At 36.3% G+C, this 72,089-nt stretch overlaps 3 protein-coding genes and 3 pseudogenes across 5 annotated transcripts; 5 read left to right on the plus strand and 1 right to left on the minus strand.

Annotated features, from left to right (window-relative positions):
• Window positions 1–1,665: 1,665 nt before the first annotated feature.
• On the plus strand, window positions 1,666–6,722 carry LOC143538528 (alpha,alpha-trehalose-phosphate synthase [UDP-forming] 1-like). Its single transcript, XM_077032073.1, has 18 exons — window positions 1,666–1,716; window positions 2,002–2,419; window positions 2,500–2,597; window positions 2,676–3,064; window positions 3,159–3,273; window positions 3,352–3,453; window positions 3,556–3,706; window positions 3,786–3,874; window positions 3,962–4,010; window positions 4,091–4,191; window positions 4,289–4,476; window positions 4,541–4,658; window positions 4,818–4,991; window positions 5,073–5,195; window positions 5,301–5,388; window positions 5,472–5,602; window positions 5,693–5,791; window positions 6,179–6,722. Exons 1-18 carry the CDS (start codon window positions 1,666–1,668, stop codon window positions 6,536–6,538), a joined length of 2,844 nt encoding a protein of 947 aa, XP_076888188.1. The 3' UTR covers window positions 6,539–6,722.
• Window positions 6,723–12,033: 5,311 nt separating this feature from the next.
• LOC143538544 (subtilisin-like protease SBT5.6) lies at window positions 12,034–16,738 on the plus strand (annotated as a pseudogene). The gene is made up of 9 exons (XR_013136262.1): window positions 12,034–12,102; window positions 12,171–12,372; window positions 13,020–13,199; window positions 13,510–13,621; window positions 14,642–15,203; window positions 15,291–15,391; window positions 15,499–15,856; window positions 15,931–16,144; window positions 16,220–16,738. The product of XR_013136262.1 is annotated as a subtilisin-like protease SBT5.6 (transcript).
• Window positions 16,739–21,886: 5,148 nt separating this feature from the next.
• LOC143538545 (protein S40-1 pseudogene) lies at window positions 21,887–22,264 on the plus strand (annotated as a pseudogene).
• Window positions 22,265–28,389: 6,125 nt separating this feature from the next.
• Window positions 28,390–32,724, minus strand: LOC143538529 (exonuclease 1-like). Its single transcript, XM_077032074.1, has 11 exons — window positions 32,559–32,724; window positions 31,882–32,001; window positions 31,618–31,741; window positions 31,415–31,552; window positions 31,123–31,332; window positions 29,939–30,114; window positions 29,724–29,796; window positions 29,536–29,644; window positions 28,981–29,447; window positions 28,794–28,845; window positions 28,390–28,708 (listed from the first exon to the last, which is right to left on the minus strand). Exons 1-11 carry the CDS (start codon window positions 32,717–32,719, stop codon window positions 28,413–28,415), a joined length of 1,926 nt encoding a protein of 641 aa, XP_076888189.1. The 5' UTR covers window positions 32,720–32,724; the 3' UTR covers window positions 28,390–28,412.
• Window positions 32,725–34,778: 2,054 nt separating this feature from the next.
• LOC143538553 (protein TORMOZ EMBRYO DEFECTIVE-like) lies at window positions 34,779–39,036 on the plus strand (annotated as a pseudogene). The gene is made up of 13 exons (XR_013136264.1): window positions 34,779–35,081; window positions 35,757–35,939; window positions 36,016–36,165; window positions 36,251–36,450; window positions 36,536–36,824; window positions 36,911–37,044; window positions 37,133–37,251; window positions 37,345–37,748; window positions 37,842–37,918; window positions 38,023–38,142; window positions 38,225–38,355; window positions 38,442–38,616; window positions 38,698–39,036. The product of XR_013136264.1 is annotated as a protein TORMOZ EMBRYO DEFECTIVE-like (transcript).
• A 917-nt stretch (window positions 39,037–39,953) lies between these two features.
• Window positions 39,954–42,403, plus strand: LOC143538530 (transcription factor GTE10-like). Its single transcript, XM_077032075.1, has 5 exons — window positions 39,954–39,998; window positions 40,829–41,600; window positions 41,668–41,731; window positions 41,827–41,945; window positions 42,043–42,403. The coding sequence occupies exons 2-5, from the start codon at window positions 40,830–40,832 to the stop codon at window positions 42,247–42,249; spliced, it is 1,161 nt and encodes a 386-aa protein (XP_076888190.1). The 5' UTR covers window positions 39,954–39,998; window position 40,829; the 3' UTR covers window positions 42,250–42,403.
• The last annotated feature ends 29,686 nt before the right edge of the window (window positions 42,404–72,089 follow it).

Here is a 72,089-nt window from a genome sequence, read left to right on the forward strand (position 1 = left end):
CGGAATAGATTTTATGGGCGAATGCTGATAAACAACAAGGTTATGGTTTTCATACACCCTCAAAAGGTAAATGACAAATAAAATTTGGCTTTATCATATATACAGGAGTGTATGATTTGTTAAAAAAGGTGTATGAAACCACAACAATAACATTATAATGAAATTCATGATTAACTAATCATTCATTTTAATTTTAAACACGGAAGGTGATTTATATACGTACTATACCCCTAGATATAATAATACAAGGTGCGGCATTAATACTATAACATTACCGGTGCATTAACTAAAGTTGTAAATACACAGAAAAAGAAACTAGAGTTATAAATAAGAATGGACAAATCAATCTAAAAGACTGAGGGGTGAATATCCGGGTATAAAACTGGGTAACAGATTAGTGTAAAAGAATTTATGTGTGTATAGAACGGGTATTATATTAGGTGATACCCAGCCAGGTTATTGAAAACACACAAACCTGCTTACTCAAACCATATCTATAAGCATTTTTATTCTTATCACTAATTTTGGTTTTACATTTATAATTTCTTTTGGGTAATAAATTATACAAAAGTTAAAATAGTAAAACATATATTTGGAAATCCCAACACGTAATTTTTAACAAACTAGAAGCACCCGATACAATACATGTAATGGGCTGGATACGGACATCATTTTACAAATGAGCATTTGACATTTACATTTACATTTACATTTACATTTACATTTACACACCCACTAATTAAAAATGCTTGCACCATATTGTTACCAAGGTGTGTTGCTATGGGTTTATTCCTAATTAATTGAGGGTTCTAGCCTCAATAAATGTGCAAAATTAGGAGTAGATTTAAAGGATATGCAAACATATATAGTCTATAAAAAGTAATACCCATCATATTATCATTCACAGTTTTGAATTCATCTATTTAGTTGATATATATGTCCAAGCATGTGTAATCCAGAACTTATAATAATAATAAAAAAAAACGCTCATCTTACTATAATTACTTAAAAAAAATTTAAAAAATAAAGAAAAGTATTATTATTATTATTATTATTATTATTATTATTATTATTATTATTATTATTAATGAGCAACAACTTTTGGGTATAATCTTTGACCGAAAAGAGCCATTTTTTATTAATAAATTCCATCATCCCCTTTTCTGCATGGCTTAACTTAATACCTTGTAGCGAACCGTCAGCTGTAATCCGCTATAACTATTAACCCTTACCCACCCCCTTCATCTCTCTGTGTATATACATATATGGATAGATATATATAGAACATATATATCAATCAATCAATCAATCATACCCAGTAAAATCCCACCGACAGCAAAGCTATAGGTAGGGTCTGGAGAGGGTGGGATGCAGGCACACCGTACCTCTATCCAAAGGAATATATATAGAACATATATATATTCAATAATCCGTTATCAGTGTGGAACAACCGTTTCATTTACAAGAAGGGGTTTTCATTTTCAGTGCTTATTGCTTTCGTCATTCAAATACTAATAATAATAATATTAATAATAATAATCTGTAACCACTTTCTGTTCTCTTGTTATATATATATATATATATATATATATAAATGGAGGATACATTCATTTCCATCTTCAACAACATTACTCTTACTAGGGTTTTGTTTTTTGAAGCAAAACAATGCAGAAGTTAAACTCCTCCGACGAGATCAGCGTTCTTGAACACCATTTGGTAATCAAGATTCATCTTTTTTTCATACCCACTTCATATCTTGATGGGTTTTCCATTTCCTTATCTGGGTTTGTTTTATTTTTGCGTTTCGATTCGAGTTTCCGAATAAAGATTCGGTTTCTTGAAACTGTTCTTCAGTTATGTGTAATTTGCATGTTTCAGTTTGGTTATTTCTTAATTGTGTATATGTTTATTTAAGTTTAAGATGAATAAATATGCTGTGATTTCAATTTTGTTATTCAAGAAATGTGATATTGATATGAAACTTCTTGTTTTTTACTGCAGGATGAAATGAAGAAATCACATAAGTTTGCAGATGATGACTACAACAATACTTCTACTATACTTAGGACTAGGCTTGAAAGACTGCTAAAAGAAAGAGAATTAAGAAAATCTTTGAAATCGAATAATGAGGATGTTCATAGTAGTAATGGAGGTATTGAAAGTAATGATATATATGTCGATAATCCGATAGTTACTTCGAGGACTGAAAATTTACCTACTGAAGAAGAATTGGCGAATGGAATCCGTTTAAACAAATTAGTTAGCAACGAATGCGAGATACAAGATAAACAAGTTAAATGGCCTTCCAAACATAGGTTATTGGTTGTGGCCAATCGGCTTCCTGTATCCGCGGTCAGGAAGGGTGATGCGTGTTGGCAACTTGAAGTAAGTGCTGGCGGTCTAGTCAGCGCGCTTTTGGGTACGTTTACTCTTTTTTATAATGTTTTCGTGACGAATGCTAAAATGTTATAATAATTAATGTGATGAAATTTCTTGAAGGGATAACGGAATTTGAAACTCGATGGATTGGATGGCCTGGTGTGAATGTACCCGATGAAATTGGACGGAAGTCGCTTACTGAATCTTTAGCCAAAAAGGTTGAATCATTAGTTTTTATAAAGGTTGCATCTTTTATAGTCATTTGTTGATATCTTGATTGATATCTTGATATGCAGAGATGTTTTCCTGTTTTTCTTGATGAGGATCTTGTGCATTTATATTACAATGGTTACTGTAACAACATATTGTGGCCACTTTTTCATTATCTTGGGCTTCCTCAAGAAGATTGGCTTGCAACTATTTGTAACTTTCAGTCACAATTCGATGCGTACAAAAAGGCAAATCAAATGTTTGCAGATGTGATTGAAAAGCATTATGAAGAAGGAGATGTTGTTTGGTGTCATGATTACCATCTTATGTTTGTTCCAAAATGTTTGAAAGAAAAGAATCCTCATATGAAGGTTGGTTGGTTTCTGCATACTCCTTTTCCATCTTCTGAGATTCATAGGACAACGCCGTGTCGTTCAGAGCTGTTAACAGCTGTTCTTGCAGCTGATTTAGTCGGGTAATTATTCTTATAATCCTTTTGTTTTGTTATGGCTTTTATAAGTTATTACTCAAGAATTGATTATTGTTCTTTTTTTTTTTTATGTTTTTAGTTTTCATACGTATGATTATGCGAGGCATTTTGTGAGTGCATGCACGCGTATACTTGGGCTTGAGGGGACCCCTGTAGGGGTGGAAGATCAAGGAAGACTTACTCGTGTAGCTGCGGTATATATGCTTATTAACTATCTATCTTTTTTATTAGTTTTACCTGTTGTGTGATCTTTTTTAATTTTCCCACCTCAGTTTCCTATTGGGATAGATTCTGATAGATTTGTAAGAGCTATTAAACTCCCACAAGTCAAGAATCATATCAAAGAATTCGAGGGGAGATTCGGTGGCCGAAAGGTGAGTTAAAAAAACTGTCTTTTGCATGTGATTTGAGTAAATACACTATTTATAGATTACCCTTTTCGTCTAATAACGTATCGTGCAAATTATATTTGACAGATAATGCTTGGAGTCGATCGCCTTGACATGATTAAAGGAATTCCACAAAAGTTGCTGGCATTTGAAAAGTTCCTTGAAGAAAATCCAAGTTGGTGTGATAAAGTTGTTCTGCTGCAGATTGCAGTGCCAACAAGAACCGATGTCCCCGAGTGTATGTTTGACCATGTTGACCATTTTTCGCATATTCTGTTGGTTCATTAATCTAATGGAGTTTTTGTTTATCTTGACAGATCAAAAGCTTACATGTCAAGTTCATGAAATTGTTGGACGGATTAATGGAAGATTTGGGACGCTTACATCCGTTCCAATTCATCATCTGGTGCCTCTCTTTGATACGATTAAAATACGCCTTTAATAAATATCTTCTTTTTTAAAATTTTGGATCACTTTCTTGTGCATTTTACAGGACCGGTCTTTCGACTTTCATGCCTTATGTGCGCTATACGCCATGACTGGTATCATTTTGATCTTGCAGTGTTATTTTATATATCTTTCATTAAATTACAACTAACACTCATAACTCGTGTGAGATTAGATGTCGCGCTCGTTACATCTTTAAGGGACGGGATGAATCTTGTGAGTTATGAATTTGTGGCCTGCCAAGCTTCAAAGAAAGGAGTTCTGATTCTAAGTGAGGTACTTAACTACTCATACTTCTTTTAGTGATCACACATTCTTTTAAAATATTATTTAATGTTCATATTTAACCATTTTCCATGTTGCATTTACATAGTTTGCAGGAGCAGCGCAGTCTCTCGGCGCAGGGGCACTTTTGGTAAATCCATGGAATGTCACGGAAGTCGCGTCTTCAATTGCTTATGCGCTAAATATGCCTTCTGCAGAAAGGGAAAAAAGACACCAGTATAACTACATGCATGTGACTACTCATACATCTCAAGAATGGGCTGGAACTTTTGTTAGGTTAGTGTTTTTTTTTTCTTATTTTGTATTTTTCGGTTTTTATTAATAGTTTTATTTCGTATAGCGAACTTAATGATACAGTTGTGGAGGCTCAACTGAGAACAAAGCAGATTCCACCTCAGCTTCAAACCGAACATGCTGTTGACCGCTATCGGTGTTCCAAGAATCGCCTGATCATATTGGTATGCTGACTAATTACCTAGAATGACATTTTTGTGATTATTTGATATTACATAATATAAAATGTTATGCCAAATTCTGATTATTACCTAAACTGACATTTCTGTGAAAAAAAGGCAGTGAGTTTAAATAAGGGGTAAATGGGTAATATTGTTTTACAGGGGTTCAATGCAACATTGACTAAACCAATGAATGCTGATGGAAGAGGTGACCAGTTCAAAGAAATGGAACTTAATCTGCATCCTGAGCTAGAAGAGGCTTTAAAGAAGCTTTGTGATGATCCAAGATCAACGGTTGTAATTGTAAGCGGGAGCCCTCGAAACTTACTCGATAAGGTAGCAAACTGTTTTTTGCAAATGCATTTAATTTTTCTTTCTTTTTTCGGTTTGACTTTTGCTGACTCGATGATTCTGCAGAACTTTGAAGATTACAGCATTTGGCTTGCAGCCGAACATGGTGTGTTTTTAAGAACACCTAACAAGAAATGGTTTCAAAACATGACCGATAATATACATTTGGATTGGATCGAGAGTGTTAAGGTACGTGCATGCTTATGCTTGTTTATGGTCAAACGGGCCAGTTTGACCTGTTAAAGTTTTGTTGTAATTTTCCAACTTGTTCTTGAAATTTGATGCTGGTTGCAGCTTGTTTTCGAGTACTTCACTGAACGAACTCCACGATCTTACTATGAGCTTCGTGAGACATCAATCATTTGGAATTATAAGTATTCAGGTTAGTACCCAACTTCACATTTGTAAAGTTTTTGTAACCACAATTAATTATATTTTCTTCTTTTGGTTGATTTTTAACAAAAGATTTTGAGTTTGGAAGACTTCAAGCTAAGGACATGTTGCAGCATTTGTGTACCGGGCCCATATCAAATGCTTCAGTAGAAGTGGTTCAAGGTGGACGGTCTGTTGAGGTTCGAGCCAGCGGGGTGTCAAAGGTTTGACCTTTTTTTAAACCATTTCGCTTGACGCTTATAGCACGAAACCCGTGTTGACCTTTGACTTTTTTATGAATTTCTATTTATTAGGGTGTGAGCATAAGTGGCATTTTGGGTCAAGTTATACATGACAAAGATATGAAGGCTCCTATTGACTATGTACTGTGTGTTGGACATTTCCTTCCAAAGGTAATATTCAGTTGACCTTTTACAAGGATTAAAAATGTTAACTTTTAGTAAGTTTAGGAGTCTAATGCTGAAACAGGGGCAATTTGGTCTTTTTGCATTGTGATTTAAATGAAAAATGTAAAACACCATCCTCTCAAAATGGAAATTTGTCGGTTTTACATGAGGCAGGATCTTTTTCCATTTTCTTGCAATTTTGATGATCGGGTGGATTCCGTTTATGCTTTTATTTCTAGTGGTTCAAAAGATTAGTTTAAAGCGAAACCGATCAAATGAACAAAAGATAACCTTTTTGACCCGTTACTCAACCCGCTTGCATATGTTGACCGTGCGATTATTATTATTATTATTATTATTATTATTATTATTATTAAATTATTATTATTTCAGGATGAAGATATATACATGTTTTTTGAGCCGGAGCTTCCTGCTATAACAGTAACCCCGGCCCACTCAAGTTTCGGGAGTCCAACCAACGGGTTGTCTCCAAATCTTTCAGAAGAAAGAACCAAATCCGGCGACCATTCAGTTAAAACTACTTCAAATAATGACAACAATAGCTGCTCCTGCTCTACAAACGGAAGCATGACCATAAATGCATCAGGCCCATTGGGCCATGGGTCATCAGTGCTTGATCTGCAGGGTGACAACTACTTCTCATGTGCAGTTGGAAGAAAGCGGTCAACCGCAAGGTATCTGTTGAACTCTTCTGTTGATGTGGTGGCCTTGTTGAAAAAACTGGCAGATTGATCATTGTAGATATATGCAAAGTCTATGTTGGAGGTCACAAACTTAGGTTACATAAGTGTTTTTTAGTTGTGTTTTTGTTAGATTGTTCGGTTGTGACGACAACGACGAAGATGATCATAATATCCAAATTACTAGCTTGAGTTTCTTATAGATTTTTGGTTTCCATTGTAATAATGTTTAGTTTCATTTCTCAGTGTTGGCTATATTGTGATTTGTACAAAGTATCTGGTTTTGGTACAAGATCAAAACAGGAACCATTTTTTTTTAATATAAAAACCGGAAACCAAACCAATATGTTATATGGCCGTTGACCCACTTTGGCCCATACGGTTAGGGCTGTAAACGAACCGAATGAACACGAATAAGGTCTTGTTCATGTTCGTTCGTTAAGTAAATAATGTGTTCACGAACGGTTCACGAACACTTACCGAACGAGATTTTATGTTCGTGTTCGTTCATTAAGAAAATTAATGTGTTCACGAACGGTTCACGAACACAAACGAACACAAATAAAATCGGCAGAGCCTAGAGATAGAGACCGATTTATTCATCAATGTGAATAATGAAAGCCTGTAAACGAATAGAATGAACACGAGTAAGGGCATGCTTGTGTTCGTTTATTTAACTTTAAAAGAACACGGACACTTAATCGAACAAATATTTATGTTCATGTTCGTTTATTTAAAAATGGACATTTGTGTTCGTTTGTTTAAAATCTAAACCAACATAACTAAATAAAGATAAACGAACATGTATGAACAAATGTAAATGAGCAAAAATATAAACGAACTTAAACGAAAACACTTAAATGAACACAAATTAACAAATATAAAACTTTTAAACAGATGACTTATCCAGATAATATTTAATTATTTTCTATTAATATTAATACATAAATGAACATAGATAAACAGACAAAAATGAACATAAACGAACATTCATGAACATAAATGAACGAACGAAACATGTGCTTTGTTTGCTTTTAACATTTAATATAACTTGTCTATTGATGTGCTTTGTTATTAACTAATATTAGGCAGCTATGCCCTCCTTTTTTAATCGTTTGAAGCACACCAAGCTTTTCCCACTTATTTTTTGTTCACTTTTTTTTTGTTCATTTCCTTAGGATATAACCTTTCTTTATTTATTTTAAGGCATTAAAGCTTATATATGTATGAATATTTTATATTATTATCATAGTTATAATTATAATTTATGACTATGGCTCAAGTTATAGAGTCCGAATGAATGTCATTTTAAATATTTTAAACTTTTTATGTTAATCAACCAAACCCACATTGGTACAACGCTCGAGTTTACAGACCGTAAAAACGTCATTTTAAATATTCTAACTTTTTATATGTTAATCAACCGAACCCACATTAGTGCACCACTGCAAAGCGGTGGGTACATAAACAAATCCTACCTACCAGACGCGTTATCCGAACTGTCCAGCGCAAAACGCCGTGTAAAATACTAGTTCATTGTATATTTGTACCATACGCAGCCCGAGGTCTGGATGATTTGACAAAGGAATATACTTTGGGTGACAAATTTCTTTGTTATGGAGCAAGTTTGTGAAGGCGGGATTTGTGATTACAAACCTGCAACAAACTTGCAAGGTGGCACATTTGTGTAGCCACCCGCTCTCATTGATATAAACATATATTATATTTATACAATTATAACATTTTTTAATTGGGTTTGTGAAAGTTTGTTGTTGTAGAACAAATAGAGGTTTTTACGAAAAGTTTAAAATATGATGTGCAGCTTATGTGACGACTTGTGAAGGTTTATTGTTGTAGATTTACTAGTTAGTTGAAGTTTGAGAGGTGTATAGGAGTCAGAAACTTTAGAATCTTGCAAAATGGCCTTAGATTTGGTCCCCAAATGGACCGCTCGATCATGGTAAGTTGTGTCACACTTTGATTCTATGTTATCCATTGTCGTTATATGCTTGTTTTAATGCGAGGATTTTCTTCTTTGATTTGAGACTTACAAATCTTTAGGTATCGTTTACTTTTGTGGTATGAGAGATTGCGCATATGTATGACAAAGATCGTCACTAGAAATCCTATTAGGTAGTGAGTGACCATGTTATCACCCACACTTTAAACACCACGGATGTTTACTATATTCTCTCGAACGCTTATTCAATGAGCGTGTTTGCCTTCATTCTTGGCCCACTTAACCTTGTTAATTGCGAGTCAAAAATAGAAAGTAAAGGCAGAAGCGTTTAAAAAAATATGCAAAAATGACCACATGTGATCCTTTTCCTAGGCCCACTTTGACCTTTTGAGATCTAAGTGATATATAAAATTGAAGCCTACTATAATTACGCCATGATCCATAGGTCATCCAAAAATGGCATGCAAGATTAAGGGTGGGGTAAGTTCTCAAAAGTCATTGTTTTTGTATACTTTTTAAAATCTTTAAAAGTTAAAAAATTGTTAAACTCTTATTGTTTGTATTTTCAAAATTGTTATCAAAACCAAGAAAAATAATGTGTTAATTAGGGTGTGAATAATACCGGACTAAAATAAAAAAACTGAAAAACCAATCCGAATTAGAAACTGACGATTCGGTTTTGGACTTTAAATTGAAGTATTGGTATTGGTTTAGTTTTGTGAAGAGGTGAAAAACCGAACCGAAGTAACAAAAAATAACGAGAAAAACCGTACCTTAACCATTAAAAATTTAAAACCAAATATACCGATGACTAAATGCTCTTAAATTTATGTTTTTATTTTTAATTTTGAATTTAAGTATTATTTATTAGCTTAAGATATTCTAGTCCCAAATGTTAAAAATTCTATTAACCATAAATTTTGTTTTTATCAAAAAAAAAAAATTACCCCAAGTATTAATATCTTGGGTCAGTTTTTTGGGCTAATTAGGAGAACCGAAAAAATTGAATCCATAACCGAATCGAACCCGAAAATTGAAAACCAAAAAAATATGAAACCAAACTATTTTGAAAAATCAAAAACCATAAAATTCGTTTTCGGTTCGATTTTAGCCTAAAACCACATCAAATTGCATCATGCACATTAACAAGTAGGTAGATTCGCCATACAACATTCAATGGGGTGATTGTAATAAATAAAAGTTTATAGTAAGTATAATAGTGTAGCATCGGGCCCCTCGTACTACTAATATTGTCCGTTTTACTCATGAAGAGTTCACGGATTTATTTTTTGTTGCTCATGTAAAGTCTTTTTAGGAGATCACTCAGTCTGATACTATTCCCACCTGAACACGCTTAACTATGGAGCTCTCATCTCGTCCACTAACATTAAGTCCAAAATGTGTTAATGATTTAAGAAGCGGGACATTTACTTATGAACCAATAATCTCTTTTATTGACAGCCGATGCGGGACTAATCTAGGGTGTTACAAACACCCCCTTTTAGACTCATCGTCCTCGATGAGGTTTGCCCCGCCATCCAATCCAGGATGTGGGATTCGCCTAAGGTGTACCTCGCGACTCCCCGGGGGGGGGGGGGGGGGGACCCACCATCCTTGATGAGGTTTGCCCCACCATCTCGAACGACACCGAAGTGGGTATAATACCACTTGTAACATATTACCCATTACCACCAATATTGTCCTCTTTGCCCACGAATTTGTTTTTGGCTGCCCTTTACATTAAGCCAAAACACGTTTGTGATTTAAAAGGTGATCCATTACTTATGAACCAAGGATATCTCTTATCAACAACCGATATGGGATTTGCATAGGGTGTTCAATTGGTCTATGTTAATCTTCTTTGTAATTTCTGAATCGTTACAATCACCCCCTTAGGGACTCATCATCTTCGATGGGATTTGCCCCACCACCCGAATGGATTAGGAGTGACTCTAGTACATCTTTAACATCCCGCCTCTCATACCACCAATATTATCAGCTTTACCCACGAATAGCTTACAGATTTGTTTTTTGGTTGCCCATGTGGAGAATTCTCACGAGGCAACCCATCATGATACTACTCCCACCTGGACACACTTAATTGTGAAGCTCTCCTCTCGCTAGCATTAAACCCAAAGCGCGGGTGCTTTAAGAGATGTGACATTTACTTATGAACTAAGAATTTCTCCTGTCCACGGCTGATGTGAGATTGATCTAGAACGTAACAAATAATAATAATTATTATTATAATAAAGGTAAATGGAAAAGATAAACAATTAGCAGGTTATCTGGCAAATAGGCTCAAAGAAAATTGATAGTATATTTGTTACTTTGTATACTTGCTTTGAAAAATAATTATAACTACAAATAATCATTCAAATTCATTATGTTGTTACATAACAATAAAAACCTAATTATATATATCAATTATTAGTCAATTGATTTGAAAGGTATCATAATTAGAATAATTATAAAAAGAAACCTAATCAAAATATAAATCCTAGTAATGATAAGATATTGTAACAAAATCATAGTTATCTACATAATAAATTACAATTTATATAATATTCTAATTCAAATTAATATATATGCTAAGAAGAATAAATAATACAGCTACTATACGGGTGGTCATATATAAAAAAAGTAAAATATTTATTTTTACTTAATTTTTTAAGATCTTATATCTTATAACATGAAGTTAACATATAAACCAATATCAAATTAAAATTAAAATAGTAAAATTGGCAGGAATTAAAAAGCTTTTATATATTTGTTTTTTCTTATTTGTTTCTATACATACCCTAGATTCAAGATTGATTTATTGATAAATCCCCTAGATTCTATGGCACACCATTTATTCTTATAAATACCCTTTTCAAATCCCCAAATATTCATAAAGAGTTCGAGGTTTCGTCGATTAAAAGATGGATGGTGCGGTCCGTTGTGGATGCTGGGAGTTTCGGTTTTCAATGGAGCGATTGGGTCCCGAAAAAATGTAATATTTTTATTTGGAGGGCCGTTCTGGATAGTCTTCCAACCAAGGAGACTTTAGCTAGACGTCATTTGCATTGTGATGATCATTGTTGCGCTTTATGTGAGAGTAATGAGGAATCGCTCGAGCACTTGTTAGCCGGGTGTTTCATTTCTATGGCCGTTTGGAATGCGATTGGTTCATGGTGCAACATCCCTAGATCTTTTGTTTTTCATGTCAATGATTTGGTGGAAGTGCATAAGGTTTGTGGTGCGACGGGGAACAAGAGATTGATTATTCATGGAATTGTCATCATTACTTGTTGGAGGATTTGGTGGGCTAGGAATGAAAAGATTTTTTCGGGCAAGAACACTAAGGTGGTAGAAATGGTTGCGGATATTAAATCTTTGGGTTTTCTTTGATACAAAAATAGATCTAAGATAGGGGTAGTGGATTGGAAAAGATGGTGTTTATTTGATGTAACGTGATTGTTGTTTTTGGTTTTTGGATTTCAGCGTCTTTCTCCGTCTTGGTGATAGTCGTTGGTTGTGTTTGTTTTTAATGAAAGTCAATTTTCAAAAAAAAAAATATAATTGGCTTTGAAGTGTTCACAACCATGAAGACTTCTCTTATATTTCTTCTACTTCTTCTTCTACATCTCTTAGCTTATTGTGTTGATACCAAGGTTAATATATAATGCCTTTTACAATTGGTTTTTGCATGTGTTTAATATGTTTGTATTATCATGGGCAGGTGTACATAGTTTACTTAAGGCATGATGATGATCATAATGGAAAGAAAACATTTGATGAGATTGAGGAAACTCATGCTTCTTACCTATTTTCAGTCAAAAAGTTTGAAGAGGAAGCAAGATCATCCCTCCTTTATAGCTATAAGCATAGCATTAATGGCTTTGCTGCCTTGCTTACCGCCAATGAGGCTTCTCAACTTGCCGGTAAATCACCATCACCAACCACTTTGTACCTCATGTGTGAAGTAGTACCAATTTATCACCACTTGCAAGTTGGCAGTTTTATACCATAGTAAATTACAAAAGAAATAAAGAAAGATATGTAGATTTGCTTTATACAAAAGTCTACAATGTCTCTTATGAAACAAAAAATTACCATGTGAATATTGGTTTCTCATTACTTAGTCATGCCATAGGGTTATGAATAGTAATATTACAACCTCATATTCTATGAAATATATTTTTAAACGACAATTTTACACTTCAAAAAGGGCTAGCCGCGTCCTTCGTTCCATGGAATTTTTAGCCTAAGTTTAGAAAAATAAATTCTTGCTCTTTACAACTATTATTCGGCTTCTGATTGTGTATATGTTAAGCATGAATGGTTATGGTTATTATTATATATATTGATGCATAGTTAATAGTCAATGATGAGTTGAAATTAGAACTACCAAATATATAGAAATCATTTTAAGCAAACTAGTAATTATAGTATTTAATTTTTCATTTAATACTCTTAAATGAAAACAATATTTCTTAAATATTTATTGATTTTAATCTAGAATAGAATTTTTTTTATATGATCATGAAATCATGACTAATATAATATGAATGTGTTTATATATGGTTAGATATGGAAGAGGTAGTGAAGGTGATACCAAGTGATGAAAGGGAATATTTATTGCATACAACAAGATCATGGGAATTTTCAGGCTTAGAAGAAGAATTAAAGCCAAATCAATTGGATAGACAAGACTTACTATTCAAATCTCAATATGGCAAAGATGTCATTGTTGGCATGATGGATAGTGGTATCTTTCTTATCATTTTTTTAAATCCTATCAAACTTTTCAAAGAATATATCGTCAAAACGGGTCTCCATTAACATCAACGAACAAACATGGCATGGACCCCGTTTTCATAGGTATGTCAAAAATATTCGTCTACGTTAAGATAGCAATAGATTTGACTAGTACTTTTATATGCTTTACTTGTTAGAATAAATCTTACAAGAACTCAAAATATTAAAATGTTCAAAAGTAATTATTGTTAATTAAACTTAGATTATGTACTTATGTATTATTTATGAATTTAATATGAAAAATTTGTGTATTGGTGAAGGAGTGTGGCCAGAATCAGAGAGTTTTAGTGATAAAGGAATGGGGCCCATTCCAGAGTCTTGGAAAGGTATCTGCCAAACTGGGCCCAGTTTCAAATCCACACATTGTAATAGGTCAGTTCACCCAATAATTTTCTTCTCTTTTTATTTGTGATTTATTGTTTCCCATTTTACAAGTCATATTTAAAAAAATATATATTAGTGTCAAGTTTAAATGTTTAGTTCAAATATACATACACTGATTTTATAATAGAATGGACCAATCATGATGATGGTGTCCAACATGCAATACATGGCTGGAGTTGAATTGGATTAGAAATATGTTTGTGATTGGAAAGCCAAGATTGTCCATTTCGTATAATACAAAATGTCTGACCTAATAAGCAAGACACTAGTGGTTACTTCATTTGGCTGTTTCTTAGCCATCTTGTGACCTATGCATCTTTCTTTTGAACCTTATACCACAATGTTTGGTCCCTCCTAATAAGTCACATTTAACCATCTCATTTCCTAAATAATTCAAACAGTTTTTTTAATAATTCATCTTTGAAGTTGAATAATAATTACTAGGGGTGGCAAATATGATCTATGGGTTGAATGAGTTGTAATAAAATGTATATAATAGGTCAGAATGGATCAAGCTAAAAAAAATGATTGAAACGGGTTGACATTTCTTGTGTTTTTTTTATTTTTTATGGAACGAGAAAAACAGAGAAAACTTTTTAGTTTTTTTTACTTTTTTAGTTTTTAACTTGTATTTCGAGTTATGATTTTTTAAGTTTTTTTTTGAATTTTTTAATAACGAGTTTTTGAAATGGGTCAAAATGGGTTGAGATTTCAGAAACCCCTTACTAAAATATTCAAAAAAATAATTAAAAAATCATAACTCAAAATATAAATCAAAAACTAAAAAGGTAAAAAAACTAAAACTTTCCTCCGTTTTTCTCATTCCATAAAAAAAAACCTCAAAAAATGTCAACCTCTTTTGACCCGTTTCAATCCTTTTTTTTAGTTTGACCCATTCTGACCCATTATATACATTTTATTACAACCCATTCAACCCACGGGTCACATTTTTCGCCCCTAATAATTACTAAACCAAGTATAATGAATGTGACTCTTATATTGTGACAGAAAACTTATAGGAGCTCGGTATTATCTCAAAGGTTACGAAGCACTATACGGGCCTCTAAATACCACAGCCGATAGCCGGTCCCCACGTGACATGGACGGTCATGGGACCCACACTGCATCCACAGTTGGAGGCCGTGGAGTATCCAATGCCTCATCCCTTGGAGGGTTTTCCCGTGGGACCGCTTTTGGTGGGGCCCCGTTGGCCCGTTTGGCCATCTACAAAGTCTGCTGGCTCGTACCTAGCAAAGGTAAAGAAAACGGGAACACGTGCCTGTTTGCAGATATGTTAGCCGCTTTTGACGATGCTATTCGTGATGGTGTTCATATACTTAGTATTTCTATCGGGTCATCAGGCCCGATTAATTTCACCGAAGATGGGCTTGCAGTTGGAGCCTTGCAAGCAACTAAGAATAACATTTTGGTGGTTTGTAGCAGTGGGAATGAAGGCCCGGCCCAATCGACAGTGGTTAACAACGCCCCGTGGATTCTAACGGTTGCCGCTAGTTCCATTGACCGAGCTTTTTTTGCCACGGTTAAATTAGGAAATGGTCAAAGAATCAAGGTTAATAGTTCATTACCAAAATAATAACTATACTTATCGTCTAACCGAAAAGTCAAACTAAAAAGTCAAAACTATGGTTTTTAACAGGGACAGTCAGTAGCTCCATACCAGCTACATAAGAAAATGTATCCACTTGTTTATGCAGCAGAGGTTGTGAATGCAAATATACCCAACACATACATAGCAGGGTAATTTTTTTTATTTTTTATTTTTTTAACTATTTAATATTTTAATTCAAAACATTACATTCCACAACAAAAAATATACTGAATCTTGAAATGAACAAATGATGCAGTCAATGCTTACCTGGCTCATTATCCCCTGAAAAAACCAAGGGCAAAATTGTCTTTTGCTTGCGAGGGAACGGGACGAGAGTTGGAAAAGGGATGGAAGTGAAACGGGCCGGTGGGATCGGTTACATTTTAGGAAACAGCCCGGCCCAAGGAGCTGAGTTGACCATAGACGCTCACGTTCTTCCAGCAACTGCAGTTACATCAGATGACGCAATACGAATTCTTGAATACATAAACTCTACAAAAACCCGAACTGCGTATATTTATCCAGGAAAAACCGTGGTGAATGTCAAACCCGCTCCATCAATCGCTGCCTTCTCAAGTAGAGGCCCAAATGCAATTGCACCCGAAATCCTCAAGGTTTATAACATTTATAATTTTAAAAAAAAAACTTTTTAACTAATTTAGTTAATAACTTTGGTTTATTTCGACAGCCCGATATTGCTGCACCGGGCCTGAACATATTAGCAGCATGGACCGGTGGCAATGCTCCTACGAAAATAGCAGATGACCCGAGAAGAGTTAAATATAATCTACTTTCAGGAACTTCAATGGCCTGCCCGCACGTGGCGGCTGCAGCTGCACTGCTTAAAGCAATCCACCCCGATTGGAGCAGTGCAGCGATCAAATCCGCACTTATAACCACAGGTAACATTAATGTTTACTTATGTAAAAATTAATAATTTTATTTTTCATTTATTTGAATTTGAATTTGAAATGCAGCTGGGACAGTAAACAACGTTGGGATGCAGATAACCGATGCGTCAGGGAATCAAGCCGACCCGTATTGGCCATTTCAGGCCCGAAAAGGCAGCTGATCCCGGGCTTGTGTATGATGCTTCATACAATGATTACATTTCATTTCTTTGCAACCGTGGTGATTTGAAATCCAACCCGATTGTCACATGTCCGAAAACCACACCTTCAAATCAAGACTTAAACTACCCGACTTTCAGTTTCCCGGGAATAAAAGGCAAAGGCAAAGTGACCGTTAAAAGAACCGTTACAAATGTTGGCGGTAAAGGGGGTGTTTACTTTGCTAGTGTGGAGTCACCAATGGGGATTGCCGTTAAGGTGTCTCCTCCGGTTTTGCATTTTAAACGTGTCGGTGAGACGAAGGATTTCGAGTTAACAGTTGAAGGAAGTTCAATGGTGGAGAAAGGCGCGTATTCGTTCGGGTGGCTTACTTGGAGTGATGGTGTGCATATTGTTAGAAGTCCAATTGCAGTGTCTATGATGTAGTGATCAATGTTCATGTTGTTACATGTATTTATTAGGATGCTCTTGAAAATTACAAGAGCATAGATGAATGATTAAAGTAAACATATGAACAGAAAGTCACAAGTTGCCATGTTATTATATCATAATTCAATAAACAAACCTTTTAACAAGCTATTAGTTTATATACACATTGAAGAAAGTATTAAAGTTTTGAATAAAATGCAATACTTAGGGCTATGTATGATTTTTTTAAGCAGTTTAATTGTGATTTTTCTTAAATAAAGTAACTTTAATGTATTGGGCTTGTCACTGTGGGTATCTTTTCAGAAGTGGGAACGATTGTAATTTCTTTTGGGCCCACTAATATGCCCAAAGAGAGAGGAAATAAATTTGAGTTGGGTATAGTTTGGGTCGGGTGGGTTTATACCCACTTGTCTAGGGCCCATTTGGTTTGGTAGGTTGTGGGAGTTAGGAAAGACTAATCTCTTTTCTTGATTAATTGATCTTGATTGTTTTGGCTGGTCTACTCGATCGGTACAACATAGCTTAACTGGGTAAAATAGTTATTTAAAATAATTATTCAGAGGTTCAATCAAACAACATTACTGGCTCAGGAATTACTGGCTAAGAGTGTCAGTTGGTTTTATTACTGACTCAGCATTCATCGAAGCAGGGATTGTCAAATAGCCCCTAAGTTTCTTTCAAATGTATCGTCCACTTTAGAAAAAGAAAGGACTAGTGGAATTAAATGAAAACCCATTTTAGTTTCTTAAATATAAAAATAATATGTTTTAACTGAAACTCTACTTGCAGTAAAATTATATCAAAATTTTATAACAAAAAGTTAAGACAAAATTATGTGTTCTATATTTTTTAAATTAAATATTATAAATGATCTGATAATGACCAAATATTCGTTATTTGCTTGATTTTCTCTGCTATCAAACCCTTTTCTTTAGTTTAGGTATTGGTTTTGAACAGACGTGTCTGTATACAAAACTCAAATTTTCATTATTTCAAAATATTGTTTTTATCTTATAATATTGTTTATAATTTCTAAAACTACATTACCAATTGTTTAATATTTTTTATTTTATTCGGTCGATGTAATACACGAGTTTCTAACCTAGCTATATTTTGAAATAATTTGTTTAGAGTTTCTAAAAGAAGAATTCAGTTGCCATGGATCCAAATTCAAATTAAATACAAAAATTAATTAATGATTTTAACCCTTTAAATATAACAAACTGGCAAGAACTAGAAAAAGAAAAAAATTAATTATTGATTGAACTTGCTAGTATTTTAAAAGCGATACTATGAAATCTAGTAAATTAATGTATGCGTGGTTTTGCAATGGCTTTTAGAAACCACCTGGATATACAAGTGGTGTTCCTAAACCTTACGCAGTTAATGCGGTAAAAAATCAGTTAGCGGTCAAGGACCGCTATTTGAGATATAAGTTATCGCAGTGGGATAGCGATGAAAAAGCGGTAATTTTAATATCATGCATTATATATATATATATAATAGTAATATTAAAAGTAAAAAAAAACACCAAAGTATCAGTAACTAAAACATGATTCAATCATAAGCAATGAAATTTTCCTTCGAGTCCACATCAACCAAGGGATCATTGGTAGACGAAAGAGCGAGAACATAACTTTTCTAAGGTTTGGATTAAAAAACCGGTTATAAACAAATAAAAGATCAAATAATTTGAAATTTGAGCTATTTTTTGGTCTTTTTTTAATTTAGCCTAAATATACCAACCTTGAAAACCGGTGCTATGACCGCTATCTAGGAAAAAAAAATCGGCCAATAGCGCCGCTAATAGTGATTTCGCTGTTCTGGACCGCTATTGGCATTGCTATTTTGCAAAGGTCCGCTAACCGCTATTGACTGCATAGCCTAAACCAACTATTATTATAGAAAAAATTTGCAACATAAAAAAGCATTAATAACAGAATAAACTATTTCTTAAGGAATAAATATCATATAAGATTTACAGAAGACATTAATTGATTCCTTGTATCCCAAGAATGGCCAGACAAGCTTATCTAGTTATTAAAAACTTATAATACTACTGCACGAAAGAGAGGCAACGTGTCTTCGAAGAAGACGGTACTTTTTAGATTCCATTCTGCCACGTGTCGTTGACATGGGCAGGCCCTTATGCACGATAACTGTTAACACTTGCTAATATCTTAGCAGCAATTATTGGAGTAATCGGGGGGGGGGGGGGGGGGGATGTATATCGGTTCATGTCATTTTAGTAGTTACATGTTAAATGATTGGGAAATTGAAAAATGACATTACATTCAAATACCATCTGTTTTCATTGACCAAGGTGATTAATACTGGGACTAAAGATTTAAAGCCATTTCATTCTTACGGGTAGATCATAGGAGCAAAAATTCTAACTTGAAGTGGGAGAAGTGATGCAAAAATAATTTTGTTAATATCCCTTTCACTCAAAATAAAAAAAATACAATCCCCGTCATATATGCGTGTCATATATCATGTCCCATTGACCTAGTTATATTCCCAAATTAACGGCTTCATCTCTCGGAACATCAGCCCTGCTTCTCTCAAAACCCAAACTCACGAATTTATGTTACGTATTATGTATTATGTTAGTTGACAAATTCTTTTACTCCAACTGCCTATAGCAAAATGAGGAAATGTATGAACACATCACTAACGACATCAAATGTTGAAACTATAAAAACCATGGTGTATATCGATTGGAATGAGTTGTTAGCCCGTTTACGTGTACATTTGGCCATCATTCACAAACAACTATGAGGTCTATGATCAATATAGGGTACATGCATGATGCCTATAAACTTTGGAAACGCTACTTAATTAAAAGTTCTTTAGAAAGTGCAATAAACCTCAACCATTTTACACAAGCAACAAAGTGGACACAATAACTTTAATTTTTATTTTCCATTAGATATCATGAATACCTATGGCTATTAAGTGTCATTATTTGTGTTTTAGCATTTTGATAAGTTGATAGTGTTGCACAACCATTTGCATATTTGGCTTTACAAGCCAATTACAACTGAGTATTTCGATCTTGTTATTTGTAAAGAGCTTCACTATGCTTGAATCCATCTTTAATAAAATACTATTATTTATAGTCAGTGATGGAGCCACATGTGTGACTAAATACTTAAGCATAGTTTGTTGTGATGGAATAATCATTTAAACTAAACATCTGCTAGTGCCACATATTCACATGTGATTTTATAATTAGACTTGAGATAATTTGACAAAGTTTTAAAAATACACCTCCCACATTTAAAAGGAAGTAAAACATGAGTTTTGTTTAAAATAAAAAATAAAAAAATACAATGGGCTAATTGTCAATAACGGGCCTTTCTGAAACTGTTGAAACATGTTGGGTATGTTGCCGTTGGGTCCCATAACCTTTTCATAATGCGTCATCCACAAAATTGTTAAAATCATATACAAAGATTTTATTCAATAAGCTAAAAGATTAATAGGTTTGAACTATTAAGTGATGTATGCGATCGTAGGTGTATAAAGTTTTCTTTTTATCATTGGGTTACACCGGATAGTCAGATTTTGTTCATTGATTGTTCAAATAATAATAACTAGGTGTAATCCTGACACGTTGCGCCGGTGTATCTTCGTTATAGTTGTTTCTCCGTTTAGCTAGGTGGGCGGTTATGCCGGTGTACCTTTGTTGTAGTTGTTTCTCTATTTAGCTAAGCAATGAGTGCGATTTATTAATTGTTACAAAAGTTTCTTTCATTTATGGTGCTACGTTTAGCTAGGCAATCTGGTATAGGCTTAACACCAACGCTTATCGTCTATCTCTCACCTTGCAACAATCGCACCGGTCACACGATTCAAATACACATAAAACATAGTAAGTTATAATAGCTTTACCACCACACCACTATTACTTGATTTTGTAAGAAATCTATAAAGACAAAAATCTATTTCTATTTAAAAAAAACAAAAATTTGAACCAAAAAAAAACGGGAGAGGGGGGGGGGGGTGGGAACAGCAGTATCAAACTCGCGACCTGCAATTCACCACTACCACCACAACAACTTTCATAGTTAACTTTGCTGATCTCAAATATTAAATACTAAAATATATTTCAAACTATTAAAAAAAGAGAAACTTAGTGACTGTCACATGACAGCCACTGATTGGATCTCATCAAAATCACTGTTGCATCTGGTTTTCTTTACTATATATAGTATAATATTAATAACCATGACGAGTACAGCCTCTTTACATGATTTTATTTTAGAATTTCTTTTTAATCGAACCTTTCCCCATTTTAGAAAACAAAACCGGTTAAAAATAGCATGTGCCTCAAAATGTTTAATTTCTAATGATAAGACATATCCATTTAGTCACGTAATTCCATCTTTCATTATGAAAAATGATTGCATACTCGTTACGTGTTTTTCCTTTTTCTCTTTTACGTAGAAGAAAACACTATATATTAATTATAATCGTGACATCTAACGTATAAATTCAAATATTTTATAAAATATAAAATATTTTTATTTATTACATTTATTTTGTATCGTGCATTATTTTCTAGGAAGACGTGTTAATTAATAATTAATAAAATGATACAAATAAACAAAATTTAATTTTGTCAAGTTTCCATCTATATTCATAGTATGATAACTAATTATTACAGAAAAAATGTTGTATCATTTAATTTTTTGTTATCAATGGTGTAATCAATTGCAATATTACATTAACTAACTTAAATTAATTACTTGTACACCATGCAACATTACATGTACAAGCACACATAAAAACAAACAAAACCTGCAGAACGTAATCCATGGGACATGGCGTAAGATGTACTCCATGCAAGTTTGGTTGTACAGAGTTACGTGAGCCGCAAGTAAGCCGGTTGTAGTGAGCTGTATAATTTAGGCAGCTTTAATAACTTTAGCCGGGACCACACTCAAACGACAGAGAATGATTGAGTACTTGGTACGACAGTGATTCCAATCCCTATAAATCCCCTTGTTCCATTTCACTTTTTCAGATCAACCCACTCGGGTTTTTATTTTTATTTTTATTTTGTCTTGTCTTGTCTAGTTTCTTTTTACCAGACATCGGCTGGGTTCATTTATTTAAATTAAATTAGACATTTGTGCGATGGCGGAAGAATTCGAGGAATCGGAAGTCGTGTTCAATGTAAAAAATGTGGACGATGACGACGACTATTGCGTAAATTATTTTCCGGATTCGGACGCGGACGAGTCAGGAAGGACGAAGCGAAAAAAAGTCGAGAAAAAGACCAAGGCGAAGTCCGTACCCGTGAATTTAACATGGTGTCGATACGTGGAACCGGGTTTATACGAATACAAAGACGAAAACGGGGAAATGGTGCCGCCTCACGTGATGGTAAGGCGGCGATTAGCGGGGAAAATGACGTTTTCGGTTTGCTCCGGAATCGGGAGGACTTTGAAAGGAAGAGATTTGAGTGAAATGAGGAATTCGGTTCTAAGGATGACTGGGTTTCTGGAGGCGTGACGGTCAGAATAGAATGGAATGGAATTGCAATTGGAATTTGAATCGGAATTGGAATCGCCATTTTTTCTGTTGAAGAATTCATTCGACGGTGATTTCGTGTTTGAAGTAACGTTGTATAATTAATTAATTTGTTATTGAAGTTCGTTTGAAAACAAATGAATTTAAGTTATTTTAATCAACCAGCTTTTTTTTTATATAAATTCATATGGTTTTATTTAAATTATTGGAACCGAAATTTAAATGTATGGGGTGTATAGTGTATACATGTGTGTATTACTTTCGTGAAGAGAAAAACATAAATAGCTCTGAATGCTTATTTAAGGTATGAAACTTATTAACTTAAATGTAAATATAGTAATTATATATTTATTAGTAGAATGTATATATTGCATCACCATGTCTTTAATTTATGAAGAGAAACAAAATGTTTATGCATATGTGTGGGTTTTTTCTTTCTTCTACTTCTTATTTTTTTTGGTTGTCGTTGCAGGAGACACGTGTATGTGCGTAGGTTTTGTGAGCAAAAAACATTTCATACGCTAATTTCTAACATACGGTCGAATGGAAATAGGATAGGTGCATCATATCATGTAAATAAGTTAGACGTGTCATTGTATTATGTGTAAATTAGTTAGATGTGTCGTGCTATATGTAAATGAGTTAGACGCATTTGTATTATATTGAACACATGTTTTGTCGTATAGTGAATTAGACCTTTTTAATAATTGTCATTTAAAAGAACTATGTTCAAATTAAAAAAAAATTTGTTGATTTTGTAGTACTAAGAAAAATTAGTATATAAAACCGATTTGAGTTTTATAAAGTTGGTATGACTGTTTAAACTAAAAATGTTAAAGTTTAAAAAAAAATCTCTATTACACATTTTAGTCATCAGTAAATCTAAATTAATTTTGAGAATGTTACTGTTTTTAAATGTTAAGTCATTGCATTTTTCTATGCTTTGTTAAGAAATATGAATTTTCGTTTAATCCATTTATGATACACAAAACCACATGAAAAATCTTAATCAAGCAAAAATTAGTCAATACTTTTTTCTTGGAATACATTTTTCTTAGTAGGCGTTTAATCTTGGAAGCTAAGAGAAACCCATAGAACTAATTCTCTAATAAACAAATATTCGATATTAGAAGATGTAACTTGTGGTAGTCTATAAGAGAAGTTCAATTCTTTCCTTCAAACTGCTTACTAAACAAGAAATACGGCTTTGCATTGTATACAAATCGTACCCGTCAGATTGAGACCGAAAAAACAAAACAAACATCATACGCAGCTAGACTTGACTCATTTACCAGTTGATCTAGTGGTATAGTATATCACGTCAAATCCTTAGAAAATGAAGGTAAACATGGAATTTTGTTAAAAAAAAAAAAACAGTACACGATGGACTTGACTACTAAGAGATTGGTCGGTTAAAAAAACATTTTATAACAGAAATGAAATTATTAATCTTCAAAAGCAAGGGGGAAATATTAATTGTTGACCAATTTTATTCCATTTCTTGACATCACATGCTTTGGAAGTTGAAAGAAGAATATAATCTTTGGAGTTATATGAGGGCATGCCAAAAAAGATATCAATATGTCGTGAATATATTTTAGTGTATATTCTAAGAAATCGATATTTTATATCCGTAATTGCATAATACCATTTAGTCAATTAGACACGTATAAATGTCGTGATGTACTTTATAACGTGAAATTAAGATATAAACTCGATCTTGTTGCTAACTATATCGTATACCATCATTAATCATGAATCTTTCTAAGCTATCAAAGTAACACATTACACATCATGGCCTTCTTTAGAGAAGGACATGGTGTTCAAACAAATTATTAAAGGCCTTCAAGTCATCGTAAAAGAGATGTCATGATGAATATGATGAGATTCGTGTACATCAAATTAAGCATAATTACGAATTTAATTATGTGATATCCTTTTTAACCCTACATTTTTTTTCCAAATTTTTCTTACTAAGCGGAATCTTGAAGCGCGATCATGATATCGCTCATCGCCTCATCCGCCTACAATGTGAAGCCACCTTCGTTGTGTCAACTGTCAACTTAGGGTTTATGTTACATTGTTAAGACTTAAGATAATAATTTTATTTAGGTCTTCTTCTATTAATTTATTTATTATGCGACGCAAACATATATGTTTTGTAGCTATATATCCTCTTAATTAACACAAAAAAGGTGCCATCATTTTATTGTTGTCTTCCTTCTGATTACTTCATCCATCAACACCACGACCTGCAAATGTTGACTTCCAGGAATTAAACAACAAAAGAAACATCATCCAATTAGATCCCCACCGCGTGTCTATGATCAAAATTCAAAACCACCAAAATAATTAAATAAAAACCACAAGTTTCCAAAAACCGGAATCTAGTGGTAAAACAAAACAGAAAAGCAAAATATAAAATTATATTCGTTAAATATATAGCTTGTTTTGAAAATTAGATATTAATAACATTAGGGTGTCTCAAGTAATTTTTTCTCGGTTAGAGGTGTAAACTTCTAGGAAAATATTATATCATTTTTCATTTATAATAAAACTCAATCGATACAAAAATGAAAGAAGCATCACAGAATTAGTCTAGATACGTTACAAAAGAAATAATTAAAACAAAATTTTTTAACGTATATATCACGTCTGTATACAAAAGCATGCATCTCTCTCTCTCTCAAGATACAGTAGGCGAAACAATTAGATATGTTGTCACTAAGAACCATCGAGACTAATAAATTTTTAATGTCGTTAGAAATTGTTGGTGTTTTATTTTTATTTTTTGGTTTTTTAAAATTAAGGTAGGAAGCTTGGTTTTATAGATTATCAAGAGAAAACCCCTATTCATTTAATAGTATTAAAAAATAAATTAAATTGTATTAAATTAATTAACAAGCTACTATAAGAAAAACTACGATATGTAACAAAACTCAGCCACATATACATGAGGGTTTGGTTTTGGAATTCGTGATTTCATGTTTGCGTGCATGGACAAGTTCAAAGTTTGCACCCCTAATGGTGCATGCGTTGGAGTTGGAACAAAACACAACTAAAGAAATGCTATGTGGAACAAGTTTTCATCAGATTTCTCATTTCTTAAAGCAATTTTATCTAAAAACACATTTTTTTTACTTTTACCTTAAAAACTCTAACTTAGAAGACTCATATTTTAATGAATTAAAGTTATTAGAGAAAATGTGTGTAAACTATTCATCGCCATTAGGGTTTGTATCAAACCAAATTAACAACCAATAACCGAACCTAACATAGTACCAAAGGGTCGATATTGACTTTTTTTTTTGAAACCGATATTAGCGAGTCGGTTAGGTTTTTCGTATTTCCATAAACTAATCCATGAGTTAGTAAACCACGGTTACCGACCCGACCCACTACTTTTAACCAATATGTAAATGAAGATTTAGTAAAAGTTTACGTGGGTGGAATTCTTTCAAGACGTTGAATATTTGTTATTAATACATGGACATTAGAATTATTTAATGCTACGTAATATATATAAAATGACAAATAATAAAGCTCAAATCATTTGATCAGGCTTAAACATTTCATGACCAAAATTTAGTTCATGGTTAACCGATCCATAACCAAAGCAAATCAACTTGTAAAACCTATTAACCATGACCGACTATCCATACCAACGATTATCGTTTTCCGATTAGCCATAATTCGGTTATTGTTATCGTTATAGGCCAAAACCGCAAACCCCAACCTATGCACAACCCTAATTGTCGCATACGATACAATTTTCAAAAAAAAAAAATTCATGACTACGGATCACCACCTGGTACAAGTTATTCACTTACAAAACTCAATATTTATAAGAATTAATGAACAAAAAAAAAACCCCCAAATCCCCAATGAATCCGTGTGAGTGTTGCAACAGGTGAATATAAAGTTATCGAAGTTGACAAGAACCCAATGATGAGAATATGCGATCTTCATACGTGCAATCTTTGTTTACTTGATCCATTAGTTGTCTACCCATCAACAATTCTTGGCAAAAAGAATGTTATAGTTATGAATTTGGAACAGATTCGCTCTCGGTGTATTATAACATCTTATGAAGTTTTGCTTTTGAATTCTCTTTGATAGTTATGTGTTGCAAGATGTGATCGAACTAAAGAGGAGTGAATGGATATAACTTTTTTTTTAAAGACAATTTTGCCTCTCGTGTGCCAGGTACGTGCATATCTTAACAGGTGATGATGGATGAAGTTAGCTTAAAGCGCAAAGACCGCAAGAAAGCCATTTACTCATAAATAAAGCAAAATACCTAACTTTGCCTAAGTACCCGATGGCATTAAATTAAGTCTACGGTCATTGTCAACTATTATAGTCCCTAAAGGTTGGACCACCGATGAGTTTGATTGGTTACATCAATCAATGATGAAATTCAATAGTCTTTTAAGTTATGAATTTATCTATGATTACAAAAGTCTAAATAATATTCAAAAAAATAAAGGCAACCCTACAAACTTATCCAAAACTTAAATCATAATGTCACGATTCACGAAAGAACATCAATTGGAACCATGTTTAAGGTATAGATATAATAAAAATAACCATGACTCTCGAAACCGGGACAGACTAGTCATTTTTACAGAATCAGAACATACCAGAATAACATCTTGAGTTCTTGACTATTCGATTTCTTATGTTTTCTCACGGTTCCGGTTATGGGGTTGACTAGCCATCCTTGCAGAACCAGAACTGACCCAAGAACCATTTTAATGTAAAACTCATAACGAACCCTAATTAGCAAACAAGTTGGTATATACGATTCTTAAGGTTTAGTTCTTAGGTTCTCACGGTTCGAACCATGTTTTGCTCACTCGTATAATAAAATAGTAACAAATATTCTTGGTGTTTAGTTTTAGTTTCATGTTTAAGTTTGGAGTTATTTGATTATGACTTAGTGTTGGCGATTTGGATTATGACATCTTATTAATTACATTATCTTAATTATGTAGTTTCTAATCACTTTAAAAGCTAAGTTGAGGTTATCATATAGTTTTTTTGTGGTTAAAAGTTGTTGCTACGAAATCATTACTTGTATTAATTCTTAGTGGTCCAAGCAAGTGATCAACCAACATAACATGTGTCCTATGGCCAAATAGGTCCTTTTCATTTCTATAATATTCTTTTTGTTAATTTATAGGTTAAACAGTTGATGAATCATATTGGAGATAACTTTATGCAAAAAAAAAAAAAAGTGTCGATATATGTTTATTTCTATAACTATAACTAACTAAAGAGGGAAATAAATTAAGAGTAATCATAAAAAAGAAAAAAAAGCCATATTTTCTCATTTTCACTAGAAAGTCTTTTAACATCGTTGTGCATTATCAAAGTCTCTAAACATGTAAAAAAAAAACATAAAAAGTCAACACCCCCCCCCCCCCCTTTTCTTTTTTAATTTTAAAGACCGTAGGCTTGCATAAATTATGCGTATAGCTGTGAAAAATATCTAAAAGACTTGCTATATCTTGAATCGATCAAAATAAGATTATATAAGTTTTGTGTACAAAAAAGTTGATTGCCACCTCATAAAATTTAGACCGGTTGGACGGTAATAAATTATTTTAAATGCTTTTCACAAATGTGCACATGAAATCAAGACATGTGTCGGGATTTTCATATAACAAAATGAATGTGAGTGTTTTCTTTTCTTTCTTTTTTTTTTGTGAATTTGGGACATGCTTGTGGACTTTTAGTATGTCAAAATCATATTAATGGACTTGTTTTATAAAATTATGAATAAGTGTGTTGAATTTTATGGTATTAACTCATAAAATAATTAGATTATATTTAGGAGTGATAGTTATGACATGTTATTATCACTATGAAGGGATATAACATAAACTGCAACCGGTGACATAAAAGAAAAGATTTAAAGAACATATTTTTCTTCTTTATGTAGCTCTTGTAGAGGTACTGATGATACCTTTGATAATGAGCATGCTAAAATAACTTGATAAACAGTAACTCGTACAAAAATAACTACAAAGGTTAACCTTATCCCTTTACATTCAATGAAAAGGCATTAAAATTTGCTCATTTGCCTACAAATAATGCGACAACACATGTTTCAAGTACAGATGATTTATGGCCTTCGTGACGGTAATCGCTTAGTTGGGTTGTAAGCAAACTTGCTTATGTCATCAATGGGAGATGAGTTTTTTGTAAATGTGTTCCGTACGTCCTTAAGTGGAGCCCGTAGCCCGCTGGCACGAGAACCAGTTGAATTGCATTTGAAAGATGATATAACAGACATAAATTTCTCCATTGATTTCTCTGCTATTTCTGAATATTTTCCCAAATGAGAAATGTTACAACCAAATTTCTCTTCTTCGTCTCTTGTTTCTTGCATTTCATCATCAATATCAAAATTGCATACACCTAAGTTAAACAAAAAACAATTTAATATTAAATCCATAACATAATATTTAACAAATAGTCAAATACTATTTATAAAAAAAAGTACCTTGATTAGCAGGAGATTGACCTACTCTCATGTATTTTTGGTTCAGATTGTCCTGTGCAGATAACCATGAAAGTAATTAGCAATGCTATAACTAAAACTGCACACTTTGACTTTTAAAGTCAACCCCGAAACTTGAATCAATATGACGTATCTTATAATATATAGACGGAGAAAAAAAAACGCTTACATTCTGAACACTTTCATCAACAATGGAAAACTTCCTTTTCATGGTTAATCCTTCATTTGTGTTTTCTTGATTTTCACGAGAAAAGTAACGACTTTTATGTGACTTTGTGTTCTCCACTCTAGCTTTGACCTCAACTGGACCCGAAACAAACTCGGGTTCACAACTAGAAGTTGTGTTCTTGCTGGCAGTATTGATTTCATTACTTTCTTCTGAACTTTTGTGCTGAAAATAACGACTTCTCACCACAACAGGCTTCTTTTGCACTCTTGTTTTGATTTCACTCCCATCTAACAAAGAATCAGGTTCTGAGTCCTTTTGTAAAGCAACACACGCGTGTATCGTATGCTTTGCGTGTTGTACGTTTTCTTCAGTTAAGTCAACCTGAGGAATTTCATTTGTGGGATTTGGGCACTTTGGTGAAACTCGAGGAGCCTTGAATTTTCTCTTTGCTTCAAGAGATGCAAAACCTTTAAGCATTAAGGATAACAAGAACATATTTTAATGCCAAATGTATTGATTTAAACAAAGGCAATATATTTTACTATTTTAGGATACAGAAATAGTTGGTCAAAAGATTGTTCTGTGCAGGGAGATCCAGTTTCTTGTTTGCAGCCTCAGGTTTGAAGCTTTTAAGATTGTATGTTTCATCAAGCACGGAGGCTCCCTGTTTGTCAAGCAAAGATAAACAAAATATACAAATTGGCACAAAAATAAATAAATAAAAAGTTTAAAACTAAAAATACCAGGATTGGCAATTTGGTAAAAGGATTAATATCTCCACTTGCTATGCCTTTAGCTAGCTTTTGGGGTATCAATGTGTGTTTCGGTTAAGGAACAATAAGAAAAAATATACATATATTTAACATATTCTGACTAAAACCTTTCGTGTGGTATTAGTATCTATAAAGTTAATGTAAACTTAGAAAGGCATAATATGATAATAGTAATGCAAGGATATGGTCCTAAGAAATCTAAATCTTCTTCAATATTGTCAGAAAAATTTGACAAATAAACAATATCTTCTGTAACTGGATCGTAAACACGTTGATGTTGAAAAGTCATTATTGCTTTCCTAAACGATTCTTCATAAACTGGTGGAACAATAATGCCACTAAACTTCAAGTGCTTAATCACCTGCATTTTAGATATTTGAATTTTGAGCTTATAATCTTCTAAATGAAAAAACCAACAAAGTTAACATTAAAAAAACCTTAAAAGCAGAACTTTCATACAACACATCTAGAGATGACAATTCAACTAGGGTTATAAATGAGCCGAGCCGAGCCGAGTTGGGCTTGGGCTAGAGCTCGAACCCAAACGAGCCGGCTGAGCTCGTTTATTATATCGAGCTGATTGAGCTCGAACTCGGATAGTCGGATCATCAAAAAAGCTCGCGCCAGCTTGTGGCTCGTCAAGCCAACTCATTGATTTTTTACACACACTGATAAATTATAAACAAATTCTTTGTTTAACATACACATAATACAAAGGTTAAAAACTAAAGAATATATAACATTATACGTATTATTTTTGTTTTGATTTTGATCTTTTAAAGACGAGAAAGAAATTGAAATTATTATGTGTATTATTTTTTTCCCGATATTTTTATATGCTATTATTATATATACATTTAGATTTGGAGTTTAAATTAAACAAAGCCAATCAAGTGAGCCACAAGCCTAGCCAACGGCTCGGCTTGTTTACAAACTGAGCCGGCCCGGCTTGTTTACAAACAAGCTTATCTAAAGTGAGCCGCGAGGTTTTTAAACAGCCCCCTATTCAACCCATTTATTTTTAAATGGTTCGATTCCAGGTTGCTACGCTTTATCCGTAATAAGTGGAGACGGATTAAAAGTCACCCAGCGTGCAATTTAACTCATAAAACCTCCTAAAGTCATTAATTAAAAAAATTACGTTACTCCTGAAAAAAAAGTTCACAAATTGAGACACTAATTTTGTAAAAAACAACAATTTTTGACACAAAGTGTTTCAAGCCAGCCCAATATGGTCCGCGCAAATAAATAACCGTTTTCGACATACCCATTTGAGCCCATCACCCAAACTGCTCAGTTCTTACAATAACTGGTAACAGTCAGATTAAGAATGCAAGTTTCAAGGTAAAAACATTTATCTGTAACACACCTTGTCGTAGCTTTTGAATTTCTTTATTAACGCATGAGCTCTTTTCAAGCCCATTCCAGGCAAAGACTGCAAATAATCACAGCCACTAAGAATGCACATTTCAAGAATCATTTGTTTGGTAAAACCGGTAAAATTTAGTTCTTCGTTATTTTGTAGTTTCGAGTACTGAAATTCAACACCTTGCCCGTATTTGTCCATCTTGTAGATGATCTGTGTGGAAATATTTCAACAAAGCGTCACACGCTATATATAAACAAACAAAAGAGATTTGTTAAAGCAATTATGAACTTACTCTTGGGCAACCAAATGGTATTAAATCTGAGTCTTCGGTAATGACAGCATCAACATGCTTGCTAATGGCCAAATATGTCATTTGAGCATCAGCCTCGTAAGGAGCAACAACGTATGAAATATTCTCTTTTTTCAATACCTTCATAAATAAAAACATTTAATAAAATCTTGGTAATTGCAAATGTGGTTTGATGTATAACTTACCTGAATTAGTTCATATGCAATTTCAGGTGATATATCCACTGCTTTTTGATAACATTCATAAGCTGCTGAAGCGTTTCCACATGATTCATGCTCAATTGCACGGGCAAGATTTTCCTTTCTTGACCTATGTTTGAAACACACACACACATGACGACACCATTGTAAGCCTCGTAAAAACATTTAACCATACTGAGATCCATACAAATGACTCATCAAATTAAAACAAATATACAATTAGGGGCTAATATTGAGTAAAAAGTATACCTTGCACGTTTAATCTCTTGCTCGTTCTTCATTGGTAAATGACCTCCATCAAAGACTAAAATAGGTTTAACACCATAATGCCGCAACAAGTTCACTAGATGCATACAATAATTGACATGCCTAAATAATCAAGACACCTCAAGTCAGATAAAAAATCGTCCACGTCCTATAAATGTAAATATCCCATAACAACTAATCATATTGCAATCAAATGAATAATATCATCACATTATGCAAATCACTAAAATAACCGAACCCATTATCCCAAAATGCAACCGATTCGGGAGCATAAAAAACACAGTAAATCATATACTTCTGTTTCATTTATTAAAACAAATTAACTTCATTGGTTAAAATATCATTAAAACAAACCGAAACCCTGAAATTTTATTTTTAAATTCCAATCGTCGACGTTTGCATAAACAAATGAAATCAAATCCATCAAAATTGCTTTGAAAAATAACACAAATGTTTCATATGATGAACTTTTGTTCATTTGTTGAAATGCCCAATTACCCATTTACAAATTAACACCATTTGTTAAAATGTCACTAAAACAACAAAAACACTTACACCCATAAAGCAAATATTAACAAAACCCTAAAAATGCATTACTTGACGAAATCAGACAAAACAAACAAAACCCATTACCGAAAACAACAGAGGAAGAAGATTACTTGGTAGTGGGTTCCGATTTGCAGAGCTCTTTACTGCAAGAAAGAGCTCCTTTGTGCAGCCAAGAGTAGGTGTCAACGGCGACCGAACAGCCTTCAAGATCCTTGATATGAATCGGACCCATGATTGATTTCAGTAGAGGAAGAAGACCCTGAATCCCCATTGATTAATTGATTGGTTTCAAGAACCCTAATTTGTCGTAGGAAGTGGAAATGATTTGTTTATTTTTATCCCCAATTTTAGAGGGAGGAAAGAAGATGGCGGGAACAATTTGTTGGGGGTGAAGTTAATTGAATATCATGATATTTGTAGTTTTGCTCCCTTAGGTTATTGGAAATTATGTTTGAGGTCCCTCTCGTTGATATACCCATCGAAAAATCGAGTCGTGGCCAACGAACCGAGTAAACCGATGGCTAAGCATAACTGACGTTTCGGTTTTGATATTTCTCTTGATTAAATAGTTTAATTCAGTAACGTTAAGTGCCGGAGTTAGGTTTCATATGTTGACATGTAAGACATATATTCATACTATAAGGGTTATTAATGGGCTTTTTTTTTAATCTTTTTTTAAGATTTCTCAAGTTCCAAATCAAACATGGTGGGTTTGTTGGGTTGATTTAAGACTATTCCCATTGGTACACTTCTGGTCGGTCGGTCGGTCGGTCGGTCGGTCGGGTGGAAAGCAATTAAAACTCTTTAAAATGAACCAACCTAGTCGGTGGACCGACTACGAGTCGATCAGAGACATGCTAACCTCACACCAACAATAAAATCTTGCCATTCAAATATAAACTATTTTGACATGCTGCCCCCGCACCAACAATAAAATCTTGCCATTCAAATATAGGCTATTTTTACACATCTAAAATCCAATTATCTAAATGTTGTTCCGGTTTCAAATTGTAAATTGAACCATAAAACCATAAACTATAACAAATTATGAATCGAATTTCAAACCAACCAATTCATTGACCCCCCCTTTTTTTTTGTTCGGGTGATTTGTTCAGTTTTGACGATGTGTAGGAAATATAATTTAAATTTACACATATGAAGCTAAATAAATATACAAGAGGCCACACATAAGATGTGTAAAAGTTGATGGATAAAAATGAACTTCTTTAACTGAAAAATGTATATGGGTTAGAACGATGACCAAACCATTGGCTTTAGTTCGTTTAAAAACACAAAATTCTTAAAAATAAATTTTCTCAGCTTATATAGAATAAAGAACCTGCTTTATATTTAAAATATTATTTTTATTTTAAAAGTTATTTTTAGTATAATAAAACTAATTACAATATATATCATATTTTAAAGGTGAATTGGAAATAAATAATCCTAATTTTTATGTATTGGTCGATAATAATCTCAACTTTAAAAATTACTACCAGCGGTCCCAACTTTCAGCTATTTTTGTCTCAATGGTCTTCCGTTAAAAAACACTTAACGCCGTTATGTTTTTTCCCGAGTTTCAAACCGATGTTTTGGGTCTTTTGATCGAAAGAACGATACAAGTCAACCGATGCAAAACTTATCTTGAAACGATAATTCAAATGACTTGATTTTTGTTAATTGGAAATTCAAACACCCGAATTGAAACATTGTTTCGTCGCTTGGATCACCGTTTTGAGATAAGTTTTACATCGGTTGACTCGTATTGTTCTTTCGATCAAAAGCCCTAAAACATTGGTTTAAAACTCGAGAAAAAACGTACGGCGTTAAGTGTTTTTTTAACGGAGGACCATTGAGACAAAAATAGTTAAAAGTTGAGACTGCTGGTAGTGATTTTTAAAGTTAGGGTTATTATCGACCAATACATGAAAGTTGGGATTATTTATTTCCAATTTTCCTATTTAAAAAGAATGGTTTGGTTGGGTTATGAATGTGAGTATAAAGAGGGCAAATCACAGGGACCGAAACATTAATTTACTATTTATATTTCTTTTAGAATTTTTATTAACGATTTGACTTTTCAAACGACATAGTTAAACCCTAGCCGCTATTAGCCTCCACCTTCTCGTTATTCAAGCAACTGAGACAAGCTTCAGGTTATTTGATGTTTCTAATTCAATGTATTAATACGTTTTTGCCAATTAGGGTTACTATATTGCTAACTGTAGATGAATATTATTCATTGCTGAAGTTAATTGTTGTTTGATTCTCTTAAAAAAGATTAGATTTTTAACTTGTTTAGTTCATACAGAAACAACCAAAAGTATAATATGGCTTCAGTCACACTGAAGAAGAACTACCGGTGTGTTCAGTCTCTGCAACAGTTTTACTCCGGCGGGCCGTATGCGGTGTCGTCCGATGAATCGTTTATCGCTTGCGCGTGTAACGACACCATCAAAATAGTCGATACGTCAAGTGCTTCAATTAAGTTCACCATTGAAGAAGCTGGTGATTCAGAGGATGTTACAGCTATTGTTCTTAGCCCCGATGACAAGTTCCTGTTTTCCGCCGGTCACAACCGGCAGATTAAGGTTTGGGATTTATCCAATCTTAATCGCCCGCGTTCTTGGAAGGTATGTTTGCGGTTTTGGTTGGTTGGTAGTTGTTACTGGGGGCGGAAATTGCTGACATGACCTGAACCCGACACATAAAAAATACAGGTTTTGGGTTCGGGTTGACGCGTATACAAATGGGTTGACCCGTTTACCTGTTTAAGTATTTAAACTAGGTTTTATAATTCTGATTTTCATTTTTCCGAAAATACACTTGTAACTTCCAATACGTTTTCAAGATTTTTTAATAATTGTCATGAAAAAATCATATTATATCAATTTTGTTTTTAATACTTTTTTTGGTAAATGGGTTTAACGGGTCGTGTTTGGGTCGACCCGAATTTATGCGTGTGCGGGCTAGGGTCGAAATCTTTTAACACAAATAATAATATGGGCCCGTCAACCCGACACGAATGACACCCCTAGTTGGTACAATATTGAATCTTTTTGAGTTGTAATTTCCAATACATTTTCAAGATTTTTTTAATAATTGTCTTAAAAAATCATGTTATATCAATTTTGTTTTTAGTATTTTTTTGGTAAGTAGGTTTAATGGGTCGTGTTCGGGCCGACCTGAATTTATGTGTGTGCGGGCTAGGGTCAAAATCTTTAACACGAATAATAATATGGGCCCGTCAACCCGACAAGAATGACACCCCTAGTTGGTACAATATTGAATCTTTTTGAGTTACGCAGGATCGCCAGGGTCTGGTAATGGCAATGGCATGCCACACATCTGGTGGTTTGCTGGCAGCTGGTGGATCTGATGGCAAAGTGCTTGTGTGGGATGTTGACGGTGAATTTTGTACTCATTCTTTTAGGGGTCATAACGCGCCTGTGACTAGTGTTATTTTCCATCCTGACCCGACTCGTTTGCTGGTATGGTTTTATGCTTCACAGCTATATGCTATTGATAAACGCTTTAGTTGATCATTGTTAGTAATTGTTTTTTTAGCTTTTTTCTGGAAGTAATGATACTACTGTACGCGTATGGGATTTAACAAGCAAGAAATGTGTTGCAACTTTAGAAAGACATCAGTCCGATGTGACTAGCGTTGCAGTAACAGAAGATGGATGGACTTTGTTAAGTGGTGGCAGAGATCAGGTATTTTTTCAACTAATTATTTTCTGTTATCGTATAGTTAGTTATTATACAGTTAATGTTTTAACTGATGTATTGATAACTTTAGGTTGTAAACTTGTGGAACCTTCGTGACTACAGCCTAATTAGGAGTATACCTACCAGTGAAGCAATTGAAGGTTTATGTGTTGTTGGTACAAAAACTTCTTTTGCTTCATGTCTGCAAAGCAAGAAAGCTGGTGACGAGTCATCATTTCAGTTTCTGAGTGTCGGTGAACATGGGATTGTACGGATATGGAATTCTCGTGGGTAATAACTAAAAACACTTATTGAAGTAATATTAAAACCACGAGCACCATAATTTTATATTCACAATATATGTTTTTGCAAGCAGTGCGGTCTGCGTATTTCAGCAAGCATCTTCAGATGTTACAGTCATCAAAACGGATGAACAGGGAGCTAAAAGAGGGTTCACGTCAACTATGATGTTGCCATCTGGTCAAGGGTTGTTATGTGTGACTGCTGACAATGATTTTCTGTTTTATTCTCCAAACCAATCTCAAGAAGGAAGCTTTCAGTTGAATCTCGACAAAAGATTGGTAGGATACAACGAGGAGATTGTGGATATGAAGTTTGTGGGCGAGGAAGAACAGTTTCTTGCTGTTGCCACAAGTGTTGAACAGGCAATTTACTAAACTGTCGTTAGATGTTTGTTTTTTAATATGAGATTTGATTGTTTATTTGTGTTCTAATGTTTGCATTTTTGCAGGTACGAGTGTATGATCTTGGTTCCATGTCGTGTTCTTATGTGTTGCGGGCCACACCGAGATTGTGTTATGTTTAGATACGTGTACAACAAGCTCTGGAAGAACGTTGATTATAACCGGGAGCAAAGATAACACCGTGAGCTATTTTTTTATACATTCATTAGTAAATTTTTATTTCTTGGTGATTTCTTTAGCTCACGGTCCAATTTTATCATAATTGACAGGTAAGATTATGGGACTCTAATAGTCGGTCTTGCATTGGAGTTGGAATAGGTCACACGGGTGCGATCGGAGCAGTTGCTTTTGCAAAGAAATTACAGAATTTTTTTATCAGTGGTAGTAGGTAAAGATTAATGAATTTAAATTTGTTCATTTACAATTTATTGTAGTGGAATTGTTTTATAAATATACTAATATATTTTCTTTTATGATTTAGTGATCACACTCTGAAGTTATGGAGTTTAGATGGCCTATCTGATGATATGAACAATGGTTTTAGGTTGAAAACTAAAGCAGCCACTGCAGCCCATGATAAGGACATTAATGCCCTTGCGGTTGCGCCAAACGACAGTCTTATTTGTAGCGGGTCCCAGGATCGTACCGCTCGTATTTGGAAGCTTCCAGATTTGAAACCTGGTGTTGTACTTAAAGGCCACAAAAGAGGAATCTGGTCTGTAGAGTTTTCACCGGTTGATCAGTGTGTTATAACCGCCTCTGGAGACAAAACTATAAAGATTTGGGCCATATCAGATGGTTCTTGTTTAAAAACATTTGAAGGTCACACAGCTAGTGTTTTCAAAGTCCAGTTTCTTTCTCGTGGTGCTCAGTTTATTTCTTGTGGTAAGAAATCGTTTTATTATGTTTCATGGAAACTGAAACTTTTTTTTGTGGCTGTTAGGATCTATAAAGATTATTATTATAATTTTTATGTAGGTGCTGATGGTTTGCTAAAGCTCTGGACTGTTAAGACAAACGAGTGTATTGCAACTTATGATCAACACGAGGACAAGGTTATAAATTGTTTTCACTTTATTAGTTTATTTAACTTAAAAATGAATTGTTTTGGATATACTTTATTGCCAAATTGTTCAACTGGTCAACCATGAACGCTTAGGTGTGGGCGTTGACTGTGGGAAAGAAAACAGAAATGTTGGCGACAGGTGGCAGCGATGCTGTAATAAATCTGTGGCATGATTCTACTGCTGCTGATAAAGAGGATGCATTCAGGAAAGAGGTAACATATTGCATATGTGACATGTTTAATTAATCTTTAAATAATCAGATAACTATAATAAGGGATATAATTGATTACGCAGGAGGAAAGTGCGTTAAAAGGCCAAGAGCTAGAAAATGCTGTAGAAGATGGCGATTACACAAAAGCAATACGTCTTGCAGTTGAGCTTCGTAGACCACACAAAGTATTCAATTTATTCGGTGACCTTTGCAGGTTATTAATAACACGTTTCAGTTTCATTTTCCATTTTCATATGATAACATTTATTTAACATTGTGTTAAAACATACGTATTAACAGGAAGGAAGATGCCAAAAATAAAGTGAAAGCAGCTCTTGATGTTCTTAGCAGCGACGAATACCGTTTATTATTAGAGTATGTTAGAGAATGGAATACAAAACCAAAGCTTTGTCACATTGCATAATTCGTGCTTCATCAGGTTTTCAGTATTCTTCCACCGACTGAGATAGTTGAGGTATTATTAACTAATTATATAACTGCTTCATTACAGAACATCATTTAATTTTTTTTTTTCATTTTGTGTGTTTGTTCAAAGATGAAAGGCGTTGGGGAGCTTCTAGAAGGACTAATACCGTATTCTCAGAGGCATTATAGCAGGATAGACAGATTGGAAAGGAGTACGTTCTTGTTGGATTACACGCTTAATGGGATGTCGGTTGTTGAGCCGGAACCAGAAACAGGTGTTGTGGATGACCCGAAGGACGGGTCTTTAATGGAGGTTGAGGGGCAAGATCAAGAACCAGCCGGTGAAGAAGATGGTTTAAAGAAACGGTCTTCGAAGAAGAGGAAATCTCATAAATCGAATGGCGGAAGTAAGAAAATTAAAGTGTAGTTATTTTATCAATGTTGCAGCAGCATTTCGGAAAGTGAGTTTATATTATGTTGTTATATTTGGTGTTCTGGAATTTTGTTAGAGCTCCAGAATGACTATATATTTGAGTAGGTTCTGTGACATGTGCTGGGAATGGTTAGAGATGATCATTTTATATTTTTCAGATTGGTTTGTGTTTGCAAGTGTTTACCAAAACAGTGTTAATTATAAGCCCATTAGCCCTTTTAGTTTCTTTTATATAACATCCAATTTAGATCTCACTAAACCGGGCTTTTTTTCGCCAAGTCTCTAAATCCATACTCACACTTTTGCTTTTATTTTTCACCCAAAGAAACGGACAGACCTTAATATCTTCCACCAACCTTAAAAGTTTACTTAGCAAACGCTAAAATATAAGTTCAGTGATCTAACAAACTAACGCTTGACACCTAGTTGAGTTAAACCCTCAATGTAAACTTAATTTAAAGGAAACATTTACCAAAATGGACAACTAGTCAATGTTGATAAAATATCACTTTTAAAATTTTGACACCCGCTCACCTTTTGCTCATTATTCGACAGGATTTTCAGCCAACCATAATTTTTTGCAGCATGCTCAAAAAACCTCATCGGACAACCCGACAATTTAAGACGCGTGCCAAATTCCGGTGGGTTAAGAATCCATTGAGTAATAATCAAAAAGCGATTAGACAGACGAGTTTTTATCATTTACGGTGGATATTTTGAGATCTGGTTGGTTAAAAATGAATATTTTGTCGACATTGACCCGTCAAATAATCATTTTAGTTAATTCACTTAAAGTCTTAAACCGTAAACTAGCAAGTAGTTTAGGGGCAATTTCGACAACTTCATATGCATATTCATAGGATAATCCGACCCGGTTCATATATAAACAATAATAATAATCTCGTGCAGGATTGACATTCATTCGTCAATCGTCACTATTACTCCTTGGTCACTACTTTACCGCTACAACCGGAAGAACCACCCGCCGTCTGCTTCAGGTATTCAATCAATCAATTAAAACTCTAATTCTTTAATTCATTCCATTAATTATGCGTTACGTCTTATTCCTAAATCCCAATTAACGGTTTTCGTTATCCAATTGCGTAAAAAAATTAGGGTTTTTTCAATTTGTTACGGTTTCGGTTTTCGAATCAATATTTGTGTGATTTGTATATAAAGTTTAATGGGTTTGTGTTCTTTTAGTGCATGGGTTCAATTTAGATCCGAATTTAGGGTTTTTGCTATTAGGGTTTAACGATTGCGTATCGGATAAAAATGGGATTTTTTTTTAAATTTTATGTGTTTTAGGATATGACAATTAGGGTTTTATGATTAACTGGGTATGGATTATAATCCTGGGTTTAATTGAAATAACAGATTTTAATTTTGTTTGCTGATTAGGGCTTAATTATCAATGACTTTGTTGATAATTAATTTTTAATGTATTTTGTTAGTTTTTGACAAAGTTAATGTCAAATATATCATACCTTTATGCTGGTCGGCGGTGGTATACCGACTAGCGATCGGATTGGAATTGTATACATGTGTGTGTGTGTGTCTATATACAAAAATTTTTCAATATTTTATTTACAATTTTTCAAATTTATTAATCAGGTTGGATTAATATTTATAATTTTCCAAATACTTAGATTTTGACAGAATTTTGAACGATTTGGGTAGATTTGGTTCAGGTTTGATCGACTACTGATTTGTTGGTCGGATTAGGTAGAATCAATCAGTAGCGTACCAATTGGCGATTTTTACGACACTGCGTTTATGTCTGTCTACAGTTTAGGTATTGAATTAATAATAATGTTTAAGTTTGCAGGATGGTGAAAATTATATTACCGGGGTCTAAGAAAAGGCAAGAACCACCCGAAACAATAGACGGTCCACAAAATAAAAAGCAGAAGATGGATAACAGTATCAAAACCGAGTGCAGAAAGATTCTGAAAACATTAATGGGCCACAAGTTCGGGTTTATTTTCAACCAACCTGTGGACCCCGTGGAGCTCGGGATTCCTGATTACTTCGAGATTATCACTCATCCTATGGATTTGGGGACGATAAGTAAGAAGTTGGAGGATAATATCTATTCTATCGCATACACATTTGCTGCTGATATCAGATTAACGTTTTCGAATGCCATGAGATATAACCCTCCGAAAAACGTTGTTCATTTAATGGCGAAGGAGTTGAATGATCTCTTTGACAGAAATTGGAAGCCTTTACAAGCAAAGATTATGAAACCAATCAAAAAGGTTGCAGTAAAGATATCAGAAAGCAAGACTGCTAAAAAACCAGTTGTTAATGTGGTGTTTAAAGTAAAGAAACCCGAAGATGCAAGCAATGTTACAGCTTGCTCTGAGGTGAAACCAAAACCTGTAATATCTTGTGAGGAGAAGATGAGGCTCAAGAAGGAGCTTATGGTGGCATTAAGAGGTGATTTGAGTGGACCATTGCGTGGATTTTTAAGGAAATATGGTTTGATTTCCTCGAATAAAGAGAAGATTGAAAGTGTGTTTGGTTTGTTTGGTGATGATACTCTACGGGAGTTGAAACGAGTCATGAAAGAGAGTTCGGGTACAAGTATGGAAAAGGTAAATTACGTTACCTCATGCTTTTGTATGATTATATGGCTTGATATGAGTGTTAAATGTAATTCAGGGGAGTAATGATCGTGTAAAAACGCAGCCGACAAAGGAAACCATCGATAGACAGAAACTTGAAGGTGAAGTTATAATAATTTCGTCATTTTCATTATCATTACATTTTTTTATGGGATTTATTGATCTCTGAAAGTTCATGGAATGTGAGTGTTCACAGTAAAGTCAAATATTGAATCCCGAATCAAGGCTGCACGAGCTGCTAAAGAAGCCTTACTCGAGAGTGCAAAGTCGGATTTGCAAATGAGACGTGATAAAGAACGAGAAAGAGTAGAAAAGGTTTATTTATTTATTTATTTTTATTTATTTATTTTTTTTATTTCGCTTCAATCTTTAATACATGTGTTGTTGAGTGTTAACTTTTTTATGTGTTCAGATGGAAAGAACTGTAACTATGGATGACAACCTAACGGTTTTGATGGAGCTCGAGAAACTGTGCAAAAATTCAGGGATTAAAAACCCGCTGGAATTGATTGGGTTGCGTTTGAAGGAAGAATACTATTATGGTTACGATGAGTACATTGATGACGATGATGATGGTGGTGTTAGCTTCGAAGAGCTGGAGGACGGTGAGATATTTTGACGTAGACTGATGTAGCGTAGCTACTACTCGCTAGTTTATAGTTGTGAATTGAATCAGTTTTGCTGATACTTGTGTTTTTATGTGAAGTGTAATTGAGACCATTTTTATCTGGGATGATATGATGTTTCCGTTCCGGTAGTGATATATGTATGTACGTATATATATATGTAGGACGGTCCTTATTTGTTAGATACAACCGGTTTTAACATATGTAGCTATTGTACTGTGTAACCTGTGTTATATAATCTGGCTTGTCATTATAATAGGACTGGTATAAAGCTTAGTTTTAGTAATGTTTAGTAACATTACTTACGCGAATGGTTTAAGCCTTGGATCCAATTTCATGCGGTGACAAATTCGTAAATAACCTAAATTTAATTCCGCTTTATAATTCATCGATTGCATATGACCTAAATACGCTCACTCCCAACAACCTGAATACGCTTTGTATTGTATTGCAATCACGTTCCAAATTGCAGACGGTTAACGAATTTCAAAGAATTTACAATTATGCCATCGCGTGTTTTTCAAATTTGAATTGAAAACAACAGTGTATTATGTCACGTACGTAATGTACGATAAGCTATTATTGTATTCTATCTTTTATCTATAAAATAGAACGTAGATTGGCTCATTCATTAGTAAAGTGATAAAATGAATCCATCTAGACAAATGATTGAAAACTTTAAACTTCAATAAACTTTTAAACCAATATTTGATATAGTTGTGTTTTCAACAATAATCATCCAAGGTCAAACATCATACAACTTCACCTTTAATCAACTAACTTCTTAAGTATAAAGGACAAGAAGTAACATCTAGGAACTTAAGGAAGACTGAGATCATATTACAAAAAGAAAAGTAACTTAATCATAATCAAGGTGCCATTAATAAACTAACCTCAACACCAGCATTAGGGACCTTTAAGTTTGATGGATGGACGAAACCCTTAGCCTTCAAACGAGTTAGAACCTACAAACGAAAAATCGAAAAAATAAAATTTAACATTATATTCGCTTAGATTTGATATAAACGAAACCACAAATTACCAAAAGAAAAGCAACTTTACATCAAAACAAGAAGGGCCAATCTGGAGGTCCTTGACATGTCGAAAGCCGAGTATTAATGCTTTAAGCATCTCCTCTTGAGCTTCTTCATCTTTAGGGAGTTTATAATTTAAGTGAGCCTCAACTAAAGAAGAAACATTCAAAAACAAAGCTTCCTCAACAACAGATAACTTTTAATTGCTAGTGACAAAATATTAGGTGCATTGATTTCAATAACATTTGCATGATCATCAAATAGATTACACGGAATGAGTCCAGAAAACACCAAGTTCTTAACACTCTTTGAGGTGATATTGAGCCGCCTGAAACCGTAACAATATCTCAACTCCAGAGTTTCCTGAGTTTCCAATACAGGACTCCCGGATAATATATTTTCAATCAAATCTTCATCCAACTTCCCACACGCGATGCATAAACTTTTAAGGTTTTCCAACTAATCGCCCCCGAGGGATTAAACAGAAAGCCTTCCAATGTCAGATCAGTAACACACGAATTTGTGAAAAACAACTAATCTAGTGGCAACTTAGCTATACATGCTACATCCCATCACCTCAAATTAAGCTCTTCCACATTACAGTTTACCGCGTAATGAATCCAGTTGTGGATCCAAGATTTAAACCGATAACCGTAGTTGCTATCCACTTTGATTTCTTGAGCTTCAACTGGCCACGCTGAGTTAGCGCTTGGCTCACGTCACTTACAGGAACATGTCTGAAGAAACACTAAGTGAACCCACGGGCAGATTATAGATAATATGGGGGTTAAGTAATGTTTCCCACGAGGATGAGGTCCAGCAGAGAAGGTTGTTCTTCAGGGGACCTGCAAAACAGACACCGTAAGCTCGTCACTGAGAAGGGGGGGGGGGGGTTCCTCCTTGTGACCACCCTCCGGCGTGAGAATCAGACTAGATTGCTCTGAATATAAGTGTATATTAAGAGATTGCTAGATAAGATTGAGATATCAGATGATGTCCTTACCATTCCAAGGTGTTGGAGTATTTATAGCCGAAGGTAGGTTTCCCAGAAGGTACAGCCGGCTGAATAATATTCCTGTTCTACCAACAGTGGACTACGCACAGGCCATGCTGGTTGGTGGATAGGCTACGGCCAATAGTAAAGGTCGGCTGTATACTGTTCCTTTACTGCCGGCTACGCACTGTTCCACCAACTGTAGGCTGCGCACGTCCCATCGTAAGGGTTGGTGAGTAGGCAGCGGCTAATAGTGACAAACAGTACTAGAGGGTGCTCCTCCTCGTATTGTTGTCGGTGAGCTGTCACCCTGTGATTGGTTCATGGGCTGCTCTGGTCAAATTGTCTGTTCCGCCCATACCTTAGTAGGTATAGTACGAAAGACCTTCCAAAAGCATACGGACTGGCTCATTTAGGCGGGAGTATTCCCGCCTTGCTCATTCCTTCATGTGACTACTGAAGTAGCGAATGCCTTGTGCGTGTAGCCTTGCTGTTAGTGCGGGTAGCCTTCCCTGATGGCTTGTATCCGCAGCTGCGGGAACAGGCGGGGTACTTCACCATTGGGAGGCTTTCCCTGCGGGTACAGCTGGCGTACTGCGCGTAAGGTTCTTTGAGCATGGTGGGTCCTGCTGGAGCAGTTGGTCATTGCGCAGACGTCCCTATTCAAGGTGAGTCTTGCGGGTCCAACTGGGCTCTGCTGGGACCTACCTCTTCAAGTCCCCCCAGTCCAATGTTCTTCTCATGAATTATTAATAAGTGAGGTGAACTTTTGGACTTAGCAAGGGGTTTTTGAAAAGGGTTTAGTTTTTAGGTTTTCCGTGGTGATTCTTCCCGCGGTTTTCCTGATGTCACGCAGAAATTCCCGACTTTTCTGCTTGATCTTTGGGTGTGAAGCGGGTAGGTTTGTAACCTCCTCGTACGTCAGGAGCGTTGAGTCCCACTTATGTGGATTCTCCATGGGGTTTTGGTTGTTTTCAACATACTGATCAATTATGCTAAAACCATCAATCCCACCATGGAGTTTCGAACAATATAGTTCTCGACGTTCCCGTCATGCGGGGATGTTATTCCCGTTTCCGCTAGCATGGCCCAGAAGATCCTTCTTGGTTTGAATTCCCTGCAGAGTGCTAAGTATGTGAAGGGTTTTGCCTTGACACTGTACCCGCACTTGTCTTACGGTTACTTTACTTCCAAGGTATTCCTGGCGTCAATTCCCTGCGGGTGCTAAGTATGTGAAGGGTTTTGCCTTAACACTGTACCCGCATCCGTCTTACGGTTACTTGGTTGCCAAGGTAAGGGGTATTTTCCCGCTTACTTTTGAATCTTTTTGAATTTTGAATTTTGAAATTCGAAGAGTTGGTGGAAGGATAAGAACAGTCCAAACCTCTGAAACGTCGTGCGACGGTTTCTTCTGACTGTGTCAGGACGTGCAGGAAGTTATGGTGACGTGACAGTACATGGTCATTCCAGACGCTTTTTCAGGCGCGTGGGCGCGATTTTTCGGGCGCGTGGCCGCGAAATTAATGGTATGCGTCCTGTCAACAGCTGTTGCCAGCTTGCTTTTTGCCACGTGTCATAGTTTCATTGCACCTTCGTTTTCTCTCTCTTCCGCATTAATTTCATCGCATTAATTGCGATTAGTATATAAAGGGGGAGAGGGTTCTTTGTAATCCACACTTTCACTCTTCTCTTCATCTTCTTTGCGATTTCCGGCGAATACTCACCTTTTCAGGCAAGCATTCTCCCGAAATCGTTTTCTTCTTCTTTTACAAGATGTCTCGTGATCTCGAATCTACAGCTGATGACAAGAGTACTGCTGGCGAGTGCCAGTGTGCTCTGCCTGGCGATCTGTATCGGTACGTCGTCAGGAAGTTCATGCTCGAGTCTCTCGAGCCTGAGTTTCCTGAACCCCATCAGACGGTGTACGATGCCCCCAGAGGCAAGATCGGGGTTTATGCTGCATTCTTTGTTTATGGGAATCTTAGGTTCCCATTGACAAAGTTTGTTTACCGTGTCCTTGAGAGGCACGGTGTTCATTTGACCGAGTTGCACCCCATGGCGATCGCCAAGATTCGCCACTTCGAGTGGGTGTGCCGGATTTTGGGCATTGAGCCCTATGTTGACCGCCTGATGACCTTCTACACTTGGAGGTGCATCCAGGGGTGGTACACGTTGATAACCCGGATCAAGGGTTTGAAGATTTGCGCAACCGAGCGCAGTCTTCGCGCGTGGAAGCGGGAGTTCTTCTACATCTCCGCTCGCGCCATCCCCCTTGCCATGAAGTTTAAGAATGGGCAAGTACTTCCCAGCCTTCACGCCTCCAACTACGAGGAGGCGAAATGGTTTTCGAAGATATCCCGAGTCCAATCTCCGGTTTACCGGTTTGCGGAGTCCGGGATGGTGATGCTGGGGATGAGCCGGGTGTGGAAGGCTGCGGATGCGCATAAGATCCCAATCGTCCTCGAATACGGTTCGAACTCTGTTCCTTACGGTATGCTTTCTTTCTTTTTGTTGATTTAGAATCTCTTCTAACTTTTTCTGTTTATTTCAGAGGGGAACGACTTGCAGTCGCTCTTGGACCCGCGGGAGGCTGACGGTCCCGTTCGGATGGGTACTCGTGCTCTAGACGAGAACGAGTTGCCCATCCTAGAACAAACGGCGGATCGGTTCGTGGAGGTCTATCCACTAGGCCATGAGATCCTTAGCGCCCGTCGGCCAGGTAAGGCGCTATTCGACCCTCGACCCCTCAATGTTGAAACCTCTGCTGGAATTCCTCTAATCGTATGTTCTGATGAGGAATCCGCAGATGGTCCTCCGTTGGTGCGGAAGAAGAAGGCTGCCGGCGGGAAGGGGAAGGAGAAGGTGGCCTCCACAGCCGATCCAGCGCCTCAGTCTGACTCGGAGACCGAGAGCGAAGAGGTGGCGGGGAATCCCGGTGGTGATAAGATCACCATTCCGGAGGCTGTGACAACTGTCACCGAAGAGCCCAGGATGACGACGGTGACCGGCGTGAAGAGGCCGGCTCCATCGGGTTCGTCCCCGCCTCTCCGTACCTTTAGGCTCAAGAAAACCCGTAAGTACAAACTTCCTTCATCTTTAGCTTCATAGTTTAATGTCGTTTAACACTTATCTTCTTTACGCAGGCGTGGATGTTGACGCATTCCAGGGTGGAGCGCAGAGGAGTACCGGTAAACCGGAGTGAAGCCGAACGCGCCCGTAACGAAGCTGTGTTGCTTGCGGCTAAAGATGTGTTGCTTGCCAACCTCAACAAGAGTGAAGCCGAACGCGCCCGTAACGAAGCTCAAGCTGCCCTCCAAGAAGCTCTGGTTGCCAAGGAATGGCTTCTTCGAGAAGCGTTGTCTCAGGTATGTTTAGCTTCATGTCTTCACGCTTTTCTTTGTAAATAGAAAAGGTTCTGATACTTGTATTTTTTTTCTTTGTAGGTTGTGCATCGGGTCTTCTCATAGACGTCTTATGACGATGCTATGAGCACAGCCCTCAACGCTTCTCACGAGGATGGGGAAAAGGCCGACTTCCTGCTTGGTCTAGGGTTCGTTGAGAAAGGCATCCCGCCTTCCAACTTCCCTTTGTATGATGTGGATACTGAAGCTATTTACGACCAGGCAGTGAACCAGTATGCCGCCTTCCCGCATCCGGTGGTGGAGAAGGTAAACGAAGTTGCTGCTGCTGATGATGGGCTAGCTATACTTAAAGCCTTCTTTGAACCATCACGCTCTACTGATGGAGCGGGTCCAAGTGGAAGTGGTCCTGAAGCTTGATTCTGAAGATCCCTTTCCACCATTAGCGTAGATTTTTGCTTTTGTATAGCTATCTTTGTAATATTTGAATTTGATGAAATAAAGATTGTGTTTGTTCTTTGCCTTGTTTATTTTACGCATGTTTTGATCTAACTTAGTAATTTCTTTAGTACTTAGATAAGTTAACTTTTTAACGTGGTAAATTATAAGTTTGTTTCGCTTCCTCTTTCATGATTGTGCGGGTATGACCGTCACTTACACTTAGTAGGATGGCTTAACTTTACTTATATCTGACCTGCGTGGAAGTTTTCCTCATCTTTTCCTTTGAAATTTTCTAAGTGTTCAGAATAAGTTAACCTTTGAACGTGGTAGATGATAGGTTGAAGTTTTGCTTCCTTGTTCGTGATTGTGCGGGTAAGACCGTCACTTGCACTTACAAGGATGGCTAAACTTTACTTACATCTGACCTGCGTGTAGGTTTTCCTTATTTTTAGCGTTGTGTTTATGCGGGTTTTGCCGCCTTCCACACGTAACGACTTACTTCTTCCCCCATTTATGCGGTGAATACCGGCACCAGTGTGGGAAGTTCATAAGTATAAAGGTAAGGCTATCAACACATTGTGAAAGGAGAATCATTTCCATTAGAAGTGGCTCTAGGCCTTTTCTTTACAAGTTTGGAATTGATCTACATATAACATTTGCGTAATTGAGCTCCGTTCCATGTTCTTGGGATGGGAGTGCCATCGAGCCTTTCGAGCCGGTATGCGCCCTTTCCCAGGACTTCTTTGATAATGTATGGCCCTTCCCAGACCGGGGCCAGCTTTCCTGGGCGTTCTTGGTTCGAAGCCTCGTTGTTACGCAGTATGTAGTCTCCTACATTGAAGTTGCAGAGTTTTACCCGCGTGTTGTAGTACTTTTGCATTTGTCTCTTGTAGTTCTCTTCACGCACTGCGGCTAAGTCTCTGCGTTCCTCGGTTAGCATAAGGTCCAACCGTCTTTCCACATCATTGTCTTCTGGCTGAATCAAGACCCTTGGTGAGGGTAAACCGATTTCGACCGGGACCATAGCTTCAGTGCCATAAGTGAGACTGAACGGGGTTTCTCCCGTACTGGCCTTCTTCAGCGTTCTGTTTGCCCAAAGGACGTGCGGAAGCTCGTCCACCCAGCCGGATCTGTGTTCCAAGAGTCTTTTCTTTATGCCTTCGACGATGCTCTTATTTGCTCTTTCCACCTCACCATTACCTTGCGGGTGTGCCACTGAGGTAAAGGTGTGGGTGATTTGAAGTTCTTTCAGCCACTGTTGTAGCTTCTTGTCAGCAAAGTTGGTGCCGTTATCGCTCACCAAATTCTGTGGAAGTCCAAAACGACAAATAATAAATTCCCAAATAAATTTTTTGATATGTTTCGCGGTTGTTTGGGCTAAAGGTTTTGCTTCTATCCACTTGGTGAAGTAGTCGATGGCTACCACTAGGAACTGAACATTTCCTGCTGCTGTAGGAAATGGGCCTGTCACATCGATGGCCCACTTCTGAAATGGCCATGAAGAAGTGACTGGAACAAGTTCATTCTTCGGGCGGTGCGTGTTGGGTGCGTAAAGCTGGCAAGACCTGCATTTTCTGATGTATGCCAGTGCATCCGTATGCATCCCCGGCCAAAAGTATCCCGCGTTGTTTAGCTTAGCTACAACAGCGCGGGGACCTGCGTGTACTCCACAGATGCCTTCGTGTACTTCCCTTAGGAGGTAGTCAGCATCTTGGTTGTCCACGCATCTTAAGAGTGGGCCAAGAAATTTACGTCTGTAAAGGATGTCATCGATGAGTTGATAATTCAGTGCTTTACAGCGTAGTTTTCTTGCCTGTGTTTTGGATTCTGGTAGTGTACCTGCCGCAAGGTATTTTATTATTGGTGTCATCCACGTTTCCGTGCCGGTTTGGATGACACAAATTTCCTTGTGCGGGACCGAAGGTGTCTCGAGGAGTTCAATGCGGATATCCTTTCCTAAGTGGGTGAAGGCTAATGATGCAAGCTTGCTTAACGCATCCGCAGATTTGTTTTCACTTCGCTTGACGTGTATGACTTTGTAGTCATTGAAATCGCGCATAAGGGATTTTGCTTGTGCGAGGTACAGGGCCATTGTGTCGTTCACGGCCGTGTACGTCCCGTTGATTTGATTGGCTACTAACATGGAATCCACGTGGGCTTCCAAGTTTTTCACTCCCATCTTACGCGCAATTCTCAGCCCAGCCAAGAATGCCTCATACTCGGCTTCGTTATTCGTACTTGGAAAATCCAGTCGAATAGCGTAAGTGTATTCTTGGCCCGCTGGGTTGGTTAGCTTTAGCCCTGCGCCTGAACCCTCGTTATTGGCTGCCCCATCAGTGTAGAGTCGCCAGACATCATTGATGTCTTGTGCTGGAGAGGGTTGAGCCTCTTCCTGGCACTCTTTTTCCCGCGATGCAGGCACTTCTGCAATAAAGTCGGCCAGAACCTGGCCTTTTATGGCTGGTCTTGGCTTATACTTTATCGCGTATTCTCCCAACTCAATTGCCCATTTGGCTAGGCGTCCCGATAACTCGGGTTTGCCTAGAACGTTTGCAAGTTTGAAGTTGGAGAGAATGGTGATTGGGTGACCCTGGAAATATCGTCTTAACCTGCGTGAAGCGTGTATAAGTGCTAAGATTAATTTTTCGAGGGTAGAGTACCGGGTTTCTACGTCTGTTAGGATACGGCTGACATAATAGATTGGCATCTGGATGCCTTTTCGCTCTACTAGCAGGACTGCCCCGGTTGCTCTATCTGTTGCGGAAAGGTATAGGATTAACTCCTCTCCTGCTTCTGGTGCTGTGAGTGTTGGGAGTTCGATCAAGCGTGACCGAATCTCCTGAAATGCTGCTTCCGCTTCTGGTGTCCAGCGGAAGTGCGTTTTCTTTAAACAGTTTCTCAACGTTGACACGAAGGGAAACGACTTATCCGCGTGGTTTGCCAAAAAGCGATTAAGTGCCACTAGTCGTCCATTCAGTGTCTGAGCCTGTTTGATGGTAGTAGGTGATTCCATTTTGATAATGGCTTCGACCTTTTCAGGGTTCGCTCTGAAGCCATCTTTAGTGACGATGACCCCCAAGAACTTCCCTTCTTCCATTCCAAAGGCACACTTGCTCGGGTTGAGCTTCATGTTTATCTTCCTGAGCGTGTTGAAAGTTTCTTCGATGTCTTTCAACATCGCTTCTGGGTCAGGGCTTTTGATGACCAAGTCATCCATGTAGACTTCCAAGTTCCTCCCAATTTGGGTATGAAACTGGTTGTCCATCAGGCGTTGGTATGTGGACCCGGCATTCTTAAGTCCGAATGGCATCATTTGGTAACAAAATGTGCCATCGGGCGTCCGAAAAGCGGTTTTGTCCTGATCATCAACGGCCATGTGGATTTGATGGTACCCCTTATACGCGTCCAGGAAGCATTTAAGGCGGAATGGTGCCAACGAGTCCACCTTAAGATCAATTTCAGGTAACGGATAACAATCTTTGGGGCATGCTTTGTTCAAGTCTTTGAAATCTATGCACATGCGCCATTGTTTGTTATTCTTCGGTACCATAACGGGATTTGCAACCCAAGTTTGATATCTACTAACGCGTACGATGCCTGCGTCAAGGAGCTCCTTGATTTGGGTTCTACACGCGTTAGTTTGTTCTGGCCCCATTACTCTGCGCTTTTGTACGATCGGCGTAACAGCCGGATCGCATTTGAGCTTATGCTCTGCCTTACTTCGGGGTACACCAGTCATGTCAGCTGGTGTCCACGCGAAGATGTCAGCGTTCTTTTGTAATAAACGCTTGAGTAAGGTGCGTGTGGGATCAACAATTGTTGGGCCAATGGAGACGGCCTGGTCCGGGTACTTGCCGTTGAAGGCCCATCTTTCTGGTTCGGTGATGGTTGGTTTAGCCATCTTTGGTTTGGGTTTAGATGAGACAGATGCGATGCATACCTGGGGAATGCCGGTGATCATCGCTACACCCTCAGCTGTTGGCCATCCCATCATGCCGTGGACTGAGGATACCACGGCGTTGAATCTTGCCATCCCGTCTCTCCCGAAGAGAATGTCGTATGTGTGGTGTGGCTTCCTCATCACGACAAAGTCCACATCTTCTGTGCGGGAGTGTTTCCCATCTGTAAGAGTGACGGGGAAAGATAGGATACCCAGGGGGGTGTTTGTGCTGCCATCAAACCCTTCCATCGAGGCGCAGATCGTTTCCAGGCGTTCCTTGTCTTCGTCATCTAGCTTGTCGAAGAACTGCCTGTACATCACCGTTGACGAGGCGCCGTTGTCAGCAAGAGTGCGAGAAGTGATGTAGTGCCCCAGCTGGCTTTTGATGACGATAGGGCCTTCTTTGCTGGGTCCTCCTGGCACTCGCGGGAAGCGCACCTCAGCTTCCTTCCACGCACATGGTTCTGGCGTTCGCCTTTTTCTTCCTCTGATGTTGCCATGAACCATGTTGATGCTGATGTCCACGGGCTTTCGTCCGTTGCCTCGGTACCGGTTGTCGTTCCTTCCTCCCTTCTTGATTGATGCCACCAGGTGTGCCAGTCTTCCATCCTTGACGAATGCTTCAACAATATCCTTCAAGGATGTACACTCTTCTGTACCATGACCTTTTGTCCCGTGGAAGTCACAGGATTTGCTCTGATCCGCATTAGGTCGCTGTCGGATCATTGGAGGTTTTGGCCATGGTAGCTTTTCAGTGGCAAATATCTCCGTGACGCTTTTGGTGAGTGGCGTCCACCGGTGCTTTTGGCTTGAAGGGTGTGTGTGATTTCTTCCGCCAACAAGAGGGTGAGAGCTGGATGAGGTGTCAAAGTTTACCCTTGACTGCCAGATACCTAGCTTCCTCTTTTTGTTCTGCCGGGCGATCCGAACATTGTTCTCTCTTGTCCTCTGCGTATAGAGGTGTGTACTCTGGGGAAGATCCCTTCCCAGTTGCTTCTCCGTCTCGGCAAAGCGCTTGGCCGCCTTCATGATGGCATCCCATGTTGACGGCATGCCATCCTTACCCGTCAATGTGCGGATAAGCTCTGGGTATTCGGCGCCTTGGATGAAAGCGGCGCGGACCAGATCTTCACTTATGTTGCCGAGACTTAGCTTTTTGGAGTTGAAGCGGGTGATGAAGTCTAGTAAAGATTCATCCTCCTCTCTAACGCAGTTGAGGATCGTCCACTGTTCTTCGGTATATTTCCTCTGTTGGCTGAAGTGCTGGCTGAACTTGTTCTGAAAGTCCGCCCAGTCATATATGTGGTGGACAGGTAAACGATCGAACCATGCCCTGGCCGCTCCAACCAGAGTCATCTGGAACATATAACACCACGTGGGTTCCGTCCAGTTACTGACGGTTGCCCCCGCAATGAATCTGTTCAAGTGGTCGTCTGGGTCGGATAGGCCATCATAAGTGCCAATGTTGGACATTTGTTTGGCACTTCTCGGGGCGATTGCTTCCGCAATGTCCCTTGCGAACTTTGACTTTCCTGCATTTGTAGCAGTTGGCCTAAAGGTTTTGGAGAAGTCACGCGGGTTTCTCTCCGCATTCGTTGGTTTAAAAGCTTCCACAAAATTCCTTTTCGGCTGGAAGTCCGTTTCCTTACGCTTCCCTTTCGCCTTATGGCGAGGGTTTGCGTCGGTATCGGATTCTTCCCTGTCGTCGTCTGAGTACTCGCCCTCGCTGTTCATATTGAGATGTTGGCGAGTACTGCCGAATTCGTCAGCCTGTTGAACTGAACGCAAGCGTTCATCCAATTCAGCTTGGAACTCTCTCTGACGTGCTTCGGCCCACGCCTTCACTTGATCTAGTGTTTGGCGAGGGACCCTCGTTCGTTTTTCCAACTGGGCATCGGTGAACCCCAGTGGAATATTTACTGCACTTGCCCCGGCTTGGGTAGTCGGGGTAGTGTTCGTAAGATTTGTATAACCGCCGGTGTTCCCCCCAGTTGCTGGGGTTGTGGTTACCGGGGTTTCTTGGTCGGTTACTGGCCTTGGGACCGGAGTAACGTTAACCATTTCTTCAGAAATTTTGAAAAAACTAAATTAGTTCTAGCTTTTATGCACGGATGGCGCCAATGAAGAAACACTAAGTGAACCCACGGGCAGATTATAGATAATCTGAGGGTTAAGTAATGTTTCCCACGAGGATGAGGTCCAGCAGAGAAGGTTGTTCTTCAGGGGACCTGCAAAACAGACACCGTAAGCTCGTCACTGAGAAGGGGGGGGGGGTTCCTCCTTGTGACCACCCTCCGGCGTGAGAATCAGACTAGATTGCTCTGAATATAAGTGTATATTAAGAGATTGCTAGATAAGATTGAGATATCAGATGATGTCCTTACCATTCCAAGGTGTTGGAGTATTTATAGCCGAAGGTAGGTTTCCCAGAAGGTACAGCCGGCTGAATAATATTCCTGTTCTACCAACAGTGGACTACGCACAGGCCATGCTGGTTGGTGGATAGGCTACGGCCAATAGTAAAGGTCGGCTGTATACTGTTCCTTTACTGCCGGCTACGCACTGTTCCACCAACTGTAGGCTGCGCACGTCCCATCGTAAGGGTTGGTGAGTAGGCAGCGGCTAATAGTGACAAACAGTACTAGAGGGTGCTCCTCCTCGTATTGTTGTCGGTGAGCTGTCACCCTGTGATTGGTTCATGGGCTGCTCTGGTCAAATTGTCTGTTCCGCCCATACCTTAGTAGGTATAGTACGAAAGACCTTCCAGAAGCATACGGACTGGCTCATTTAGGCGGGAGTATTCCCGCCTTGCTCATTCCTTCATGTGACTACTGAAGTAGCGAATGCCTTGTGCGTGTAGCCTTGCTGTTAGTGCGGGTAGCCTTCCCTGATGGCTTGTATCCGCAGCTGCGGGAACAGGCGGGGTACTTCACCATTGGGAGGCTTTCCCTGCGGGTACAGCTGGCGTACTGCGCGTAAGGTTCTTTGAGCATGGTAGGTCCTGCTGGAGCAGTTGGTCATTGCGCAGACGTCCCTATTCAAGGTGAGTCTTGCGGGTCCAACTGGGCTCTGCTGGGACCTACCTCTTCAATGTCGGAAAACGAGACTATGAACCCAAGTCCAAACATGTTTCCATCGTCTGGAGAGAGTGTGCATGTTCTAATGGCGTATTTTGTTTCGGGTAAACGAGAAAGGATTTCAACAAGTAAGCAATCTGGTAACTTACTAATTCGATCTTCATCTTCTTTGTCTTCAAAACGAATTCGTTTCAGAGGTTGATTTTGCTCTTCTTCCACCATGATTTTCAACATAAACTTGAAAGTCCAAAATTCACAAACAACATACAGGTTTGATTATAAATACTATTTTAGGGTATAGCTAGGCTTTGATAAATGATTTTAGGCCCAACCCAAAGTTAATAAGCTCGGGCTCGAATTTGTTAACGAGCTAGGAAAATGAGTTCGAGCATGACTCGTACAAAACTCGAGACAGCTTTATGCCCAACGAAGATGAGCCATCTCGATTATTTAAAAAAGGGTTTTGTATATTTTGAAAACTTTTGTATGTATGAAAAGATTTAGAGAAAATCAGTATTAGGGTAATAAAATCAGTTCTGATATATAATTGAATAGTCTTGCCCGGTTGTTTATGAGAGAAAACCGTTCATTGTTTCGGAAAGTTAGTTTGTGGATGCCCTTCGATGTAAGAGAGATGTGTGAGAAATACGTGGTGAGGAGAGAAATGAAAAATCTTTCTGAATGGGCGTGAGAAGGAGAATGAGAGGTGATTATTCGTGAAGCTTCAGGGACAGATGGTGCCATCCGTCGTCTGAAACGAGAATGAGAGGTGATCATTCGTGAAGCTGTTGGATATTTTAGTGCTATTGGATTAACTTGTCGATCGAGGAAATAACGTTAGAGATTAAACGAGTTAGGTGACGTGGGAGTGCGGGCTCGATTTAATCCAATAATGTTATTTGGGTTTTATTATGTTGTTAGACTTGCGTTTAAGTATAATGATAAGTGGGCGTATGATTAATTATTTTGGGCTCATGTGAGATGTGGGAATTGGTTTTTATATGCCGATGTTTTCATTCCCTGGGATCTCTCTCCGTCAATCGATACACATAACAGAATAGAGAGACGATTACTTCTTCTCTGTTCTTCATCTTATAAACAGATTCTTCAAATTCAATTCCATGTGCAGAAAATCTCGGTTTTATCCGATAAATCATTGTGTGTAACCCGCAAATAGGTTTATCTGAAAGTGATTCATGATTCAGAGATTAATCCAGGAAATTGTTCAAGAAACCAAGATTGAAATCAAGATTACAGGTTTGCATCATTGATTGAATTCATCATTCAGGTACGCAATTTTACAACAAAGATAAACATATTAGGGTTTGATTTGGTTATTGATTTTGAAATTCTCAGAATCCTTAATTTGGATGTCTACTTTAAATATAGTGGAAACCCTAATTCAATCAATTAATTATACTAACCAAAACAGACTGTTGCGTCTGGTTGCAGTAATCGAAATCAAAAGAAACAGACTGGATATATGAAACCATATATGAATCCCATGATATAATAATTAATATGGGTACGAAAGCATAACTGAATCAACGTTTTTAAACAAAAGATGATGTTTAATTGGTTACATATGATTAGAAAAGTTGATATATAGAATTTATGGTTCTTAATTTTTTTTTAATTAAAGACCTTTTGGATTACATCGAAACAGAAGGCAAGCGGGCAACAAGCTGTGCCGCTACCCCCTTTTGAATCGCAAAACCCAATCTTTTAAAAACTATATTTGCTGATCTTGAAGTCATAACAAAATGGGTATTTGAAAGATTTGAACTTGAGACCTTTCAAGAGATTAATAAGGTTTTAAAAGTAGAGTTACCACCACACGATCCTTAAAATTGAATAAATAATTGTTACCATTCAATTTTGATGTAACACAATAAATTCTGTGGTTGTTTTTCTTTTGTTCATTTAAATTAATTTCATATTAAAATGCAATTTAATAAGAATATATGAATGATGGTTCTATTAAACAAGTGACTGGAAAATAAGAAAAGTATCTTGTTTGATTAGTGGTTTTTCAGTAGTTCCATTCAAATTTCATTGATGATCTTTATGATATAATTAATAAAGAATTATACGCAACATAGCTAGAAATATATGTTAAAACGAAGGGAATAAAAGAATTTGGTGGGAATTGTTAATTAACTTTGGCCAATGATATCTACGTATTATTAGTTATACATATATGAATTGAATAATGAATTCATGTATAAATGGATATGTATATATTTGGTCACTGGCATTGTTGTGTCATGATAAAAGTTTGGTATTAATTAAATGCTTCCTTTTTATGAAAGCAAGTCTAATGTGGCTGGTCTAAATGGTTTGTAAGACCCGAATGATTCACAAGGTACGTTTAATAGCTATACCTTAAATTTGACAAAACCTTTGAGTTTTGTAATCGATTCAATGTTTCATTCAGGACATGTTAAATTTTGTAAAACACAACTGAATTTGATTCGAAAAAAAAAAAATTTATAATTTGAATGAAGTAAAAATGTCATTAAAATATTTGTCCATATGATACACACATGGGGTTGACGGGCCATAGCCCGGGTGATAATTAACCAATTAGAAGTATACAAGTTGGGAAAATCCGTCGGGTGTGAAATAAACGAAACCTTGGTTTCAGGTTTGTTATTGGACTTAAAAGTTCAATGGTTTCTAAAAATAGTTTGGTTGAAAATTATTTGTCGTTTATTTCTGTATCTTGTGTACAGGATGACATGCTTGCATGGTGGGTAGACTCGGGTGCTACGAGTCAAGTATGCAAGGATCTGAAATGGTTTGAAGAATTCGAACCGGTTGAAGATGGATCTGTACTTAGGATGAGAAATGTAAACGTGAGACTTGTATTTACTCAGGGAAAACATTTATTTTGGATTATGCGTTGTATGTTTTAGGGATTAAAAAGAACTTCTTGTCCGGATTGTTTTTAAATAATTTCTAGTTTTAAACAAGTTATTGAGTCGGATATGTTTATCTTATCTCGATGTGAAATCATTTTGATTTGGATATTTATGTAATTGAATATTTAAACTTAACATATGTCCCGTTTGTTATTGAATTTGTTTATATGATATATTTATCATCTCAAAGCATGGTAAAGTATGTTCTAAATTGTGACATGCTACGTTAGGTCATGTAAATTATATTAGAATGAAAAGAAAAATAGAATCTTAAAGGAAATGATCAATTCCTTGATATATTACTCGGATTTGAGTGACTAATAAAACAGTTATTATATTCTAATTTTGATATAAAGGATCTGGGGGAGGTTGATGTTATCCTAGATATAATAATAAAAGGGAGTAACAATGGTAGCTATGATTCGATCTTATTACATTGAGGAAGTATTGAAGAAATTTAATCGGTTTGATTATTTTTCGGGTAGCATCCTATAGATCCTAATATCAAGTGTATGTCTAATCAAGAAGATTATATTTCACAATTAGAGTATTCAAAGTTAAGTGGATACTTGATGTATGCTATGATTAGCACAAGGACTACATAGTTTATATTTTGGGTAATACAATGGCAAGCAGTAAATAAATTTCATAACTAAGTGAATGTGTATTCTGTCTTATGGGGAGGTTTCGTTTCTTGGGTAATTAAGGAATGAATTTGCATCACTTGAAAATGGCATGTAAGTTTCTAGCATTTGCAACAACTGATAAAAGTGGTTGAATGACTAAAAAATTGCTATTATAAAATTCCATTGTGGTCAAACTGATATCACCAAAATCTATCACGTGGGATAGTGTTGACTATGGATTATAGTCAGATGTATAATGGAAAGTCTAGACGGTTATATATTATACGTAGCATGATTCATGAGCTCATCATGCAAGATGTGATATCTGTTGAGTTTATAATTTACGAGTATAATTTGGCTGATGATCTAACTAAAGAGTTAGGAAGAGATCTCGTGAACATACCAGTCATGGGGATGGGTTTAAAGTCTATACGTTAATATCATATGTCAAGACACCCAATTCCCATCTAATACAATGTTAGATGCTGAATTCGATGCGGAAAGCTTGTCATATAGATATTGGAACACAATATCATAAACATCCCAAAGTTTGTGTTCGGACCGCGAGATAAAGTAGGTTGAAGTATAGCTTCTTAATAGTTCATTGATAAATTGCAGTGCGGGTGCGAGAATAATGAACTACCTATAAGAATATGAAGTTTAGCCGCTTCAAGAAGCTTTGGACTTGAGCTTTGATATATTCTTTGAAGGATTAGGACACATGCTAGTAAAATATCGTGTCAAGTGGAATTTGGATTTATAAACGTATGTGTATTTTGCCTTCAAGTATTCAAATGGATAGCAAGGGTTCAATCCATATGACACCCCGATATTCGAATATTTGGATCGTGTAATTTACTAAAATGAAAATTCAATCCGTAGGACATTTTTATTTATGCATACGTTTGCGTTTCTGTGATGATGGTTAAGTTAATCATGGATATCACTAAAATAGGGGAGGATTGTTGGATATTTTAGTGCTATTGAATTAACTTGTCGATCGAGGAAATAACATTAGAGATTAACGAGTTAGGTGACGTGGGAGTGCGGGCTCGATTTAATCCAATAATGTTATTTGGGTTTTATTATGTTGTTAGACTTGCGTTTAAGTATAATGATAAGTGGGTTTATGATTAATTATTTTGGGCTCACGTGAGATGTGGGAATTGGTTTTTATATGCCGATGTTTTCATTCCCTGGGATCTCTCTCCGTCAATCGATACACATAACAGAACAGAGAGACGGTTACTTCTTCTCTGTTCTTCATTGTATAAACAGATTCTTCAAATTCAATTCCATGTGCAGAAAATCTCTGTCTTATCCGATAAATCATTGTGTGTAACCCGCAAATAGGTTTATCTGGAAGTGATTCACGATTCAGAGATTAATCCAGGAAATTGTTCAAGAAACCAAGATTGAAATTAAGATTATAGGTTTGCATCATTGATTGAATTCATCATCCAGATACGCAATTTTACAACAGAAGCTTCAGGGACAGATAGGAACAGATAGTGCCATTTGTCATCTGATACCAAACCAGTGTTATAATTTAACTTTAGTACTCCCCTTAAACATAACATGTGACATCTAATTTTAATTAACATTCAAATAATCATTTTACATAATTATAACATATTCTAAACCATCTAATCTTTTCACTTATTGTAGAGTTGAGTGAATCTTCGTATTTCTATTAAAAATCTAATCTTGAATGTTAGGAATTGTGATTCAACGTAATATTCAATTAAATAACTGTTAATCATAAAGAAACGGTCCGTTTTCAGCAACAATCAACATCAAAAGGTTGAAGTTCAAGTCACATGTTTAAATCTTCTTGTTTCATGTTCAAAACTCAAACTTTATGGACCCAAATATAAAATACAACCCAAATTGACTCATTCGTCAGTAAAGTGATATAATGATGAATGATCCCGTCTAGACAAATGATTGAAAATATAAAACTTCTACGAGCTTAGTACTAGTTAGTAGCTCATATACTGAACAAATTTGATGACCTAAGTCAAACATGAGACAAACTAAAGGGGTATAACATTACATAGGACAAACAAAAAAAAGTTTAGCATTACAAACACCAAACTATACTGCAGTTTTTACTTGCCTAATTATAAACATATAATGGTTTTGTTGAATGAATGATAAATTTCTAACATACGATAATAGGTCTGTCAACGAGCGGAGCCTAGCAAGGGTGGGCATAGCTCGGCTTGATTTTTTTTAACGAGTTGGGAAAATGAGCTCAGGGTTGACTCTTAAAAAACTGGAGCCAACTCGATTATTTTTAAAAAAAGTACTACGTATATTGCACATTATCGTGCTTATGAAAACATGAAATAGAAAACTAAACAGTACCAGACTACTAAAGGTTATAAAATAGTAAATATAATAGTCTTAAGGTTGTAAACAAAAAAGAAGTAAATAACCAAGTTCTAGTTCACAATTACTCGTGTTAAAACACAATACAAAGTGTTCGTCTCAAAGTCCGCATGACCTTCCAAGGATGTCTCCATCCCTAAACGGAATCAATTTATTGGTACTTTTAAGTGCCCACACATCCAGGTTCATGTGTCTGACCCGATTTTCTCATGCGTGTGACCTTCAAGTTTGATGGATAGACGAAACCCTTAGCCTCCAAACGAGTTAGAACCTACAAACAAAAATCGAAAAAATAAAATTTAACATTATATTCGCCTAGATTTGATATAAACGAAACCACAAATTACCAAAAGAAAAGCAACTTTACATTAAAACAAGAAGGCCCAATTTGGAGGTCCTTGACATGTCGAAGGCTGAGTATTAATCCTTTGAGCATCGCTTCTTCATCTTCTTCATTTTCATTGAGTAATTTATAATTTAAGTGAACTTCAACTAAAGAAGACACATTCAACAGCAAAAGCCTACTCAACGACACCAAATCATCTTGAATTGTTAGTGATGAAATATTAGGAGCATTGATTTCAGTAACATCTAAAAAATTATCAGATTCGGGATAATCTTGCAATGAAACCATGTATCCGGAGAACACCAAGTTCTTAACACTCTTTGAGGTGATATTGAGCCGCCTGTAACCATCGCAATATTCCAACACAAGAGTTTCCAATACAGGACTTCCTGATAATATGTTTTCAATCAAAGCCTCATATAAATAACTCCCATAACTAATATGTAAACTCCTAAGGTTTTTCCAACTAATCGCCCTAGTGGGATTTAATGAACAACCCGACAATGTCAAATCTGTAAAACTTGAACAGATGAAAAAGAAGTGATCATATAGCGAAAACAGAGGTTCATACTCCGCTTTATAATATTCTTCCGAATTCCATAACCACAAATCAAGGTCTTCCACGTTACAATTGATGAATCCAGTTGTTGACATGAGAATGAGATTCAGACCGATGAGTGTAGTGGCTATCTAGTTTGAATTTCTTGAGCTTCAAGTGGCCACGCGAGTTAAGGTTTTGTCCATGAATCGCGGACAAAGATGTCAGAAAACGAGACTTTGAACCCAAGTCCAAATATGTTTCCATCGTTTGGAGAGCGTGCATGTTCTAATGGCGTATTTTGTTTCGGGTAAACGAGAAAGGATTTCAACAAATAAGCAATCTGGTAACCTACTAATTCGATCTTCATCTTCAACTCGAATCTGTTTCAGCGGTTGATTTTGACCTTCTTCCGTCATTACTAATGCAACAATTGCAAGACCAAATAACAACCTTATAATTAAATACGATTTTAGGGTTTAGGCGATACGTGATTTTAGGCCCAATCCTAAGTTTATGGTATCATACAAAAATACATGATGGAAATAAATGTTTTATGTGAATGAACGATAATTTGCTAAGATAAAGGCATTAGGGCTGTAAATGAGCCAAATTGGCTCCGCTTCATTCATAAACAAACTGGGTAAATTAATGAGCTCGAGCTCGACTAGTACAAACTCGACCCAGCTCATGGCCTAACGACGACGAGCCAACACGATTATATTTTTTTTAACTATCAACAAAAATTCTTTTTATCTTTCACATGTCATCACTAGCAAGTTGCTAGAAATTACATATTCACCATACATACAACTAGGGATGTCCAAAATACCGAAACTCAATTAACCCGTCTTGACCTGAACCCGAATAAGCTAATTAGGGTCGGGCTAAATATATAGGGTCAAAAAGTATTAATCAGAATAGGCCGAATTGTTAATAGGGTCGAGTTTCGGGTTCATTTTTGAAAAAAAAAATGGGTTTCGGGTTAACCCAAATAAGCCGATTAGTGGTGATAGTTAACTTCAAATACAATACTGATGCAAAGGTGAAATAAGCACTAAAACGTCAATGCTGGAAATTTTATAGAGGGGTTAATTATTCTACTTGTTCGTGAAGTGTTCAGCGAGAAGTTCATTTATGTTGCGTTCATTTAATTAAACGAACGAATATGAACACATGTATCATTCATTCATCTATGTTCGCGAACGTTCATTTATGATCATTTAAGTTTGTTTATGTTCGCTTACATACTAATAGAAAATTATTAAATATTATTTACATTTAGAAATTACATCCTCTTAATATGTTTTATATTTGTTAGTGTTCATTTAAATGCGTTCATTTATGTTTTTGTGCGTTTATGTATGTATATATATGTTCTTTTATGTTCGTTAATATTTGTTTGATTATGTTCATTTATATTTGTGAACAATTTGTTTAAATTTTAAATGAACCGACATAAACGAATGTGAACATGCTCATTTCTTAAACGAACGAACATGAACACAAATATTTGTTTTGTTAAGCGTTCTTGTTCGAGTTCGTTTAACGTTGGACATGCACTTGTTCATGTTCGTTTGGTTCATTTAAAGGCCTATATGTAATTATAAGATAAACTACTTCTGAAAGAAATTGGAAATTAAGTGGAATGTGAAATATTGCAGCCCACAAGTTATAAACATACAAATCAACTTAAAAGTATAGAGTTACATGGTTAACCCACTAAGCCGACCCGACTAGCCCGAACCTTAATAGGGTCAGGTTGCGGGCTAGATGATTTTTATTTTTCAAAAAAGCCTAAATAACCCGACCCGATTAACCTGACACCCAATTGGGTTGACCCGATTGACACCCCTACATACAAAATTACATCTCGATTACAATAACACCCACAATGATAGCCACCCAATTACACCCTTGTAACAAATTAAATCTAAGCTCACACAACCTCTCCCACATTAGGTTAGACCACTTCGACCTATTGTGCACCCATATATCGAAAACTTAGCGCTTTTATTTTACCAATCAAATTGCTAAGATTAGTCGGCTTACTTTCAAACACCAATGTTACACAAACCGCATGAAACACCTTTGCCTTTGTTTATATAATAGAAAATTACCGGATGTTACACAATTTTCGTCGCAATGGATCTCTTCAATAGTGAGACCACGGTACGCTCATGTCCTAAAATCACAGGAATAACAAGAAACGGTTAATTATAGTACTTATCGGCAAAGTTATTCTCATACAACGAAAACAAGTGAATTGCATTGGTACCATAACGGATGTCATTGCGGATGAGAACAAGACGTGGTATTACATGTCATGTAACTTGTGCAAAAACAAAGCTTTCAAGTCGATAGAGGTGGACACTTCGACCTGTTAAGTGTTGTGTCATAAATGTTAATAGGTCAAAATTACAGGATTGGGCAGGAAGTGTAACTTCTCTATAGTTCAGGGACTGATGTTGTTAATAGTGTGGTCAGGTTGTTATAGCCGTTAGGAGATGATAAAAGGGGGCTAATCATGTAGTTAGGGTTTACTTTCGTTTTCTTGTTTTCTCTGTAATCCTTTCACAATCTTTTATAACTTTCAATTCTTGTTAATAATAGTAGTGTTGATTGTTCTTGATATTGATTCATTGATCCAATGTCACAACAATTGGTATCAGAGCCTCGTTGGCTCGAATCTAAAGAAATTGATCATCTGTTCCGCTGAAGTCAATCAAGATGGTGTCAACGAAGTTTGAATTGGAGAAATTCGATGGTAAGAATGATTTCTCGCTCTGGAGGGTGAAAATGAGGGCTCTACTGGTTCATCAAGGTATCTCCGATGCCTTGTTAGGAGAGCCAAACATGCCAGAGGGGTTTACAGATAAAGAAAAGAAAGATATCTTAGAGAAGGCACATTCAGCAATCATTTTAAGCCTCGGTGATCGTGTCCTTCGTGAAGTCTCAAAGGAAATCACGGCGGCTGGAGTTTGGGCAAAACTTGAAACCCTATACATGACCAAATCACTAGCAAATAGGCTATATTTGAAGAAAAGACTCTACACTTTCCAAATGACTCCGGATAAGTCATTAGAAAGTCATATTGATGAATTCAACAAAATAATTCTTGATTTAGAGAATATTGAAGTTGAATTGAAAGATGAAGATCAGGCAATCATCTTTCTCTTATCTTTGCTTTCAACCTATGAACATTTTGTGGATACACTCATGTATGGGAGGGATGCACTATCCATGGAAGATGTTCTTGCTGCCCTAAATTCCAAAGAACTGAATAAAAGGGTGGAAACTCAAGAAGATATGGGTGATGACTTGTTTGTAAGAGGAAGACTAGAACAGAGGAGTCAAAGAACAAAAGGTGAAGGAAGGTCTAAGTCAAAACCAAAAAGAATCATGAGGTGTTTTATTTGTAATTCAGATAAACACTTAAAGAGGGATTGTCCTGAAAGAAATAAGAAGAAGAAAGCAGAAGGTTCTTCTAAGCCTCAAGGTAATAATGTAGATGATCCTTTGGATGGTTATGACAGTGCAGATGTATGTGTAGTATCTAAGGATAGTTGTAGTGGTGGCTGGATTATTGATTTAGGGTGTTCATACCATATGACACCCAATAGAGAATGCTTTAAGGATTTGAAATTAGAGGATCTTAAGGTAGTAAAGCTAGGTGATGATAGAACATGCTCCATTAAGGGACATGGTATAGTAGCTTTAAGTTTGGATAATGGAACAGAGGTTGAGTCAACAAATGTTAGGCATATCCCATCATTAACCAAGAATCTAATTTCCTTGGGTACATTTGAAAGAAATGGATATGGTGTGAGTTTGAAGAATGGAAAAGCCAGGGTGATAAAGGGCTCAATGGTTGTTATGTCTGGATCCAGAGGGGAAAATAACATCTATGTTTTAGATGGGACTGCAATATTGGGGACTGTTTCAATTGCTAAGGGCAAAACAGCCAATATTGCAAAATTGTGGCATAATAGGCTTAGTCATGTAAGTGAAATGGGCCTGATGGAACTAAAGAAGCAAGAGGTAATAAAAGATCTTGTAAGTTGTGATGTAGGATCTTGTGAAAACTGTATTTTAGGTAAAGCTAAAAGGGTTAGCTTTTCTAAGGGGTTACATAAGTCCAAAGGAGTATTGGATTACGTACATGCTGATTGTTGGGGACCTACAAAACATAAGTCTTTAGGTGGAGCTTCTTATTTTCTTTCTATCATTGATGATTATTCAAGAAGAGTATGGGTATATATTCTAAAGAATAAGTCTGATACCTTTAGTATGTTCAAAGATTGGGCAGTTTTAGTTGAAACACAGACAGAAAGAAGAGTTAAGAAACTAAGAACTGGCAATGGATTAGAATTCTGTAGTAGTGAGTTTAATAACTACTGTAAGGACAGAGGAATAGCAAGGCATCTAACCATTCCTGGAACTCCTCAGCAGAATGGATTAGTAGAAAGAATGAATAGGACTTTACTTGAAAGGGTTAGATGTATGTTGATATCTGCAGGGATGCCCAAAGGGTTTTGGGCAGAAGCTGTGAAGACTGCAGCATATCTAGTTAATAGGACTCCATCTAATGCAATTGATATGATGGTTCCTATGGAGAAATGGTCAGGTGTTAAAACTGATTACAGCAATTTAAAGACTTTTGGCTGTTTGGCTTACTCACATATTAGCCAAGGAAAACTGGAACCAAGAGCTGTTAAATGTGTGATGATTAGATATCCTGATGGAGTTAAAGGATATAAACTATGGAGACTTGATGGTGAAGGGCCCAGGGTTATAGTCAGTAGAAATGTTGTGTTTCAAGAAGATGTTATGTACAAAGATGTTATTAAGGGGTCAACTGGTGAAAGTAAGGTTGATCAGAGGGTTCAAGTTGAGGTGGAGCCTATTAAAGAAGTATATGAACATGGAAGTGCAGTTAGTTCTACTGAGAATGAAGACAGGGGTAATTCTGGAAATATGAGTCAGACAGGGTATAGTTTGGCTAGAGATAGAGAAAGAAGGCATGTAATTCCTCCTTTAAGGTACAGGGATGTTGATGATATATCAGCATTTGTACTTAGTGTAGCACAAGAGGAAAGTTTAACTGAACCATTGTCATATTCTGAAGCAATAAATTTAGTAGACAAGGATAAATGGTTGCCAGCTATGAATGAAGAAATGAATTGTAACAACTCGGGTTTTTCCGCATACCACTTATATCTATAACCCGACCCGTCCTAGGATCGGGAAATTTTGACGATGAAAGTATCACGTTTATCGAGAAATATTTATACGATTTATATTTATTTAAAATACATTTAACTTTGAAAAGTATACAATTTTAACCCAAACATAAACTTTAATCCCTTATTTGTTTCCATACCAAATTTCCAAGGACTTAACTGCAAATACTGTGAAATAACTTTATAACCCATCACCCAAACCCGTAACCCGTATTTCAGACCCATATACCCGTACCCGTGAACCCATTTAGGTTACTTGAGCCTCAATTTTCGTCCTAAACTTGGAATTGAATTGTGTTTTTGATTCTTTTGCCATTTTCGGCCTGATTGTGATGGTTAATTAGAAAAACAAGATCGTTTATTATACGAATTGATTTATACCTAAACCTTCCAAACCTAAAATATGATAATATAATCTAAGCTTGTCCAAAAATCAAGTAAACTCGTGTGCACGCCCATAATACCAGCGCCAGCCAAAGCCCCATGGTCAATTGAATTAACAAAGCCTGGTGATACCATGTTCGTTGTTCCTCGTCGTCGGCCCTGTCAACTCTGATTTAACCCATGTTTAATCAACAAGTTAGGTAATTAATTACATGGTTTTGCTCGTTTTGATGTGTTTAACAATAACCCCAACATTAATTGGACAGAAGATGATCGGATTAATCGATTGAATGATTAGGGTTTATAATCAGAAGTGGAATTTATTTATCTTCTTTATATATATAATTGTTTACAGTTTACAACCAGCTGACACACCAGCACAATTGGCTCGTGTGTGTGCTCTAAATTGTTCCGGCCAGAGGTCGAGGGTTCGAGTCCCGGCCGGCCCTTTTTGAAGTTTTTTTTTGTATTTTGAATATTTAAACTTGTTTTAAATATTAATAATATAATATAATTAATATTAAATACTAAATAAACAATGTTTTATTCAAATCAACATCATAAGGGTTAAACGTTCGTGTCGACTAGTTTCGTTCCAAGTTTTTGTGTATATATATATATATATATATCTTATTAATAATAATAAACTAATATTATTTTATTAAAACCGACACTAACATGAATGTATTTTGTCATAAAATGTCCTTATAAATTACTCATATTTATGTATCATATATACGTATATGAATATATGCATATATATTATTTTCTTACACAAAGTTATAATAAACGTATTATAAGTAGTAACTATATTTTTACCATCGATTTTCGTTAAGGATTCCGAGATATAAATTTTATGATAATATTATATTTAAACGTTTATAGTAGATCTCATATCATACTTATTTAAACTACTTGTACGTAAATTCGATTTTATAATGAACAATGATTTTTTATAATTAAATAATAATAACAATAATTAGTAGAGATCAATCGTTCAATCCATAAAGTACCCGACCATAAATATAACTCCAATTATATCGCAATCCTAAATTCATCATACGTATTACATCCTTTATAATTCATTCATAATATTATTTAATTAGGATTCTTGTCGGTAATTCTCGAAGAGCGTGATTTCCGCTTTCTTGTCGTATACATTCCTGTTTGGCTTACTCGATCAGGTAAGTTTATCATTCCCCTATTTTACTCAATTTTTCATAAACGTTTTGGGGACATATGTGTACGTATTCATACTTTCATACTATATATATATATTCAAACAAATGCATACGTGTTATTGTGAAGTGATTTAATCAGACATACGTGCTACATGCTTACTTATGTTACCATTCAATCACTCATATATTGGGATTACTATTCAATCAATCATATAGTGGGTGTTCCTATGCCCGATTCGCTTGGCAACGGTCCACATACTTGGTTATGGTTTGATTTCATTATTCGCATTTATCACGTTATGCTTATTTATTTGTTGTGTCAAACTAGTGATATTTTCACTCAACTTTATGTTGACAAAAACTCCATTTTATACGCATATGCAGGTTACTTGTATGGAAGATTGAAGCTTGGACACGTAGACAAGACTTTATGATGAAAACAAATTAAACTTTATTTGAATTCGTATTTGTTATTTAAATTGGTTACTGTATTTTTAAACGTGTGTGTATGTTGAAATTAAAATAATCAATTAGATATTATCACTTTTATATTACGATAGTATCTTCGAGCTGTGAGCAATCGGATCATGCCCCGGCATTTCCGCCTTAGGTTGGGGTGTGACATGAATTCTTTGAATAAGAATGGGACTTGGTTATTGGTTGATAAGCCTGAGAAACAAAGGTTGGTATCCTGCAAATGGATTTACAAGATCAAGGAAGGAATGCCAGGAGAGCAGCCTAGGTACAAAGCAAGGCTGGTAGCAAAGGGATTCTCACAGAAGGCTGGTATAGATTATAATCACCTGTTGTGAGACATGCTTCTATTAGGTTAATATTGGCATTAACAGCTCAAGAAGATTATGAGCTGGAACAGCTTGATGTAAAGACAACATTTCTTCATGGAAATTTGGAAGAAAAGATATATATGCATCAACCACAAGGTTTTGAGGTTGAGGGGCAAAATGGGAAAGTTTGTTTGTTGTTAAGATCTTTATATGGGTTAAAGCAGTCACCTAGGCAATGGTATCTGAGGTTTGATCAATACATGGTGACTAATGGTTTTAATAGAAGTAAGTTTGATAGCTGTGTTTACTTCAAAGAGTATAAAGATGGTCAATATGTCTATCTATTGCTGTATGTAGATGACATGTTGGTTGCTTGTAAAGATAAACAAGTAATTCAAGATACTAAAGATTTGTTAAAAAGGGAATTTGACATGAAAGAACTTGGTGAAGCAAAAAGGATTTTGGGTATGGAGATTACCAGAAACAGGGATCAAGGTTTGTTATACTTGACTCAGAATGCTTATACTAATAAGGTATTGTCAAATCATGCTATGACTCATTGTAAAGTAGTTAGTACTCCATTGGCTACTCATTTTAAACTTTCTGATAAGGACAGTCCTATATCAGAAGAAGATGAAGTTTTTATGAGTAATGTGCCTTATGCTAATGTTGTAGGGAGTTTGATGTATCTTATGGTATGTACTAGGCCTGACTTGGGGTATGCAGTTAGTCTAGTTAGTAGATATATTTCAAATCCTGGAAAGAGTCATTGGGAGGCTGTAAAATGGATATTGAGGTATTTGCAAGGTTCTAAAGGTGTTGGTTTAATTTTTGGAAAAGGTTTTGTTGATAAAGGGGTTGTTGGATATGCAGACTCAGATTTTGCTAAAGATCTGGATAATGGTAAGTCTATGACTGGTTATGCTTTTACAGTTTGGGGATCTTTGATTAGTGGGAAAGCTTCCTTACAGAAGATTGTAGATCTTTCTACCATAGAGGCAGAGTATGTAGCTCTTACTTACTGAAGCAGTTAAAGAAGCATTGTGGCTGAAAGGTTTTATGTCTGAGCTGAGGGGTAGTTTGGTCCAACCGGTAGTTTTTTGTGATAATCAGGGTGCAGTGCAGTTGACAAAGAATGCAGTTTATCATGAAAGAACTAAACATATATATGTTAAGTTTCATTTTATAAGGGATGTTGTTAGAGCAAAAGAAGTGACGATTAAAGAAGTGGATACAATGGAGAATGGTGCTGACATCTTTACTAAGGTGTTGCCAGGTTCTAAGTTTCAATTTTGTTTAGATCTTCTAAACATTGGAGAACATTGATGACAAGGTGGAGATTGTTAAGTGTTGTGTCATAAATGTAAATAGGTCAAAATTACAAGATTGGGCATGAAGTGTAACTTCTCTATAGTTCAGGTACTGATGTTGTTAATAGTGTGGTCAGGTTGTTATAGCCGTTAGGAGATGATAAAAGGGGGCTAATCATGTAGTTAGGGTTTACTTTCGTTTTCTTGTTTTCTCTGTAATCCTTTCACAATCTTCTGTAATTTTCAATTCTTGTTAATAATAGTAGTGTTGATTGTTCTTGATATTGATTCATTGATCCAATTTCACAACACGACCAAACACAAATAGATGGGAGAATCAAAAGATTTCTACAAATGTGACTGACCACTACACGCCATTTAACCGCCATCATACACTAAGGTAAAAGTAAATAAATTAGTTATGACTATGATAAAAAGTAAGTTAACTTGGATTTGATAGATCATATAAAAATTGAGAAGTTAGTAAATTTACTACTAATTTTTATGATGTGCCACTTCTAGTTTTATGTATGGATGGTTGGACTGGCCATAGCTGAAGTATAACAGGCGTTTTTCAAACAATAATTTCTGGAAAGATTGCTTTTGTTTTTATTTTGCTTCTATTATTGATCCCAAATATTCTAAATTTTGATTTCCAAAACTGTATATGTATGAAACATTCAAAGCCCATAGTTTGCTTTTGTTTAGTTGAGCAACATGAGTATTTGATATCACTTTGTATTCATACAGGTACTGTGTTTCGGCAAACGATTGAGGACAACACTGGGAAAACAACCGCAACTTTTTTCAATGAGAATGGCATCGATAGTAGGTGAAAGCTATTAAAGTATGATTAAGAAACACGGCTACCGGGACCAATCCAGAAGATTGCCCACAAAGACTCATTGGGAAGTAGGTTTGCGAATCTCAAGTACTTAAAGGGCACGTTGGACCATGGAATTATCTACTCAAAGGGAAATGGGAAATTAATCGGATATAGCGACAACAATTATGCAGGAAACCAAGATGACAGCCAAAGCACATCGGGCTACGTTTTTCAGTTAGGAACTGGAACAATATCTTGGCAATCAAAGAAACAGAAGATAGTAGCTTTATCCTCAATTGAAGCCGGGTACATTGCATTATCTCTAACTGGTTGTCAAGCATTATGGTTAAAAGGAATACTAGCTTATGCACATCATAGAAATCTAGCTTATGGGAGGATATTGGAATATAATTAATTTAAGCTAGATTTAT

Source organism: Bidens hawaiensis, unplaced genomic scaffold (genome assembly GCF_021521415.1).
Source record: "Bidens hawaiensis isolate Kalapana, Puna unplaced genomic scaffold, B.hawaiensis_p1.1 tig00011638_1, whole genome shotgun sequence".
NCBI lineage: Eukaryota > Viridiplantae > Streptophyta > Magnoliopsida > Asterales > Asteraceae > Bidens > Bidens hawaiensis.

Excerpts from the sequence above, each read along its gene's own strand:
- LOC143538528 (XM_077032073.1), top strand. The coding sequence starts at position 1,666 with ATGCAGAAGTTAAACTCCTCCGACGAGATCAGCGTTCTTGAACACCAT. Across the intron at positions 5,196-5,300 it reads ATTGGATCGAGAGTGTTAAG|CTTGTTTTCGAGTACTTCAC; the intron begins GTACGTGCATGC and ends TGCTGGTTGCAG. Across the intron at positions 5,792-6,178 it reads TTGGACATTTCCTTCCAAAG|GATGAAGATATATACATGTT; the intron begins GTAATATTCAGT and ends TTATTATTTCAG.
- LOC143538529 (XM_077032074.1), bottom strand. The coding sequence starts at position 32,719 with ATGGGGATTCAGGGTCTTCTTCCTCTACTGAAATCAATCATGGGTCCG. Across the intron at positions 31,742-31,881 it reads CAAGAGATTAAACGTGCAAG|GTCAAGAAAGGAAAATCTTG; the intron begins GTATACTTTTTA and ends TTTCAAACATAG. Across the intron at positions 28,846-28,980 it reads TTGATGAAAGTGTTCAGAAT|GACAATCTGAACCAAAAATA; the intron begins GTAAGCGTTTTT and ends TTATCTGCACAG.
- LOC143538530 (XM_077032075.1), top strand. The coding sequence starts at position 40,830 with ATGGTGAAAATTATATTACCGGGGTCTAAGAAAAGGCAAGAACCACCC. Across the intron at positions 41,732-41,826 it reads CGATAGACAGAAACTTGAAG|TAAAGTCAAATATTGAATCC; the intron begins GTGAAGTTATAA and ends GAGTGTTCACAG. Across the intron at positions 41,946-42,042 it reads AACGAGAAAGAGTAGAAAAG|ATGGAAAGAACTGTAACTAT; the intron begins GTTTATTTATTT and ends TTATGTGTTCAG.